At 40.3% G+C, this 72,089-nt stretch overlaps 1 protein-coding gene and 1 pseudogene across 2 annotated transcripts; both read left to right on the top strand.

The window, feature by feature from the left end:
* Nucleotides 1–13,321: 13,321 nt before the first annotated feature.
* SLC28A3 (solute carrier family 28 member 3) lies at nucleotides 13,322–70,720 on the top strand. 2 transcript variants are annotated; one of them, XM_072763215.1, is made up of 19 exons: nucleotides 13,345–13,536; nucleotides 34,710–34,808; nucleotides 40,300–40,382; nucleotides 43,005–43,096; nucleotides 44,648–44,837; nucleotides 45,921–46,065; nucleotides 47,302–47,415; nucleotides 47,939–48,016; nucleotides 50,270–50,350; nucleotides 51,783–51,863; nucleotides 53,137–53,262; nucleotides 55,146–55,276; nucleotides 56,430–56,598; nucleotides 57,002–57,199; nucleotides 64,650–64,731; nucleotides 65,636–65,734; nucleotides 65,971–66,091; nucleotides 67,025–67,176; nucleotides 67,858–70,720. In XM_072763215.1, the coding sequence occupies exons 1-18, from the start codon at nucleotides 13,459–13,461 to the stop codon at nucleotides 67,149–67,151; spliced, it is 2,094 nt and encodes a 697-aa protein (XP_072619316.1). In that variant the 5' UTR covers nucleotides 13,345–13,458; the 3' UTR covers nucleotides 67,152–67,176; nucleotides 67,858–70,720. The 2 variants fall into 2 exon arrangements, with proteins under 2 accessions (XP_072619323.1, XP_072619316.1); XM_072763222.1 differs by lacking the exon at nucleotides 40,300–40,382 and having other exon boundaries at nucleotides 13,322–13,536.
* Nucleotides 37,843–37,941, top strand: LOC112908685 (U6 spliceosomal RNA; annotated as a pseudogene).
* Nucleotides 70,721–72,089: the final 1,369 nt, after the last annotated feature.

The raw sequence follows: 72,089 nt of genomic DNA, 5'->3' as shown, positions 1-72,089 counted from the left end.
TGCAACTGTGGGGATTAAACAAAACAGCAATATGGTACTGTCCCCAGATCTAAGCACACTTTGGGGTGATTATCTATTTCCATTACTTCCTCTGTTGGCCTATGACAGCCTCGAATGCAAATGCAATTTTTTTCCCTCAGAACCCAGAACTACCTAGGTAGAGAGCTCCATAAATTCCCCATCCGTGAGGAAAGGATTCTTAACAACAGACAAAGGTAGTACTTTTTTTAGAAAGGTAGTACTTTTTTTATTTTTAAGAAATCAAGTACCTTTTTTTTTTTTTTAACAACTAGAAGCCTGTATCTCCCACTCCCCTTCATGTCCATTCTCCACCTACCCCCTCTGACAACTTCCAGTTTGTTCTCTGTGTGCTTATGTCACCTGGGAAAGCCAGGAGGCCTCACAGGGGAGGCATCCCTTGAAGGACAGGCTTGAAGCCTGGGGGAGCTTTGCCTGGTGGACATGGAGAATGAAGGGGGAGGTATTGAGGTGGAGGGTGAAGTTCCCTACAGAGAAGTTGCATGTGCAAAGCAGAATGAGAAAGCTTGGCATGTTCTACAGGCCACAAGAGGTTCAGCATTGCTGACCAAATCATGCTGGAGATAGAAAGATAACGAGAAGTGTAGGCAAAGACCAAGGCCTTCCTTAACTTGGTTCAGGTGCCTTTTCTGTGAGCAATGGGAAGCCACTGAAGAATAAGAGAAATAAGAATGAGAGGCAAGAAGTTGACAAAGAAACTGTGGCTTTGATTTAGGTGAGTATGTGAACAGGGCAGATGCTGAAGGGTGGAAAGGAAGCAAGGACAGAGAGGGAAAACAGATTGGCCATGCATGAGGTGTGAGAGTAAAGTTAACAAGCTAAACTCTCCTTCAAGGTCCTGACTTAGGAAGCAGGGTGAAGGGCAATGCCATGCACAGGTGAAAGAAAACAGGAATGGGAACCTGTTTGGGGGGGTGGGGGTGATTTAAGTTTTAGTCACAGTGAGCTGGAAACGCCTATGGGTTCGTCAGGTGGAGATGTCCAATGGACACTTTCCTAATATGGGTGTGGAGCATCTGCCACCTGCAAACTTGGATTTCATCTGTGTCCTTCCCCATTTCCTCCCACCTTGTCCCCACTGGTTCTCATGGGGCCACGGATTCTTAAGAATGATGACAGCTCCAGACCATATCCCCAGGAAAAAAATATATGGACACATGCAGAAGAGACACCTATTCTCTCCCTACACTTCCCCTTTACTCGACCACCAATCCATGACACTTCTGACCACCAGAGGTGGGGGCTTTTACCCCCACACCAAGCAATTCTGTGACACCATCTGGGTGTCTTAAAATTTAAGTCAATTCTGACACCATCTACCTGGTAGTAGCATCAGATTCCTCGGGTTGAGGGGACAGTCCCACCAGACTCCCCTACTCCTCATCCCTCCCCCAAACACACACAGACTTCAGATGCCAGTCACAAGTCCAGGCTGTCATCTGTGCTTCCCACCAACCTACAGGCTCTAAATCAGAGGTTTCCACAACCCCCTCCACAGGTTCCATTAAGTTGCTAGAAAGCTCACGGAACTCAAGGAAGTAGTACTTACTATTTACCAGTTTACTGGGAGACAAGATGATAAAGGAAACAGATGGACATGCAGATACCTTGTATGCCTGAAGGGGTGCAGAGCTACCATGTCCTAGCCACGGACACTATTCTCCCTGTGTGTCCATTTGTTCACCAGCCTGGAAGCCTTCTGAACCCCGTATTATTGGGATTTTTATGGAGGCATGATTGTATACATGATAGATCAATAACTCCATTTCCAGGACCCTGTCTGGAGAATGGGAGTTGGAGTTGAAAATTCCAAGCTTCTAATCATGGTCAGGTCTCTCTGGGGGCCAACTCCCATCCAGGAGCTATCCAGGAGCCCACCCAGAGTCGCCTCAATAGAAGAAAAGAAGTTCTTAGTGCCCTTTACACAGGTCTTTGAGAGTTCTGGGCCAAGAAGGAGAACAAAGCCCAACTCCATAGTTCTTAAGGAAGTCGCAGTATCACAGCATGCATGCAAAACGTTTGCATGATCTCAGGACATACTGTGATGGATCTTATCTGTGAAAACTGAGTCACACATTCGAGGCAGAGCAAAAGGAAGTCCTAGGGACACTCCAAGGGTAGAGGAAAGGGAACCCCAAAGGCAACCAAGAGGGAGTGGCTGAGAAAGGAGCCCCGACAGACTGGGTGGCCAAAGTGCAGGACAATGTGGCTAGGGTAGGTCAAGGTTCAACATCACCAGAGCAAGGACTGCCAAGAGTTTATGAGCTTGCAAGGAGGAGTCACTGGGGACACTGGAGCCAATTCTATAGTGTGATGAGGCACAAGTAACTAAGAAGTAACCGTCAGAGGAAGTGGATTGAATGAGGTCTGATGAGATGTGAGGTAATTATTAACAGATTGGCACTGAGCACCCTGCACACCATAGCTGCTTCCATCAGCCAAAAAATAACCAGTAATCAATATTTATCTCAGCAATTAGATTCTCTTAGGAAATGAAAGTCAGGGGGCACCTGGGTGGCTCAGTCAATTCTGCCTTTGGCTCAGATTATGATCTCAGGGTCCTGAGATCCAGTATGGCATCGGAAACAGGTTCCCTGCTCAGGGGGGAGCCTGCTTCTCCCTCTGCCTGCTGCTTCCTCTGCTCAATTTCTCTCTCTCTCTCTCTCTCTCTCTCTCTCTCTCTCTCTCCCTCTCCCTCTCCCTCTCCCTCTCCCTCTCCCTAACAAATAAATAAATAATATATTTTAAAAAGAGGGGGATTAAAATCAGGTTTAAAGTAGAAAATACTTTGAAGACAGATTAAGGAAACAGAGCAGAGAGTCAGGAGAAAAAAAATACAGAGAGATGCGATTACAGAGGGAATTATTGACTTAATATATGTGCATTCATGAGCATTTTTCCTTTAAAGACTAAACCCTGGGATGCCTGGGTGGCTCAGCGGTTGAGCACCTGCCTTCAGCTCAGGGCATGATCCTGGAGTCTCGGGATCGAGTCCCACATCAGGCTCCTTGCATGGAGCCTGCTTCTCCCTTCTCCTATGTCTCTGCCTCTCGCTCTCTCTGTGTCTCTCATGAATAAATAAAATCATTAAAAAAAAAAAAAAAGGATTAAACCTGAGTTATTTGCTTTCTTCTTCTATATGCAAAATCAGAAATTAATAAACATGCTGAGAGGGTCATGGCACTTAAGAGGCAATGTACAAGGAAGATATAATTTCTTCTTAGCAAAGGTAGTAGAAATGCATTTGGTTTACAAACTAATTGAAGGAGAAAAAAATTTCTTGGCTTTAAGATAGACTTGCATTTAAATAATCCACATCCACAGTGAGGCCGATCCACTGCACACATAGATGGCAAGGGTCATCATTGAAAGATTGACAATTTGGGGGTGGAGGAAGAGCCTTGTTGTGTAGAAGAGTGTGAAAACAGCCTTGTGTCTTACTTCTTGGAATTCATACTTCCTGTGTAAACATTACTAATATAAGGAAAGGCCCTTTTTTTCTGGGATAGCACTGAGGGAATCAAGTAAATGGTCTGGGCATCGACACTGCTGGCCTTACCTCCACTCTTTGACTCCTTGCTCATGGTCTCGTGGGGCACTCTACACAGAGGCCCACATGGAGGGAGTCTTAGGGCCTTCCCAGAACTTCTCTGATCAAGACTGCAAGATTTCTTTGTACTTGTATAATCCTGTGAATCCCTTGTTGATTAATTTACATTTACTTATAACTATGTTCTTCATTCTAAGAACAATAACAGCCAAACCTTCAATACACCTTAGCTCTGTGCTAAGCATTAGTCTAAGAAACTCACACAGTCTTTATAACACACAAAAAAAAGAGAGCCTGGCTGAGTCACTGCCCAAGGTCATACAGCTAATAAGTAACAGAACTGGAGCAGGACACAGGTAATCTGTTCGTAACCACTACCACCTCGTTCTAATCTATATGCTTACCACACAGAAAATGCAAGGGTAAAATAATAAACAATCATGTTATCACCAGTCAGAACTGACTAGTAACATTTTTTTTTAATTTTTTTTTTTTTATTTATGATAGCCACAGAGAGAGAGAGAGAGAGAGGCAGAGACATAGGCAGAGGGAGAAGCAGGCTCCATGCACTGGGAGCCCGACGTGGGATTCGATCCCGCGTCTCCAGGATCGCGCCCTGGGCCAAAGGCAGGCGCCAAACCGCTGCGCCACCCAGGGATCCCTGACTAGTAACATTTAATCCAATTCGTGCCAAGACATTTCTCTTTTGAAGAATCAAAACAGTACACACAATCAACCTTGTCAAGGATCCTTGGCCACTGACCCACCCTTCCTCCTCATGCTTGCAATGATTGTCACAAACTAATTCATATTCTTCTTATCTGATTTGTAGTGGTGCTGTGGGCATTTCCAGGTAAAATGGTCCCCTTTACTGTCTCCTGACTGCTGTATGTCTCCTGTTTCAAACACTACACTGTCACCCCCTCACTCCAAAAATCCTGCACTTATTACTGCACTTAAAATGCCATTATCCAACCAAAGACTGAGATGAAACTGAAGTACAATGATTAATAGGGCTCCATGTGGAGGAGAGGTTTTAATGCCCAGGAGGACTGTGTGCAAGAATGTTCAGGGGTGAAGCAAGGAGTCCTTCTACAAGATGTTTAAAGAGTCTCTGTCCCAACGTTGCCCATCACAGATGCCCCCATCTCAAGCAACAGGGACTCCATTCAGGAGCTCAGGCAAAATCTTGGCATGATCTGTAGCTCTTTATTGAGAGCTGTATGGTCTAGCTCTGGTCCAACATCTCACAGATATTCTTATTACATCCTCACAAAACCTTAAGAGGTCTAGGAAATTGAGGCTAGGAGATGCTGCATAAACTGCTCAAGATCCCAACCCAGAAGTGGGGGAATTAAGAGTAGAAGTAGGGCAGCCCCCGTGGCGCAGCGGTTTAGTGCCGCCTGCAGCCCACAGCATGATCCTGGAGTCCCAGCATCGAGTCCCACTTCAGGCTCTCTGCATGGAGCCTGCTTCTCTCTCTGCCTGTGTCTCTGCCTCTCTCTCTCTCTCTCTCTCTCTCTCTCTCTGCATCTCTATGAATAAATAAATAAAAAATCTTTAAAAAAAAGAGTAGAAGTAGACAATCTCATTTCAGTGCTCTTGAGAAAAAAAAAAAAGAAAGAAACCAAAACATACACATGCAAAAAGAGAAGTGATAACTCATACATCATATTATCCCACATCAGAGGCTCATAATAGCTAGTGGCCCCACTTAAAATAAATTTTGGGATACCAGGATGGCTCAGTGGGCCAAGCTTCAGACTCCTGATTTTGGCTCAGGTCATGATCTCATGATCTCAGGATCATAGGATCGAGCCCCAAGTCAAGTTCCACGCTAAGCACGGAGCCTGCTTCAGATTCTCTCTCCTCCTCTCCCACTGCCCCTCCCCACTTACACACTCCCTCTCTCTAATAAAAACGAACTGAAGAAAAAAAAAAAAGTAGACCCATTTTCATCAAAATTGACCTGATCTCCTTTTCCCACCCTTTCATGCTTCATGTGCCAGAATGTCACCTATGTGTAGACTTCAGCTCCATACCCTGTCCAGCACTACACCAATTACCCACCAAATAATTTAACGCCAACCAATCATCCTTACTCAAGGGGTCTCCAAATCACACCATTTGATTCTTATCATTTCTCTTATATTTGCTGCTAATATAAAGTATACCTCCTCATCAGCTGGGCTATTTGGTTACCTTGAACGCAATTCCTACAAGACAACGTAAATGTTTACTTTTCCCCTGTACGAACTTTCACAGTAAGGAATTAATCCTGCCTAAGTGATGACAAATGAGAGGTTTTTTCCTAGAGTTTTCTTTTTTAAAACTCATTATGGACTCATGAAATTTGATATACTTGATGTGTTTCCATTCCACTATAAACATTGTTCTTTTTGGTGTTAAATCACCTTGAGTTGGAGGCCTTTTGAGGCCCTTTTCAGATCACTCCTTTAGATACAGACTCAGTCAGGCTTAAAAACTTCCTTGTTTCCAGCACACATTTTAGGGATACCTGTCCGGTTCTTTCCAGGGGGACAGCATTTAGAAGCCAAGATCTGAGCCCTCCAAGCTTCTGTATAGCTCCTCTCTGCTGCCCCCAGGAAGAGTCCTGTGCCTGCAGGGAGATTCAACAGTGCAGGGACAGTCATCTCGTCGGAAGCACAATTTCCATCTTAGTTTTTAATGTTGACAGCCTCAGTGTCTGTCTCTGTTGCTTTAGGATATATGTTGATCACTATCCAAGATAGTTAACCCTAGAGGGTTTGTAGGGACACCATATATATGCTGATTTGAGCCCTCAAAATTTTTGAGGTTCCTTCTTGAGTCCAACAGAGACAGGTGGTTGAAGGGAGTATCCAGACATTGACATTCTGAGTTTCCTTTTCCCTATAGGTTCTTCCCTGACCCTGACCTTTGGCATGATTCTTACTCTTGAACATTTCTCCTTGCACAGCTCCTCAAAGACACTCTTGTGTCATTTGGGAAACGTTCTGCAGACCATATATCAAAAATCATCCCTTTGCGGAACCTACTGTATATTCTGGATCAGTGGTGTTGAAAACAGAAATGACTGGTTTCCCCAGCTTGTGGTGCTTATGTGCTTGTCCCATCTTGTGACTCACTTGTGTGCTTTCCTGCCCTGGGGGTTGTCTTTGAGCGATTGACTTCTGTCATTTGCAGATTTCACAATGGGGTACTGTATTTTTGTCTGTAGGTTATTTCTCCAGAGGAAAAGGCAGTAATTTCCTAAAATCTGTATGAATGTGAAGAAAAGCATTATTATTGGTTCTTGTTTTCTACAGTGCAAAATAAAATAGTTCAAGGGGAAATATATATATATGTACATTATATATACATATAATGTATATATATATATTAACCATTTCGTTATTACAAACATAACTGGCAGAAGCTAAATTTATAAGTTCACATATGTGAATCATTCATAAAACATCTCTTTTTATAACTTTCTATTCTGAGATCATCTGAAACTTATAGAAATGTTGCAAGAATAACATAGAACTTAATCAGATTCACCACTAACACATTGCCTCATTTCCTTTTTTTAATTTTCTCTCATACTTATGTATATTTATCATTTGCTTTTTTCCCTAAGCCATTCAGGAATAAATTACAGACATCATACTCCTCTAATTCTAAATACCCAATGTCTACCTAAGGACTTTCTCTTATATAACATGGCATAGTTATGAAGATGAAGAAATTTAACATTGATATATTGCTATGTCCAAAATTTGGTCAATGTGTCCCTGTATTGTCCTTTATAACAAACATTGCCCTTAGTCCAGGATCCACTCCAGGATCACCCTGTATCTTGGGTATCATATCATCTATAATGGTCTCTCTGCCTGCACTGCCTCCCACGACCATAACAATTTGAAAGAACACAGGCCATTTTAGTTTGTAAAATATCCTTTGATTGGTTCTAATGTCCTTATTGTTAGATTTGAGTCACGCATTTGGGGCAGGAATCCCTCGGAAGTGATCTGTCCTCCTCTGTGCATCATATCAGGAGGCACATGATGTTGCTTTGTCCTATGCTTGGTGATTATTTGGTTAAGAATGCATCTTTCAGGTCTCACAATTATAAAGTTTCAACATTATAAATGAGCTCTTCTCATCAAAATTTTCATCTATGTTTAGCACCCGTTCAAGATTCTTGCCATGACAGTTATAAAGTGATGTAGAAAATATATTTGGGTGTTCCCTTTTCCAGAAATTGCAATTTTTTTTCCCCAGTAACAGCCCTATTTTAGCTGACCATCTAAAACCACCCACTGTTCCCTCATGAACTATGTCCTGGCTTCTCATCCATGATAAAGGACAATGAGTGTTTCCCACAGTAGAATGACCAGCACTGTGGTAACTTAGGAAATAATGCCTAAGTGTTCAGACCTTGGGCCAGGTCCATGGACCCTGAAATCGCATAAGATCCACTCACCTGATCATGTCAGAAGAACGCAGCTGACACTATTGCTAACCACTTTTATGGTTAAAAACTGAGGAGAATTTATATGCAGACCCAGCCCAGCATGATGCTTTTCTGCAGACCACTTTTTTTCTCTAAACTAACAAAATGAAGGGGAAGGTTTTTACCTCTGGGAATCTCATATTCTCAGACTCAGGAACAGGCTTCCACAAGGATTACGTTGGTATTACCATAACCCAGGCCAAAACCAATGTTTTTTCTCACTCCCCACTCCCTTAGTTAACCTTATTTAAGGGACGTGTGATGGTACCTACCTAGCCTACCAGACACTTACTGAGCATTAGGAGTCCTCTCTGGGCTGGCATGTTTCCCTCAGAATCTTGAGTATGCACATTCTCACTACCTAATGCCAGCCACTGTTCACGCAGTATTTCATTTAACCCCCACAGCAGGCCTGTTTTAAGTAAGAGAGGTGCCACTATACACCTCATTTTACTGGAATGTAGGGACTTCTATTTTCTTCCTTTGATCAATGGACAAGCTATTCAGCCTCGAGCCTACTCTGTTCTAGAGCACAGAAGAGAAAGCAGAGTCTAAGATGGGTACAGCTTAGATGGAGATAGCTTGCAGCCCAAATGTTCATTTCTGGTGGAAACAATATGTCAAGCCATTACTTGGGCCTTCTTACAAATCACCTCAACTAAGCATTGGCACATTTTTTGAGGATTTCAAAATACACAGATGGATGAGACTCTGCTGTCGAGCCCATCATTTTTCCATTTTATTCACTTTTTTGAATTTAGCTTGGAGATGGTTTGCTTTCTCAACTGATAGAATGAGTGCTTCTGGGTATTAACTCAGTTGTGCTTCCTCTGGACTGTATTTCTCCCCAGAACATAGAGCTCTTGATATGACCATCAAGAGGCATGGGCCCAATTTAGACTTTGCCACTTATTCATTATGTTCTTGGAAAAATCAGTGTGTCTCTCTGAGCCTCCAGTATTTCCTCTGTGAAACAGAGAGTGTAATACTTCATTTGCAGAGTTATGAAGATAAAATGGAAACAACATAAATACTTAAAAGGCACATGGCAGTGCTCACAGATGCTAGTTCTCTCTCTTTCTTTATTGGTCATCCCTTGGGCCACAATCATCCTTCCCAGGATTCTAACTAAAGTGGTGCAGACAGACAGAGGCACCTGGCTGGCTCAGTAACTGACTCAGGGGGTCCTGGTATCAAACCCCAAGTCAGGCTCCCTGCTCAAGTGGGGAACCTGCTTCTCCTTCTCCTTCTGCTGTCCCCCCCCCCCAATTTGTGCACTCTCATAAATAAATAAATAAATAAATAAATAAATAAATAAATAAATAAAGTGATACAGTCTGCCAAACAATCTTAAATCACAGTTAAGTATTCCTCAGGCCAAAGATCCTCTGACCCATCTTTGACCATACGAAGTACCGTGGCTAGCTATCCTTAGCACAGCAGGAATGTTGAAAAGCAAAAAGTTTTCTTGTTTGAAAACATCCCAAAGTATTTATTTCAACTACATATTATTGTGGGGTTTTTTTTTTTTTTCGCTCTTGAATATCTGAATAGAGTTGGTTAATGAGATTAAGCTTTGTTAGCATCCCAGGATTACATTTTTGGTTTATTAAACTACAAGATGTATAAGCAAATGTCACTCTGTAATACGTGACGAATCCCTTAGGGGAAAACAGCAGGGAGCAGATAAAACTCATGTTATAACACATTGTTCTTAATATGGGACAAGTGTTACACATATTTTGAAAATTCATTTGACTCCTTCTGGAAACACTCTCACCAAAAAAGAAAGAGTAACCTTACTCTAGAATCACACTCACAAGCCAAGATGTATTGTCATATATTTCATTTTCTTTACTTTCGTATTTTTAATAAACTTTGAAGTACTTGCATTTTTTCCATTTGTTTTTCTTTGATGAACTTGTACATGCAGTCTTCATAAAGCCAATTCTTGGGGTATGGAATGTAGAAATTATTTGATTAAAGACACCAGTGACTGGTGGCCACACAACGGTTTATTTTTTTTAATTATTTATTTATTTATTCATGAGAGCCACAGAGAGAGAGAAACAGAGACATAGGCAGATGGAGAAGCAGGATCCTCGCAGGAAGCTGATGCAGGACTCGATGTGGGGAACAGGAATCATGCCCTGAGCTGAAGGCAGACTCTCAACCAGTGAGCCACTGAGAATCCCCACACAATGGTTTCAAGTTTAAAATTGAGTTTGGGGAACACGGCAATGAAAATAGCTCAGACTCAGAGTTAAGGGACCGTTCCTCCGGCCCAGGGAACCAGCTATTCCTTACAGATAAGATTCTATATGGCCAAGGAAGGATTTAAAATACAGTCTTGTAAAGTTCAAGACTCACCTTCATTTCTGATCACAATTCTATTCACCTCATTTTCTGATCACAATTTCTATTTCCAAATTGGGCAAAATGAACCATAGATCTACAAAGCTATCAATCATTTTAACCAATGTTGCAAAGAAAATCTGAATTTCATTAGTTTTTAAAGCTTTTAGCAACAGGTTTGAAAGAGATAAGTTTTAAGTTAAAACTTCTCTATGATTGACAATCACTTTTGCATCTTAGCATCATTGTTGTACATACAATTTTTTCTAATTAGCTCCCCATTTTTCCTTTTCACTGGTGTAGGTGGAGCACAGAAGGGGCAAGTATGTGTTTTCCATTAACACTATAGTGTTCTTGTTTGCGTGATATATTGTTCTTGTTTGAGTGATATATTCTCAAAAATGTTTGTACTCTTTTCAAACTGAAATTTGAAAACAGCCTGGGGGCAAAGAAAACACTGGGTTGTATGTTATAAAAATTTCTTATAAGAGTATCTGCAGGAGTGTCAAGCATGTCAGTCAAGCTACCTGTGCTTATAACCACATATATCAGAATAAAATTTGAGTTTTGTTTTGTTTTGTTGTTCCCTCCAGAGAGTAAGATGGTACCTAAGCTCTAACTAGATTGAATCATGAGCTCATGGTGGTTTTGATATCTGGTTGTAGCAGCTGGTTTCTTCCAACAAATTTACAATGAAAGTTCCCCATATGATCTGATTTCTGTTTATCTCATCTCTCTCAATCACTTCCAATTGGACTTTTAGCATCTGGTAACATGGTGCCTGCTTATGACGGCATATCACGATTATGGAGAAGAACTGGTCAAAATTCCCAAGTCTCCATTACTTAGTGAGAATCAATAAAGAGCATGCCCATAAAGCAAGCTCTGATGGTGTTGAAACATGGTGAGGACTTGGAACAGGGGTGTGTACAGGAGCACACAGTGAGAAGTCAGAGATCACCCTTCCCACACCGCCAGTACAGTGGGGCTTTGGGGAGACTGGATTGACAGTCTAGTGGGAGTGCTAAGCCTTCCCGTGTAAGCACATGTCACCTGCTCAGCCAGAGGTTTACCTGGCCTCAGGGAGAAAATTGTCCCTAAAATACATGCAAACTACTGTTTAGAGATCATCGTGTTTTTTTTCTTTTTTTCTAACATCTTAAGTATTATCATATCACAACAAATTTAGTATGTGCCCAGCACCAGTCTATTTTTAGTTGTACATCTTGTCATCTCAATTATATACTGTAAAATGACAACTATTATCCCAATTTTATAGATGAACTATTGAGCACAGAAAACACGGTACCTTGTCCAAATTCACATGGTTAGTCAGTCAAGTATCAGCACACATTGTCCATAAAGAGCCAGGTAGTGAATATTTTAGACTTTTAGCCATAAGTCTGTGGAGCAACAGCAGCCGTAAATGATACATAGTGCATGGGTAAGTTGGTGTCCCAAAAAAATTTTATTTATGGACACTGAAATTTGAACTTCATATACTTTGCTTGTGTCATAAAATACTTGTACCTTTGATTTTTTTTCCAACCATTTAAAAACCTAAAATCTCACACAATGAGATGAGCACTGAGTGTTATACTATTTGTTGGCAAATTGAATTTAAATAATTTTTTTAAAAAATAAGTAAAAATAAAAATTACAGAAAGTAAAATAAAATAAATTAATTAAAATACATAAAAATCTAAAACTATTCCAAGTTCTTAGATTGTATGTATAAAAATAAGCACCTTGGAGCACCTGGGTGGATCCATTGCTCAAGCAAACAACTCTTGGTTTTGGCTCAGGTCTATTTCATGAGATCCAGCCTGCATGGGGGTGGGGGGAGTGGGTGTCTGTACTCAGCAGGGGGTCTGTTTGAGATTACCCATCTACACCTTCTCCCTTCCCACATGTGCCTGCTGTCTCTCTATCTCTCTTTCAATCTCTCTAAAATAAATAAATAAATCTTAAAAAAAAAAAAAAGCAACTGGCTGAGTTTAGCTCTGGAGCTATAGTTAGCTGCAGGAAGTGGTAGAGACAGAATTTAAACCCAGGCAATGTGGATCCAGTGAGTTCTTAATCATTATAGTAAATTATGATAGAAATTGCAGCAATGTATGAAACAGAAAATAAGAACCACCCATAACACCACAACCCAGAAATAACCATTAATAATATTTGATATTTTCTTCCATTCTTTTATCCACCTGTATGCAGTATATCGTTCATTAATTCTAGCTTTTCACTTCTTGCAAGCATTTTTTAACTTTTCCAAAAAGGCCCACTATTGCCACTCATTTTAAAGGTACTAAGGGAAACTGCCATTTTTGAAAGAATTGTATAGCTAATAATTTCCTAAAATAAAGAATCTTTTTATTAAGTGAGCAGTTGGTCACATTCCATTTATCTGCTGCATATTTGCATTTCTAGGAAGTAGATTTTGAAAAGCAATCCAGTCTGTGGACAGGGATGTAGTCAAAAGGCTTTGGAATCATCTAGACATGAGGTTGGCCTCTCACCATCCCTTAATTAGCCAAACAACCCTGAGTAAGTCATAACTTTACCACACCTGGTTTTGCTTGTACTGAACCCAAGACCACTGTAAAAGTGTAGACCTGGCACAGAATATTGGCAATAGATAAAAACCAGTCCTTAAGGTCTTTCCCTGTCCCCCAAGATTCCTAGTCCCCAGCACCACCCACAGGAAATAGATTATTTCACTCATCACTCTTGTGAAAGCATCCTTTTCTGTCCTGCACACTGAAAGAGTTTTCCAGAGTAAAAATAGCCCAAGCTTAATGAGGTGGGTGGACCTGAACTGGAAGAGTTTCCTTCCCTTAAAACCACTCCTTCCACCTACTCCGCCCAACAGATTCTTCAGTTTCCAGTGCAAGCCTTGCCCAGGTGCCATAAACAGCAGGTAGCAGACTGACATCAGCAGAAGCTGTGATCCCTTTCAAGCTACTGAGGAACCTCTAGACCAGATCTGAAAAGAATTCGGAGCCCAGCCAATTCCATGAGCAGCAGAGATTTTGTGGAGCTGACGGGTATGACAACCCCCAGAGCCGAGGGCTGCAGCAACACTGGCTTCCAGGTGAGCAGACAGGCGTGTTGCCTTGTGTTTAAGACCACGTCAATGGGGATAAGGCTCTTTTCTTACCACCTTGGCAGGTTTCTGAACAAAGCAGTGGGATTACTGGAATGCAATAAGATTTTCTCATAAAACTTTAAAAAAAATATTGTATTTTGCTTCTTGAGTTCTTCCTGTTGACAAACCTGAAAAGTCTCTTTTAATTGAACTTGTTTGCATTGCTGACTTGCCCTGTCACTTAGGAACAAGACTTTCTTCTCTGGCTTTTGTTTTGGGCTCACAGGCCCTGCCAGCATTTTCCAAAGAGCTAGTAAAATGGAGAGAATGGGGTGAGTCCAGCTCCTGAATGTAAGGAGCACACTTGAGGCTTTCTTTCTTTATACCAGGTCCCAAAGCCCCTGTCTGACAGTGGCCTGGGTGGCCCCCTCCCCAGTGCAGCCAGGTTATGCAAACTAGTCTCATGTCATCAACCAAAACTCACTGAGTGATTAATGCCACTTACCTCTGGGCTGGGTGCTGCAGAGACCTGGAAGGAGCCCTGTTAGAGGGAAATGCCAGGTGTTCTGACTGGCACTGGGATGGGGGTTTTCAGAGATATCCTGGGCTGTGGTCCCTTCCCTAAGCTAGCATGGGAGTCACACTAATGGGGGCCAGCAACCTCCTGGGATTCATGGTTACCAAAGAAAGCAATACAAACTTTTAGGCACTGGCAAAGAAAGGACTAAGCATGGTAAAAGGGCTTTAGCACACGTCCTAAGTCTTCTACCCACAAGTTACTGTCCCCTCCCTGGTTTCAGTTCAGCTGCCTGTACAGTCAGTAGTCACAGTGATCTTCCTCTCATAGGTTAGTAGTGTAAGGGAAGAAAAGTTTTGTCCTCTTCCCTCTTAATTCAGCACCTGAGGTCTGTGAATTAAACTGAGAAATGGCAGATTAAACAGAGAAAGGCATATAAAGTTTATTAATATTTTAATGTTAGGGGGATCCCTGGGTGGCGCAGAGGTTTGGCGCCTGCCTTTGGCCCAGGGCGCAATCCTGGAGACCTGGGATCGAATCCCACGTCGGGCTCCCAGTGCATGGAGCCTGCTTCTCCCTCTGCCTATGTCTCTGCCTCTCTCTCTCTCTCTCTCTCTCTCTCTCTCTGTGTGACTATCATAAATAAATAAAAATTTAAAAAAAATATTTTAATGTTAGGTTCATGTAGCTTCATAGAAAAGAAATAAAAAATTCAAAGAACCTAAACAACTCAGGGGCTTATATACCATTTTAACAAGGGAAAAAGAATTGTGGAAAAGTGATTAGACAAAAGAGAAAGAGAGAGAAAGAGGTTAAGGGCCAAGAGATTGTGGGAAGTGACTAGGAACTATTGGGGTAGCTAATGGAAGATAAGGTGTAATATGAGGTTTATGCAATCTTAACTCTATTACCAGTGATTAGGAGTATTCTCCTCTCACTGCTGGAAGAGAGGACAGCTGCACAAGGGAAATTCATGCCCTACTCTCAGAAAAAGGGAGGAAGACTGAAGAGAGTTTTCTGTGTCTGCTTTTCCTCAATTGCTTACAGCTCAAAATTACTCTCATGCCAAAATGGCATCTTTTGGGGTGGTATATCCTAACTCCCTTCATAGGAGTTAAATGAGAAAAAGCATAAAGCAGAGGGTCTTTATGGTTCAAGAGAATGGAAGAAACAGAATGGCATAGAATTAAAGTCAGGATTAAGCAGGACCCCCCTTTTTCTGCAGTGGCAGGGGGCCCATATCACCAGTGGTTGGCATCCCAGTCAGTGAGGAGGACACACATCCATCAAAGATAGCCCTGGTTTCTATGCTTCATTCTCTTCTATCAAACATAGCAGTTCCAGGTATCAAACTCAGGAGAATTCCACACACCAACACCCACAAGCTGTGACCAGGTTATTTCTTCCAACGCTTGCGGTTTGACAAGACACGTTTACTCAGCAAAATCATTAACTTCCCCCCCTATTTAAGACCACTGCTGGAAAGGGATGCCAAGTCAAGAAGGGATAAGACACTATTCTTGCCCTCCAGGAGCAAAGTAAGCAGAAACCAATATGCAATTGTAACATGATGTAAAAATAAACAAAAAATGATGTCAGAAGTTGGCAGAGTATATTGCCTATACACATGCAGGTGAGCCGGGCTGACCAGGAAGCCTCTCAGGGTGAAAGAAGGGGCAGGGATTTCCCAGTTGAACAGGGGGAGCTTTCAGCAGAGCACTGCAAGCAAAGAGAACTTCTCGAAAGAGGGTATGTGCTTGGGATAGAGAAGATGAGGTACAGGAGCTGGAGAGTAGGCAAGCTGGCCCCAGATCATGTGGACTCAACGCATACTAACACACTGGGGACAAATCAACCAGAATTTGACTATCCAATTGTTAAAGTACTTTACTAGCCCTGTCGAGGGTGGAAAAAATGGAAAGAGATTTGTGTGTGGTTGTGATGCCACTTAGAAGGGTAGCATGATAATCATGGTGCAAACCAGCACGGGACAGAAGTACCAATACTGGTTGGAGGCCCTCTTAGCCGTGGAACTAGCATTGAGTCAGGGTGAGGTAAGAGTTGCTCTGGCTGTGAATATTCCCGTTCTCTCCTCTGGAAGGTAGGATAATGATAGTATATCTTGGGGTTGAGAGAATTAAATGAATTAATATATATTAGGGGGAGAAAGTATTTGTTTTAAAGAACTGTGCTGTCTTAGTTCGTTCAGGCTGGTATAAACACCATGAACTGGGTGGCTTATAAATAAAAATTTATTTCCCATGGTTCTGGCGACTGAAAGTGCAAGACTGTGGCACCAACAGACTCGGGATCTGGTGAAGACACACTTCCTCATGGACAGCCATCTACTTATTGTGTCCTCAAGGGCAGAAGGTGCAAGGGGCTCTCTGGAGTCTCTTTTATAAGGGCACTGATCCCATTGCTGAGGGCTCTACCCTCATAGCCTAATCACCTCAAAGTCCTCACCACCTAAATCTGTCACGTTAGTATTAGATTTTCCAACAGGAATTTTGTGAGGATAGTGGGGACACCGTCAGACCTTAGCAAGTACCTAGCACTCAGAGTGAACATAATAATAGTATCTCTCGGTGCTGGGGCAGGTTAAAGAGAGTGACTAACCAACATATCTGGCTTGAGAGCAGAACTTAGAAGTGATTCCCTTTATAGAAACAGGAAATCCAGAGGGATGATTAGAGCAAGGACGACCATGAATTCATTTTGAGGCCTGCTGGATGAAATTAGGGTGATTCCTCACCTCTAGATGAAGATGGGGAGGAGGCAGGAAACTCCAGGCATACATGCACCTGGAGGCTAGAAGGGGGGATCATGCATTTGGGGGCAGTTAGCACATTGATGATCCAGTGGCATGAATGAGACCAGCTTATAAGAGAAACCTAGGAAGCCCCAGTGTTTATGGAGCTGGGAGGTTGGAGCAATCAGAGGATCTTCGTCCTCAGGGAGAGAATGAGGAGCAGCACCAGGAGAGGGGAGAGTCTGAGGAAGCCAAAGGAAAAGAGAACTACATCAGCAGCAGCAAAGACAAATTCACTGGATTTGCCAACCAAGAAGTCATCAGTGACCAGGAGTGGGGGAGGAGGACAGGTGGTGTTAGGAGCGGGAGCTGTGAAGGGGAGCAAATGAGGGAAGAGAGGACGTTCTTTCCCCTGGCAGAGAGCAGAGTGGGGAAGAGAGACAGACTCGGGGGAGGCAGGATTGAGACTGTAGACAGGAGGCTTTTTTAGTCAAAAAAAAATTTTTTTAAGGATTTTATTTATTTCTTCACAAGAGACACAAAGGGAGGCAGAGGCATTGGTAGAGGTAGAAACAGGCTCCCTGCCAGGAGCCCAATGCAGGACTTGATCCCAGGACTCCGGGATCACGATCTGAGCCAAACAAAGGCAGATACTCAACCACTGAGCATCCCCCCAAAAAAATTTCATTGTGAAATATAACATGCATAAAAAAACACACAAAATCAGATAGACAACTTATTATAAAGTGCCATCCACATCAAGAAACAGGACATTGCGTCGCTCAGCTAGGACACCCCAATTCTGTACATCTGTCACAACTGCCACCTCCACTGGGGATGACAATGATCCTAACTTTATAGGAATTACTTCCCTGCTTTGCTTTATGTCTAAACTCATAATTATGAATCCCCAAGCACTGCTTTTGCCTATTTTTAAATTTTATATAAACAGAAAATTACAAGAAAATATTTGCTTATTTTAAAACATTTATATGGAATTGGGCAAGATGAATCATTTTGTGTCTGACTTCTTTTGCTCAGTTTTGGATTCCTGAGACTCAGCCATGGTGTTGTGTGTAACTAGAGTTCATCCCATTTCATTGATATACAGTATTCTCCATAAACACTACACAATTTATCTCTTTTACTGTTGGTGGACATTTATGTCGTTAAGCTTGGAGCTTTTAGGAGCTTCTACAAGCAAACGCAGCTCTAAACACTCTCAGACATGTCCCCTGATGCGTATGTAACAGACTTGTTTGGCATTATATTTAGGAGTAGAATCGCTAGGTCATTGGGAATGCATCTATATTTTCAACTTTAGCGACTCTGGCAACCTGGTTTCTCAAGTGGTTTTACTAATACACACTTCCATCCAAGGAGTGTGAGTTCTTTTTATTGCAGAGCCTCACCAATATTTATCTGGCTTTTTAATTCCAATGATTCTGGTAGATGTATAGTAAGTAGTGCAACACTTTGGTTTCATTTTACTTTTCCTTTGTTATTGGCCACTAGATACCAACTTTATGGAATGCTTGCTCAAGTCTCTCACCTGTTTTCTCTACTGGATTTTGTCTCTTTTCCTACTGATGTGAAGGAGTTCTTTTTATGTTCCAAAGACAAGCCCTTTTTCAGTTATATGGTTTCCAAATGACTTCTGTACTTCTTAAGTTTCTTTCACCCTTTAATATTTAGATGCACAAAAGTTAATTACATTGTGGTCCCAATTATTTATTAAGTGTTTCTGTTTTATATATCCTGTTTAAGACATCTTTTTCTGTCTCGCAAGATCATAAAATACCCCCCCCCTTTTTTTCCAAAAACTTGTTGCTGACTTCCACAATGAGGACTCTGGTCCTCCCGAAATTAGATCTTATGGATAAATAAGGTGGGAGTCAAGTTTTTGTTTTTCTACACAGGCATCCAATTATTTCAGGATCACTTAAAAAACAATCTTATCCCCACGTGACTAGTACCACATTTATCAAGCGTCCATATTTAGGGTATGTCTTTTTAGAATAGGGCAACTAAAAGATTTTCCCAAACTGAAAGCAGGGGAGACAGAGGAGACAGAGAATGGAAAATTGACAGCAAGAGAGGTCAGGATTTCTAAGGGTGAAAATTGAGGCAATTTTTGAAAGAATACTCTTACTAAAGGGTGTTCTGTAGAAATGCAGGTGAGGTTTCATCCTGCCTATCAGTCATTGATTTTAGGACCTGTGGCCCTCAGAGCCACACAGCCCATGTTCACTCAGATGTCAGCTGCGTGGTACCCACTTACAAGAGTCTCAACACAGAACTGGATGGGAAATGTGACTCTGCACACACACAGACACACACACACACACACACACACACACACAAATTGACCTACTCCTTGAATAGTCTGGTGAGATAGTCAAATTTGAAGAGTTTGTTAAATTATGGGGAAATTTTGGGAGGTCATCTAAGTGCAAGAATGTTTGACACAGATAATTTGAATAGAGAAGTTCTATGGTTGGGAGTAATCATGCAAAGTAAGGAGGAAGAGCTTTATTTCTCTCTAATCCTCTGAGGGAGGTCCACATGAATCACACCAGGTGGTTGAGTAGGTTTCCACTAACTCAGGACAAGCTTGGCCAGAACTATTGAGGTACTTTTCAGCCCACAGGTGAATTAAAACACAGAAAACACATGACAATAATTGCCTTTGTGAAGGACGTTTTAAAAACCTCTCTCTCCTCTCCTCAAATCAGATCATACTTAATTATTTCTAACAACCTAGGTGGCTAGAACCCAAGGCATTTCCATGATGCCTCAGTGGGGAAGGATTTAGTGATCTAGTTTTGCCCTTTACTCCACAGTCTCTCACTTTACTTGTGGGTTTTTTTTTTCACATCTCTTAATTTAAAATGAAGATAGTGGCACCTACTGACCCATGCAGATAGAGCAGGTGAGAGCAAAGAAACTGACAAGTGACATTTCCAGGAGGCACCCAAATTAGGCTTCCTGTTGACCCACATGGCTACTTCCTCATTCCCCTGCAGAGCATGAGGTCTCGAGGTCAGAGTAGAGGGAAGAAAGAAGTAGGTGGGGAAGAATTTTAAAAGCACAGCTGGAAAAAGAGGTGGTCTGTAATGTTCCAAGAACTGACTATATGGCATGTGACTTTGACTTTGGTTAGAGATAACAAGGAGCCTCTTCTTAAGGAGGAAATGGAGAGGGAAGAAAGGGATGAGCTTTTGAGAAAAAGCCACACTGGGGTGTGGTGGTGGGTTAACCACAGATGCTAAGGTTAAAAGTCACATACTGAATCATTGTGAGGAGGGCAAAACATAAGCTCTTTGGGTGAAGAGTTGAGACTTCAAAGCCAGAATGCCAGCCTACCATTAAGACAAGTTACCTAACTCCCAAATCTGTTTCCCCATCCAAAAACCAGGTCCTAATACCCTACATCATAAGACTAGGGGGGATAGTGGAAAGCTCTAGCACCTAACAAATGCTCAAGTATCAGCAACTATTAGCTAAACCATTTAGTTGGGGATGCTATTTTGGGTGCAAAGGCCAAATCAAAGTTTGAAATCCAGGTGTGAATTCTGTGTATCTACAATAAGAAACTATGGAAGATGCTAAGAGGCAACTTGGAATTATTTTAATGTCAGCCAAATGTAAACCTCAAGTCCCTTGGGTCCCTGCCAGACTGAGAGACCTTGGCTCTCAGCATCTGTGTCTCTTTAAAAGGACGTTATAAAGTTATTTTTATTTTTTTTAAATATTGTATTTATTTAATCATGAGAGACAGAGAGTGAGGGAGAGACACAGGCAGAGGGAGAAGCAGGCTCCACACAGGGAGCCCGATGTGAGACTCAATCCTCGATCCCAGCCAGGATCATGCCCTGAGCCAAAGACAGATGCTCAACTGCTGAGCCACCCAGGCATCCCTACAAAGTTATTTTTAAATAACTTTTGGGTTATTCTGATCCATTTCTTATAAGTCAAATGCATCTCTAAAAAAAATTTTTAGGCTCTAAATTTATTCACTGTGTTTCTAATTAATTTACATTCATTTAGTCAGTGCTCTTTGGAATGATGTGCTTGATAACCAAAGTGATTTTAAGATTAGCCAAAAAGCAACGTTCTTCTTAATGTAAGCAAATTCAAATGCTTATGGCACATTGATGTATTTTCATTAATGCCTCACTATCGAATGTTCTGACTTGAGATAGCCTGGTTCAGGATAAGACTAATACTTAGGAAGTGACCATGATTTCCCAAAATTGAACAAGAGTAAGGCAGGCCCAAGAAACCAAGATTTCATCCTGGAGGTGATTCAGGCTTTGGCATCAAATGCATTTTCATAAAAAAAGAGATCTATTATCATCCTTGATCCCTTTGGACAGACTGGAGATTTACCTACTAAAAACCAATCAGAGAGGGAATAAAAAGAATTTTTTTTTCAATTGATGGCTTAAAAGGGATTATACCCTTGTTTATTTTTTCCTCAACTGTCGGAAGATGTTTGCTGTTAAGAACATTTCTGTTTCAATTTTAAAAACGTATTATAAGCAACTAAATGCCAACAAATCAGGCAATCTGGAAGAAATGGATACACTCCTGGAAACCTACAAATTACCAAAACTGAAACAGCAAGAAATAGAAAATGTGAACAGGCCAATAACCAGCAAGGAAATTGAAGAAGTCATCACAATCCTCCAAGACACAAAGGTCCAGGGCCGGATGGCTTCCCAGGGGAACTCTAAAAAACATTTAAAGCAGAAATAATACCTATTCTACTAAAGCTGTTTCAAAGGATAGAAAGGGAGGGAATACTTCCAAACTCGTTTTATGAGGCCAGCATTATCTTGATCCCAAAACCAGACAAAGACCCCAACAAAAAGGAGAATTACAGACCAATATCCCTGATGAACATGGATGCAAAAATTCTCACCAAGATACTAGCCAGTAGGATCCAACAGTACAGTAAGAGGATTATTCAATGTGACTATGTGGAATTTATCCCTGGGATGCAAGGCTGGTTTAACATTTGTAAAACGATCAACCTGTTACATCACATTAATAAGAGAAAAGACAAAGAACCATATGATCCTCTCAGATGCAGAGAAAGCATTTGACAAAATTCAGCATCCATTCCTGATTAAAACTCTTCACAGTGTAGGGATAGGCAGAACATTCTTCATACAATAAAAGCCATTTATGAGAAGCCCACAGCAAATATCATTCTCAATGGGGAAAACTGAGAGCCTTTCCCCTAAGATCAGGAACACGACAGGGATGTCCATTCTCACCACTCTTATTCAACATAGTACTGGAAGTCCTAGCCTCAGCAATGAGACAACAAAAAAAATTAAAAGGCATTCAAATTGGCAAAGAAGAAGTCCAACTCTCCCTCTTCGCAGATGACATGATAGTTTAAATAGGAAACACAATGTCTCCACTTCAAGATTGCTAGAACTCCTACAGCAAGTTGGCAATGTGGCAGGATACAAAATCAATACAGAGAAATTAGTGGCATTTCTGTACACTAACAATGAGTCTGAAGAAAGAGAAATTAAGGAATTGATCTCATTTGCAATTGCACCCAAAATCATGAGATACCTAGGAATAAACCTAACCAAAGAAGTAAAGGATCTATATCCTAAAAACTACAAAACACTTCTGACAGAAATTGAGGAAGACATAAGGAAACACAGTCCATGGTCATGGATTGGGAGAATAAATATTGTGAAAATGTCTATGCTATCCAGAGCAATTTACACATTCAATGCAATCCTTATCAAAACACCTTGGTCTTTCTTCATAGAGTTGGAACAAATAATCTTAAGATTTGTATGGAACCAGAAAAGACCCCAAATAGCCAGAAGAATACTGAAAAAGAAGACCAAAGCTGGGGGCATCACAATTCCTGACTTCAAGCTGCATTACAAAGCTATAATCGTCAAGAAAGTGTGGTACTGGCACAAGAACAGATACATGGATCAATGGAACAGAATAGAGAACCCAGAGATGGACCCTCAACTCTATGATCAACACATCTTTGACAAAGCAGGAAAGAATATCCACTGGAAATAAGACAGTCTCTTCAATAAATGGTGTCGGGAAAATTGGACAATCATGTGAAGAAGAATGAAACTAGGCCATTCTCTTACACCATACACAAAGATAAATTCAAAATTTTGAGAGATCTAAATGTAAAATAAGAATCCATTAAAATACTAGAGGAGAACACAGGCAACAACCTTTTTGAACTTGGTCATGGTAACTTCTTGCAAGACACAGCTGTGAAGGCAAAAGAAACAAAAGCAGAAATGAATTACCGAGACTTCATCAAGATAAAAAGTTTCTGCACAGTGAAGGAAACAATCATCAAACTAAAAGACAACTTACTAAATGGGAGAAGATATTTGCAAATGACATATCAGATAAAAGGCTAGTATCAAAGATCTATAAGAACTTATCATACTCCACACCCAAGAAACAAACAATCCAGTCATGAAATGGGCAGAAGACATGAACAGACTTTCTCCAAAGAAGACCTACACATGGCCAACAAGCACATGAGAAAATGCTCTACATCACTTGCCACCAGGGAAATACAAATCAAAACCATAATAAGATACCATCTCATACCAGTGAGAGTGGCTAAAACTAATAAGACAGGAAACAACAAATGTTGGAGAGGATGTGGAGAAAGGGGAACCCTCCTGTGTTGGTGATAATGCAAACTGGTACAACACACTGGAAAAACAGTGTGGAGGTTTTCTAGAAGTTAAAAATAAAGCTCCTCACCACCCAGCAATTGCACCACTGGGTATTTACCCTAAAGATACTGATGTAGTGAAAGATGGGACACTTTCACCCCAGTGATCATAGCAGCAATGTCCACGATAGCCAAATTGTGGAAGGAACCTCAATGTCCTTCAACAGATGAATGGGTAAAGAAGATATGGTCTGTATGAACAATGGGATATTACTCAGTCATCAGAATATCTACCATTTGCTTCGACGTGGATGGAACTGAAGGGTATTATGCTGAGTGAAATAAGTCAATCGGAGGAGGACAATCATCATATGGTTTTACTCATACGTGGAAATTAAGATAATGAAACAGATTATAAGGGAAAGAGGGAAACTGAGCAGGAAAAATTAGAGAGCGAGCAAACCATGAGAGACTCCTAATTCTGGGAAACAAACAGAGGGTTGCAGAATAGGAGGAGGGTGGGGAGATGAGGTAACTAGGTGACAGGCACTGAATGGGCACTGAGGATGGCACTTGATGAGATGAGCCCTGGGGATTATAGTATATGTTGGCAAATTGAATTTAAATAAAATATATATTTTTTAAAAGTACATTTCTGTTTCCCCATGACTAAAGGGATTGCATCTTTGGAATTTCAGATGCAGCTAAGTTAATTCTAATTAATCTGTAAAAGCATTAAAAAGTGTAGGAGTTGAACTTCTTAAGTCTTAATCTTGAGTATAGTAAAATAATTAATTGTGTAACTTATGTTTGACAGCTTCTCTTCTAAATTCCCTGAGAACAGGGATGATATATGCAGTCTCAGCGACCAGCATTGCTAGCCCATTGACCATAGCGACCCATGACGTCAGACAGAAGACTGGTTTTTAACAGAAGGAAAGGATGCCTATGCGTGAATGCTTGGTTTCATGGCAGTAAAAAAATGATAAAGATTCAAATATTTGAGAAGCAAGGGAAGGAAATATTAAGTACAGTTGTGGGGAGGGAGGACTGCAGAGTGCTGTGTCTGGCCCAGGAAGTAAGGAGTCCAGGTATTGTCATATTATTGCTCTAAGGATAGCAGCTTGTCCAGGCTGAAATCAGACATTATCAAATACAAATTATCAATATAAATATCAAAAGCTAAAATAAGAGTGAAAGGCAAGCCAGGAGGAGAAGGTCAGTGATATCTTGGAGCACACAATTCTACATTTATATGACTTTTAGTTAGCTCCAGGCTCAGGAAACTCTGGGCATAAAAAAAATAAAAATAAAAATATACACAAGTGCATTTGCAGACATTTAACTCCACTCTTCTGGTGATGACTTGGTTAGGATGGAGAACACCCCACCACTACCAAGGCATGCTTCCCTGTTTGTAATTAGTAAGCTATCTGTAGAGGTGATATTCAAGGCTATGTGAATATCCAGTTGCCCAACACATTTCACCCAATGGTGTTAGCTTCCCTTCCTTGAATCAGTTATTACCTAGGGAGCTGCAAAATGAGGGTTTTCATTGCTTCGTTGTTCCTACCCTGGCATTCATCTGAAAAGAATACATCTACCTTTTTTTTTTTAAGAATACACTTTGATCATCTTCTTCTCTCTGGACTAACATTCTTTCTTTTATTATATATTTTATAATCAATTCCCAACATTTTTTTTATTTCTTGCAACATTTTATGATAAGGACTTTAAAACATAAAGGGAAGTTAAAAGACTTGCATAGCAAACATCTCTATATCCACCATCTGTGCTTCATAATTAATGTTTTGCCATACTCAACTTTCTCACATATTTGTTCATCTACACTCTCCTCTATACACCCATCAGTCCGGCTCATTGTTTGATACAAATAAGTTGCAGGCATTATTCATGCTTTTGGCTTTTTAGTGCTCAACTTGTCCCAAACTTGGCCAGTGATCTCAGAATGCTTTTTGATAAGGACTGAATTTACTTATTAGATGCAACTATCCTAAACAATATATGAAGTAAACATTTATGGTATATAAAATTGAGGCCATATTTTAGCATATTAATGCTTTTAACCACAGCCAGAATCAGAAGTGGGGCCACACCTTGGCCTTCAAGGCACCTCTATTTAGTGTTAGTGGACTGGCGCCACCAAGTGGACATTTCAAGCAGCAACCATTAGTGTCTGGCCTGCATTGAGCATGTTTGGTCTGGTGCCACAATAACAGCAAAAGCTAATCTGCATTTTATCTTCCAAAGAGAACTCTAATGAGTTCTGATGCAAAAAAAATTACCTAGTTTTAGAAAATCATATGACATTCACCTCGATTAAGCAGGAAGCTTAAACATCATTCATTAAATGCTTAATTTCAAAAAACTCTATGAACACGATACCAAAGCCTTTATTCCTGGGTGTTATTTGTTATCCTCCACTAGTAGATTTGCTGGATGATGAGATGGACAGACCTGGAAGTAAAACCCAAATATCCAAGTGCAAATAAGAAGGAAAAGTATGTAATCTCCCAGATGTATGATGGTCATTCCTAACTATGAGATGCACCAGGTAGAAGATGGACCTGAGAGGGAGAGAGAAAGTCCCATCCCACAGACCAAGAGGAAGTAGAACTGCTTGTTTGAAATGGAGGTGAAAGATGCAAAATAACCCTCCCTACACTGAATGTATATAAGTAGAGAAAATATTTGGTATCTGTTGCAAATAACCTCCAAATAAAATTTACATGATGGCACTGAAATTAAGGTAGTTAATAGAATTTTCCCCTGGACCTTGCTGGGGTTTATTTTCTTGATTTTTAAGGTGTTAATAAAGATGCATATGCACTATCTCAAATTAATTTTAATAACTAGATTTAACTATAACTGGTTCCCTTTTAGTATCATATATTTAATTTTATGTATTTTAAAACATTCTGAAAGGAAACCATAGGCTGTACCAACTGTTCTGCTTTGGGACACTTCCCAGAAGTTACACATAGCTTCAATCACAGGGGCAGAATTTAATCATAGCCACAGAGAGTTTAGAAATATACCTTGAGGCTGGGAAATTTGGGGCCCTGTTCAAATTCAGAGCCCTATATTTAAAGGAATTAGAGAAGGGGCACCTGGGTGGCTCAGTCTGCTGGGCATCCAACTCTTGACTTTGGTTCAGGTCATGATCTCAGGGTCATGGGATCGAGCACTGCATTGGGCTTGGTGCTAGGTGTGGAATCTGCTTGGAATTCTCTCTCTCTCTCTCTCTCTCTCTCTCTCTCTCTCTCTCTCTCTTCCTCTGCTCCTGCCCTTTAAATAGAAGGGGAAAAAAGGAAATAGAAAAGAATAGATATTAGTGACAACTAGGAGTCTTGGCCACAATATATTTCCTACTGGGGTTATAGAATTCAACTTATGTTAATCAGATTGTATTATTTATTATTATCTTGATCTTCCTTATCCTTACTTTTGCCCACTTGATCTGTCATAGACTGAAAGAGTTTTATCAACCTTTTGCTAAATGTGTTTCTAGGTACTTGTCCCTCAGTTTCCTTTATATTAATCTATGCCATTTGTATGCAGAGTCCTCCTTCTCAGAGCAAGAGTTTGTACTCTGACCGTTGTTGTTCTGGAACAGTTTAGTTACTTTTTTTAATCCTGTATTCAGACTTGGTAAATTAAGATCATGACCACTGCATGTTTTATCTTTCTGAGTTGCTACTGAGTCATTTCCAGTACAGATCCTCCTCAACTTACAATAGGGTGATGCCCCAATAAACCAATCAGGACTTCAAAGTATTGTATATCCAGATGAGGTATATGAAATGTACCTCATCTACCAAACATCATACCTTAGATGTGCTCAGAACACTTATATTAGCCTACAGTTGGGCAATATCATCTATCAGAAAGCCAATTGTATAACACAGTGTCAAATATCTATGTAACGTGTACCAAATATTGTGAAGTGAAAAACAATGGTTGAGCAGGTACAAACTTCATTGTAAGCATATCAGTTGTTGATCCTAGTGACCTCAAGGCAATGTCCAGCATCACATGTGAGGATCATACTCCACATCACTAGCCCATGAAGAGAACAAAGTACAGTTTGTAAATAAATGCATATGACTATGACGACATCATAAAATTGAAAGACATATGAGTGTATGGTTGTGTTTGTTATTCCATCCACCTCAGTCAAATCCACTGATTTGCCAGATGGGTTTATTTGTTCTGAGCTCCACCCATATTTTATATCCTGCTTTCTAAATATCTTTTCACTGTATGTTTTGCATATTTTTTATTTTTGTTTGGTTTCTTCTGAAGGCGTATGTTTTTTTTTTTAGTGGTTCCTTTTACAACAAGTTTAAGATTATAAGTCATCACAAAATTAACATTTTCTAACTACTATTATTTTCATTCCTTCTCTTCTACCATTTGATCTTAGCTGGATATATATTTTAGCATTTACTTTCTATCTTAAACATTGCTGCTTATCATCTCTTTTAGCTCCTAGAAATCAAAGATAAAGTTGGCATACACATCTTCCTCTAATTTTTCTCATTGGATATAGAACCCTGCCTTTCCTTACACTCCTATACTTGGGGGGTTCCATTTGCCCCTGGATCACAAAGATCACAAAGGGAGAATGTTACCAGTGTTTTGTGGTCCTGCCTCCTTTGCACCCAACTCAGGGCTGCCTTCAGAGCATTCAGAGGTGACAAAGAATTGTGCCAGAGAAGTGGGACCATGAACCACAGGCTGACCAGGTGGTTGCCTCGCACCGTACTGCTGCTCCTTCATTCAATCCATTACCCCACACAGGCCAGCAACAAAAACAGGAACTGCTCAGGGAGGAACAGTCCAGCTACTGTCCATGAACTACATTAAGGACTCCATAAACCTGAGACCTGAGGCAGAAGGCCACCTGAGACAAGAGAGTCATGTGCGATATGCAAAGAGCAAAGGCTTCTGGGATACCACCTTTGAAAACCCAATCCTTCCAAGGCAAAGCCCATACAATTATGAGGAAATGTGATAGAGAAAATGGTCTTAAAATATTTGAAATTTGTAGTTTTTAAATGTACGAAATAAATAAATAAGGTAAATAAATAAATAAGGGTGAGCTACATTTCTAAACAATGCAAAGAGATCAGACTCACCAAACAGATATTGGCATTTCCATGCCAGATTTCAACCACAGAGAACAAAGTGACTATAAATGCACAAAAGCAAGTGAGTAAGTAGCAAACTCAAACATAAAATTAATCTAAAAGTCAACTGACAAAAGTCAATTACTATATGTGGCACTAGGTAGGTAATGAATGCTGTGCTCCTATATAGTGGTGAATACAGCCTCAAGAGATTAAGTCTCAATGTGAACTCAGAAATGATGATGAAACACAGCCTTTTATCATAATGCAGCACCAATTAATATAGATCATATGTCAATATTCCTGAAACCAGCCATCCTAAGATTTATGGTGAGCCGCTTCCTTTTATCTACTCAAGTTGGATTTTGGAATTTTAAGTCACTGTTTGAAGCAGTTGCTCCAATCTAGTCCCAATCCATGTCCATGGAAATGGATACAAAAATATTAAATGGATCACCTGAAGCTTAAAAAGATAGAAGTGTATTTCTGACATCTTCATTTAGGCACCTAATGCTTAAAATATTGGAACATGTAGTAATCTTCTTGGAGGAGTAGAGAAAGCAGTCCTGTACCATTTTGTCTCTACTCAGAGGTAGAGACACTATTTCAGCTGCACTATATAAGCTCAACTGTCCCCTGGACTATCCTTCCATTGCAAAACAGTTACCAAGCACTCCTGTGCCTGCCATTGTGTGATGCATGTGGTATTCAGAAGTGAAGAGGGGACAAAGAATCTGGCTTCTCAGCTTAGAGTCTAGGGGTATAATCTAGATTTAAACAGATTTACACAGTTCCAAGTTTTTGAAGTGACATCATATTCCCATTTTTGCCACAAGCCTTGAGACTTGGGCATCCATAGCAACTTTTAAGGCATCACTCTTCAGAATGTACCTCACTGACTGCTTCTAGAGAGATTGCTTTATTTATATATATATATTTATTTATTTATTTATTTATTTTAGAGATAGAGCGCATGGACAAGCAGGGGGGCAGGCAAGTAGGCTCCCCAAGGAGCAGGGAGCATGATGCGGGCCTCTATCACAAGACCCTGAGACCATAACCTGAGCCAAAGGCAGATGCTTAACCTACTGAGCCACCCAGGCACCCCTAGGTAGATTGCTTGAAAGATGTTCAGAATGTGGAGATAGGTAGGTAGAAGGATAGATAAATACATACATACATACATACATACATACATACATACATAGGCAGACAGACACACATACACACATAATACAATAAATAACTCTGATCACCAATCTAAATCTCTTCTGGTGCTATAAAGCCTTCCAGACAAGGTATATTAGCAAACACTAAAACAAACTTGCTGTGAAGTGTCAAGCTCTAGAATCAGGTAAATATCTCCATAGCAGCTCCTCAGAGTCCTTTGTGACATCATATTTGCCTGGTAGGCCATTCCCATCTGTCATTAACCAACATCATCTATGTCCCATCAAGGCCAAGATGCAAGTCTCTTCAGGGGTGATGGTGTCCGCTCTTGCTCCAGGCTCACGCCCATCAATGCCTCCTTGTCAAGGTCAGTTATGCAGTCAGAGCACACCAGGCCAGAGCAGCTTCCATAAAGAAGCTCGAAGAAAGTCTCCTCTGGCACAATGATGTTCAGCTTGCAGCAGAGAAACCACAACCACAAAAACTGAGAAATGGACGCCACACAGTGCATCCAGGGCCATCATGGGAGGGAGAGACCAATAAGTGGAGCAGACACAGTTGCAAGAGAAAGCGCCAGACTAATCATGGACACAAGACGTGTTCAGAAAAGCAGGAGTGCCCACTTATGCAAATAAAAGAGAGCATCTACTTAAAACCAGTCTGTGAGGGGGAGGCCAACTATTCTGTTTGAGAAAAAACCACCAAAGCCTAGGTATAGTTAGAAAGTGACCACAAGAAATTTCAAGAATCCTTCACAGTGATACACAATGATACAGTAGTTTCTGGTGTACATATAGTGATTCTGCAAGGTTCTATATTGTGCTATGCTCACGGATGTAGCTACCATCTGCCCCCATAAAATGCTATTATCATACCATCGACTTATGCTGTATCTTTTATGCCTGTGACTTCTTCACTCCATGACTAGAGCCTGTATCTCCCACTCCTCTTCACCCATTTTGCCCATCTCGCCACCCTGCTCCTCTCTGGCAACTGGCAGTTTGTTTGCTGTATTTATGGGTCTGATTTGCTTCTAATTTGTTTACTTATTTGTGGGGTTTTTTGATTCCACATATAAGTGAAATCATCCTGTATTTGTTTTTCTCTGTCTGATTTATTTCACTCCACATAACACCCTCTAGGTCCATCCACATTCGAAATGGCATGATCTCATCCTTTTTATGGCTGTGTAATATTCCATTTGCTATACAGATAGACCCCATCTTCCTTATCTATCCACCTATCAATGAACACTTAGGCTGCTTCCATGTCTAGCTATTATACATAATGCTGCAATAAACATAGGGGTGTGTATATCTTTTTGAGTTAGTGTTTTTGTTTTCTTCAGATAAATAACTAGCAGTCAAATTAATGGATCTTATGGTAGTAGTTTGCTTTTTAATTTTTTGAGGAACTTCTATACTGTCTTCCAGAGTGGCTACACCAACTTACATAACCGTCAACAATGCATAAGGGCTCCTTTTTCTCCACTTCCTTGCCAACACTTGTTATTCCTTGTCTTTTTGATTCTAGCCACTCTGACTGGTCTTTTAATATCCTGAGGTCAAATCAGATATTCTTGATGGAAGCAGAATTTAATCTGTAGGTGTACCACTACCTTTTAGACACTCCTGAGGCCAAAGTGTCCTGGCCCAATGTTCAAACTCTATAGGCACAATACAGTTTGGGTTGGACAGTCTGAGTTCACATCCCATCTCGGCTACTGTGGTTATATAACCTGAGTCACATAAATGGCTTATCTTGGCCTTAGTCTCTTCATCTATAAAAATGGAGATCACAGGACTTTAAAGAGATTAACCCTGTGTCTTGTGCCGACTACATATTATATCAACCCAGGTGCAAATAAAAACAAAACCCAAAAGTAGCAAGAGAGAAGCTTATTTCCTTCAGCTAAAAGTCAGGAAGGAGGTAGTACAGGACTGGAGTGGAAGCACTACTCAAGGTTATCAAGGACCCAAGTACCGCGCAACTCACCACGCTGACATCCTCAGGGTGGGGCTCTTGTGTTCATGGCCCAACTGGAACCATCCACCACAAGATAGCAGGATGTAGGGAAAAATGAAACCGACAACGGGCATCTGCCGTCATCTCTGAAGGAACATTCTGAGCTGCCCCACTCAGGGCACCACATGTATTTATATTTCAACTGGCCAGAATCTAGTTATAAGTGGAAATGTAGCCTCTCTTCTGGGTGGCTTCATGTTCAGCTATAATTCTATTAAAGGGAAATAGCACAAATAGATGGCGTTGAGGGGATGATTTGCAGAATGTTTTAGAAGTTGTATAGTTTAGAAACTGAATGAACGGAATAAATTTATCATTTTTAAAAACCTTCTGTCCAACTGTACTCCCCACGACACCCACTGTGGATCTGTAGTTGCTCAAACAGCACGGAAAGTGCAGGATCAAAGTCCAGGCACAAGGGACTCCAGGCTCAAGGATCTGCCCTTGAGAATCTCAAGCCAGGACTGAGTACACCCAGCAAATAACAGTAACTATGGAAATTAAGTGATGTGCCGTCAGCTGCCTAGAATTACTCATACACAACCCCACAACGTGGCCACCCACTCAGTGGAGTGACCAGCTTGCATTTAGAACACAATATTGGTTGTAGTTCAGTGCCCTAAGGTATGTAGTAATCTGTACTAACAGATCTACTTAATCTGAAATGCTGAGTATATGTAAGGAAACAAGGAGCTAAGAAGTACTTATGGACACCCATTCAGGCTTATGACTCCAATTTGAAAAGAAGCGATAAAACAAAGCCAAGAGACGTCTTAAGGGTTATTTTTCCAACACCGACCAACACCATTATTACAACACCGACCAGCCCCATTATTCCTGTTGGAAATCCTCAAATGGGTGACATTGCTCTTCTTGAAAATTTTTCTTTAATTTTGTTTATTTATTCATGAGAGACAGAGAGAGAGAGGCAGAGACACAGGCAGACGGAGAAGCAGGCTCCTCTCAGAGACCCTGATGTAGGACTCAATCCCAGGACCCCAGGATCAGACCTGAGCCAAAGGCAGACGCTCAGCCACTGAGCCACCCAGGTGCCCCTTCCTGAAAATGTTAAAAAGCCAAGACAAACACTCTACTGGGGGTAAAACAATCTCACCACATGTTTAAAATCCATCCGGAGGTGCCTCTGTCGCCACTTACACCTTCTCTACCCCATCCCCAAACACACACACACACACACACACACACACACACACACCCATTCTCTTTCATGAACTTTAAAATCGCAAGCCCCTTCCTTGTGTTCCCCAACTTCCAGCTTCTGCCACCAGGTGGCAGGAATAATCAAGAATTAGCAGGAATTACCAAGGAGGTTGCCCTGGCTCCTCTGGAAACCAAAAAATGTCAGGTTTCTGGAAGGGATCAGAGCAGCAAATCTAAACTCTTAGACTGAGGCTGAGAAGATGTGACCTACCCAGCATCACACATGAAATTGGGGACCCCGAAGACCAGCACCCTCACTCATCTGTGTCCTATATTTCCACCACCTCATGCTGAGTTTTATTTTTAATTTTTGGTTAAGGAAATTTTCAGCATCCATGAAAGTGAGAATAATAAAATGAGTCCCGAAGTGCCTACCAGCCGGCTTCTGCAATTAGCAACACTCTGTCATCTTTCCATACCACATACAGTGCCCCCGACTATATTTTTTACCAAATACTCGCATGTACTACATTGCAATACCAGTTAATGCAACATTAAAATCACTGTGGTTCATTCATTCAACAAATAACTGTTAGTGTCTGCTATGTGTGGGGAATTGTGCAAAAGTAAGATACACAGCTGTAACCAAAAGGGCAGTACAGCAACAAGGCTTTCATGCATAAATCACGTTGTGTGCTGGAAATTAGGGTTTTTTTTTTAAGAATTATTTGAGAGAGGGAGTGTGCAAGAGAGAGCACAAGCAGGAGGAGTAGCAGAGGCAGAGGGAGAAGCAGGCTCCCTGCGGATCCCAGGACCAGGGATCATGACCTGAGCTGAAGGCAGACGCTTAACCAAGTGAACTGGATAGAGAATTAACCCAAGTTGGAACTGTATTATTTTTCTAGATCCTTGGAGCCAGCCTGAGATCTAAAATTAAAATCAAAGCCATAGACTTGTTTTTCTTTCAAAGACAAGATCACAGCCAACAGGCTTCACAAAGGACATTTCCTGAAAAGTTACAGGGACTTACCTAACACAGTTTATCTATCTTGTTGCCTTACTCAAAATGAAGTACCTGAGGAAGGAAAGTTGGGATGAGATGGGAGAAAGACTGGACTGCCTCAAAAAGGTAAAAGAGAAATGAGCCAGGTGTCTGTCACATGTCGAAATTACTGCTCCGGGGTGAGGACACTCCTCCAAGAACACAGCTTACTCACGTCCTTAAAGTCAAATCAAGACAGCCTGACAAAAGAAGGCATTTTTCTTATTCTCATTACTACCAGAGTTTGCTTTAAACCAAACAAAACACATTTTAGCATCTCAAAAATCTAACATCTAACAAGAAAACTCTCTGGCCTACATTATGCTTCATTTATAAATTGGAAGCCTGTGTTAACATGATATACCCTAGTCTCAGCTATGCTTATTATAAAGTCACATGACTTAGCTGGGGGCACCTGGTCCTCCTTTCTCTCTTTCTCAAGTTAGACCACACCATTCCTTCTCTCAGAACAGAACAAAACAGAAATCATGTTTCATTACGAATCCAAGATTCACTGGCCTGTCTTTATTCAGCTGATCCATCTGAATACCTTATCTTTGCCGCCCCATTCCTCAAAAGTCTTCTAGGTAATATTTATTGACAGGTCATTTGGGGTTTTTGTTCTAAAATTGTGTTTTTTGCAATCTGTACATTTTTCGTAGAATGACGAAGACCTTGATGAAAACCAGAACACATCAGGAAACAACAATTCGCTAAGGTGTAGAGTTCCAAAAAGCAGAGAACACGAAAACGCCAAGCAGGTACTCCAGTGATGGTTGAGTGAATCTATTACCATGTAACTGCTGTGCAAAAGAGACTGAGCTATGGCGACAGAAAGCGTGTGCTCAGCTGACACTCAGAGGAATGAATTAAATGGTAATTAGAATGTGTAAGGCAGGGTCATGAAGAAACCACACATGCTCAAAGAAAGAGATGTTGTGTTTATTAACCTGTCCTCAGAGTTTTCTGCTGGGGCGGGTACAGAGGCTTTCTCCAACACTTCACTAGTACAGATTCCAAACTCCATCCTAAAGCAAAAAACACTGGTTTAAACCAAAGCATCTCAATGTTAAAGTAAGTGAGGCAGATGAGGAAAGTTCTAAGATCTGTTTTTTAAACTGTCCATTGAGCCCTCATGTTATCCAGGGACACCTAAATTTACAGCAGACAGGTGCACTCTGCACAAGGCCACTCTCATTTTTTTTTAATATATTGAATTCTGGCTAGGATCTCATTTGAAGAAAGCCTTCTGCTGCTAAAAATCAAGCCTATTATCCATGTAGATCATCCTTCTTTTTTGGGGGGCGGGTAATTCTGGGTGCCTACTATCAACCCATTTATTGGAGGGAATTATTCTCATGATAAAAAGAATAACTTGCTTGAAGTGGAAAGTGTGGGAAATTATCGTAGTAAAATTTGGAAGACAAAAAAATGTTACCTGTATAATTCCAGGGGAAAAAAATCAATGCCTAGCATCTTAAAATTTGTCCTTTCAAGGCAAATATACACCCACATGCACATGTCACCTATATTGGGATCATGCTATCCATATTATTACTGTCTACGGTACTTAATATATTGTAAAAAAAAAAAGTGTCCTTTTCACTCATTGTTCAACAAAAGAAGAGAAAACAATGCTTCTGCACTACAACACCCACACATAGTAGTTTATAGTACCTTTATTCCTAACTTCCAAAACTTGGAAGAGGCCAAGATGTTGTTCAGCAAGTGAATAGAGAAATGAACTCTGGCTCATCCAGACAATGGAATATTCTTCAGCACCAAAAAGACATGAAATTTGAACCATGAATAGACATTTTTGCACATTAAGTATGTATTAGTAATTAAAAGAAGCAGTCTGAAATGGTTATATACTATATGATTCCAAGGAAAAGGCAAAATGGTGGAGACAGTAAAAAGACAAGTGGTTTCCCGGAGGGAAGGACATGTGGGCAAAGCACAGAGGATTTGAGAGCAGTGAAACTACTCTATGTGATACTACTATGATGAATACATGTCATTATGCATTTGTCCAGATCCATAAAATGTACAACACTAAGAGTGAACCCTAATGTAACTATAGACTTTGGGTGCTAATGTGTCACTGTAGGTTCATCAATTGCAACAAATGTACCACTCTAGCAGGAGATGGTACTAATGGGGGGAGGCTATGCATACATGGGGCAGCAGGTACATGGGAGATTTCTACTTTTCCTTCAATTTTGCTGAAAACCTGAAACTGCTCTTTAAAAAATGAAGTTTTTTTTTTAATTGTTTCACAAAACAGCCAAAAACAAAACAAATAGATACTTTACTATTATAAACAAGAATATAAAGAAGGAGGAGCCACCAGATTTGGCAACAGTGGACCTTCGGTGACCTTGGCAGCAGCCATCTCAATAGAAGTCTGATCACAGTTGGCTAAGTGAATAGGATGTGAGGGTCACTAAAAGTAAAGGCAATAATTTCAAGTGGTTTGGCTGTGAAGAGAAAGAGGGAGAGTAGATATCCCATGACTATGAGGTCAGGAAGATTTTGTGTAGTTTTGTCATTTTTGGTTTGTTTTAAAGATGGGGATGGGGACAGCCACATGCAGAAGAATGAAACTGGACCAGTCTTCTACACCACGCACAAAGATAAACTCAAAATGGTTGAAAGATCTAAATGTGAGACAAGAATCCATCAAAATACTAGAGGAGAAAACAGGTAACAACTTTTTTGAACTTGGCCACAGCAACTTCTTGCTAAAAAGATCTATGAAGACAAGGGAAACAAAAACAGTCAACAAAACTAAAAGACAACCTACAGAATGGGAGCAGATTTTTGCAAATTAAATATCATATAAAGGGCTAGTATCCAAGATCTATGAAGAGCTTATCAAACTCAACACTCAAGAAACAAACAATCCAGTCATGAAATGGGCAGAAGACATGAACAGAAATTTCTCCAAAGAAGACCTACACATGGCCAACAAACAGATAAAAAAATGCTCTGCATCACTTGCCATCAGAGAAATACAAATCAAAACCACAATAAGATACACCTCACATCAGTGAGAATGGCTAAAACTAACAAGACAGGAAACAAATAATGTTGGAGAGGATGTGGAGAAAAGGGAACCCTCTTGCACTGTTGGTGGGAATGTGAACTGGTACAGCCACTCTGGAAAACTGTGTGGAGGTTCCTCAAAGAGTTAAAAATATAGCTACTCTATGACCCAGTAATCGCACTACTGGGTATTTACTCCCAAAGATACTGATGTAGTGAAACGTGCAGACACCTGCACCCCAATGTTCATAGCAACAATGTCCATAATAGCCAAATGCGGAAGGTGTCACAATGTCCTTTGACAGATGAATAGATAAAGAAGATGTGGTCTATATATACTGTGGAATATTACTCAGCTATCATAAAGGATGAATTCCCACCATTTGCTTTCACCTGAATGGAACTGGAGGGTATTATGCTGAGTAAAGTAAGTCAATTGGAGAAGGACAATCATCATATGGTTTCACTTAAACATAGAATATAAGAAATAGTGAAAGGGACTATAAGAGAAAGGAGGGAAACTGAGTGGGGAAAAATTAGAGAGGAAGACAAACCATGAGACACTCCTAACTCTGGGAAACAAACAAAAGGGCTGCAGAACATGAGGTGAGTGGAGGGATGGGGTTACCAGGTGACGGCACTAAAGAGGCCACTTGATGGATGAGCACTGAGTGTTATACTATATGTTGGCAAATTGAATTAAATTTTAAAAACTGAAAAAATAAAAAAATAAAAATAGGGATGGGAGCTCACTTTGGCAGCACATATATTAATTGGAACAATAGAAGATTAGCATGGCCCCTGCACAAGGATGACATGCAGGTTTTTGAAGCATTCCATATTTTTAACACCAAAAAACATAAACCGATTAAAAAATGGGCAGAAGACATGAACAGACATGTCTGTTGGCCAGCAGACCCATGAAAAGATGCTCAACATCAATCATCATAAGGGAAATGCAAATCAAAACCACAAGGAGATATTACTGCTCACCTGTCAGAATGGCTAAAGTCAAAACAGGAAATGACAGGCTTTGGCAAGAATTAGGACAAAAAGGAACCCTTGTGCCCTGTTGGTAGGAACACAAAGTGGTGTAGCCACTGCAGAAAAGAGTGTGGAGGTTCCTCAAAACTTTAAAAATAGAACTACCCGGTGATCCAGTAATTGCATTACTGGGTATTTATCCAAAGAATACAAAGGGATACATACACACCTCTGTTTATTGTAGCATCATCTACAATATCAAAATATGGAAGCAACCCAAGTGTCCACTGATGTAGATGAATGGATAAAGAAGAGGTGATCAGTGTATTTTATATATATATAAATATATATATATAAATATTATATATATAAATATATATATAAATATTATATATATTATATATAATATAATATTATATATAAATATATATTTATATATATAAACATATATATTTTAAATATATAAATATTATATATATAAAATAAATATAAATAAAATAAATAAATAATATATATATTTATATGCATAAATATTATTCAGCCATAAAAAAGAATGAAATCTTGTCATTTGCAACAACATGGATGGCTCTAGAGACTATAATGCCAACTGAAAGAAGTCAGTCAGGGAAAGACAAATACCGTATGATCTCACCCATATGTGGAATTTAAGAAACAAAATAAATGAACAAAGAAAAAAAGAGATAAGCCAAAAAACAGACAACTATAAAAGAGATGGGTACCAGAGAGGAGGTGGGGGGGGGGTGTGAAATAGGAGAAGGGAATTAAGAGTATACTTACCCTGATAAGCACTGAGTAATGTAGAGAACTGTTGAAGACTATATTGTACACTTGAAATTGATATGAAGTTGCATGTTAATTATCTTAAAATTTAAAAAAAGAAAAAATCTGTGCCAATCTAATAGGTAAGAATAAACAAACAAATAAATAAATAAAGATGGGAACAGGTTGGGGGGCACTTAATGCCAGACATCCAATAGACAGTAGGTAACTTGAAATTTCAATGAAAAAAAAAAAAAAGAAATTTCAATGAAAGAAATTTCAATGAAAGAAAGAATTTCTTTGAATTTGAATTTCAATGAAAGAAATTTCAATGAAAGACATTTCAATGAAAGAAAGATGATGAAGATGAAGATGAATTTACAATGAAAGAAAGATGATGAAAGAAAGATGAAATTTCAATGAAAGAAGAGATGGGGTATGGCTAGAGGGAGAGAGAATCCTAAGCAAGCTCCACACCCAGCACGGAGTCCAATGCAGGGCTCAGTCTCATAACCCTGAGATCATGACCTGAGCCAAAATCAAGAGTCGGACACTTAACCATCTGAGCCAAGGTGCCCCACTTATGACTTATTTCTGAGTTTGCACAGTACAGAGAACCAATGGCTACCTGGAATATGACAGAAAACAGAAGCTGAGATTTGACATTATCCCTTTTAGAACCTGTTCAAAATTGTTCCGCATCTGCAAACTGCCTTGCCACCTGTCTTTGCCATGTTTACAATAGCTGGACCTATTTGAGACATTATTGCAAAATGGAGGGAGGCAGGCAATCCTCTATGCTATCCTGAGAGCAGAATGGGTCATGGATCTTAAAAAGCTCAAATGGTACCTTCAAAGATACCCAGGTATATGCTTCATTCCATTCATTAGAGCAAGGGTTAGTTGAGAAAGGGCACTACTTCCAAACTTTAGCCCACTGATAGGAGGACCCTAGTTCCCAAGGGAATGTTTATCAGCCCTTGAAGATACTGGACTAATGCTCACATCTGCAGACCAAGCCTTGGGCTGCCAGGAAAATAAACTGGCGTTGGTCTCCGCCCTCTGGAAACCACGTCTGGCAGAGTATAAAAGGAGACTTATGCAGCCTCTGATATTAACTTCATTGAGCTCATGCCCAAAAACAGAGCAGGGGTTGAAGGATTAGAGTAGAGACAGGAGCAAGAGGCAGAGATATGAGCCTATTTCCTAAAGAAAAGGAGGAAACACTACAGCTCTTTTGGAGAAAAGAGAGAGAGAAGTGTGATCCTGTATTTTTCTTGATAAAAGGGAAAATGCACAACTAGGTAATAGGAGCTATATTCTTGCATAATAATTTTAAAAGACCTGTTGTCAATCCTTTGCCAAAATTCTGGCAAAGATTAGGGGCTGTTATGCCCCAGATTCTCATTATTCCATCTCTCCTACAATGCTTGATTTCAGGATGAAGAGCAGATCACCATTGAGCAGGATTCTTTAAGAATCAAAGAAGATATGGAGGATGATCCAGAGACACATCAAAAAGGGTACAGGATTAAATCAGAGAAATAACCATACTGATCTCCTAATTGGTTTTGTCACTTTGTTTCATCCTCCTCTAATTTTAAACATTTATTACTATTTATTAGCTATTATCACCACTACCACCAATCCCTCTTCCCTACTACCCACCCAACACCATTTTCAGAAAATTTAATGGGTTTCTATGATAATAACTGTAGTAAATTCAAACTACTGATGTCCTGAGAACCCAATATCCTGGCCAGTCACCTAATTAAAGGCATACATTACCAACTAATTGCTCCAGCCCATGCAAAAGTAGTTAATTCATCTTCTCAATGTCAATCAATAAGCAATTGATTTCTCAAAACCCAATCCATATTAAGTCCATTGAATTCACTCTTATGTTGTTGTATCCTGAAGGTATTCCTAGTCCTTATTGCCCCATGAGGTAAGAGTGGCAAATTATTTTCTTTATTTCTTGGACCAAGAAGATAAAGCTCAGAGAAGTGACTTACTCAAAGTCAGTCAGCTAGAGAGGAACAAAACTACCTTCACAATTTCAGCTTCTGATTCGTAATCCAGGATTGCCTGGGACTCTGTCTTAACACTCAAGTATTTGTCAAGTTTCTGAATGTCCATTTAAATTTCATTTCAATGTCTAAGTCTCTGAGGAACTTTGTTTTTATGCATCAGAAGATATCTCTGGAGTTGGTGAGAATTGGGATCAAAAGCTCTTGTCACATATGCACCATCAAAAATATTTACCACCTCAGAAACCTGAGCTTACTTCCATCTTTCATTTTACTTTATGGATCTCTGACCCCAGGGGCTCAGAAATTCTCCTGGGTGGTCAGAGGCATCAGACTTTGCTAATGTTAATGGGATGGAAGCAATCATCAGGAGGTTGGGAGTCATCTAGCCAAGATCACCAAATGGCTGAAGCCTCTATTTTGAGCTACTTTATTTTATGCGGTGTGAGATTGCTATTTGGGACCACATATATCCTTGCAATTAAAGAATCTGATGAATCCAAACTAAAGTACATGAATGCACCCAATTAAATGTTGCCTTCCTCCATGGTCACTGTGAAACTCTATCAGAAACTAAGGATGAAGCATCATCCACCTTTCCTAAATTCAACCATGAAAACTTGGTCTCTACTTAACTGGTATTCCCTTAATATCTTCTAGATCAGTGTTTCCACTGCTCAGTACATGTATTCATACATTAAAGTTTTCATGAAATAAGATTCATCATTACTATGTGTGATATGCTCTGATACATCCTCTTCTTTCTTACTAAAGATGGGTGTCCTGCAGTGTTCTTCATAACCCACAGAAGGGTCCCCCCGCCCAGGGGTAGAATACTGTTCCAGAGAAGCAACACACAGTCCCACTTCGTTTAACTAGTAATTCAACATATGCTGGTCAAGCAGCCTAATGTCCAAGATCCTAGTGGTATTGGGCTCACATCTAATCTCCAGAAAGTTAGCCAGTTGAGGTTTCATCACAAAATATGATCAAGGAAGACAGTAGGAGTGAAGCACAGAGGAATGCCTCTGTCTCTGTCCGAGGAGATGTGTTGTAGGAGTGAGGGGCTTGGGCCGTGCCCTGAAGCAGGCAATGGGTGCTGATACTTGGCATAGCTGCTGCAAGGTGGAGAAGTGAGGGTGTTAACAAGTAGAGGGGAGGTCCCAGCTCAGGGATGAGTCCTTTGTGATCCTGGAGATAAGGAATCTCCTTTAGGGACCGGAAGTGATCTAGAAGTGGTCTCAAATTAGCAATGATTAAATGTGTGAATAAATTCCTTCCTCCAGTGGGAGAAGAAGAGGTCTCCATTATAGAGGGCATAGAGGAAAGAGGTGAGTGCAGGGAAGCCAGATTTCAGGGCAGGTGTGGAGGGAACCAGGAGGACCCCAGGAGAAGTAGAGGACAGTTGTCATGTGTATGGCCCTGGGGCCCCTCCAAACTCACTCACTGATGGACACCATCCTCCGCAGCACAAGTGATCAGAGTCACATATATATATTGCTCACTCACTACCCACGACCCCCTAACAAAGCTCTGAACAGAAACAAAGGCATGCTAACAATGCCAGAACTTTCTGGAAAGCTATATTACAACCTGCTGGTTAATAGCTCTGAAATCCACAAAATCCTTCTTTACATTTCAAGCACCCAGTGAAGTGTGTCAGTCTCCCAGTAGAACATACAGTGAGCCAGGACAGGGAATGACCAACTTACTCAAACTTTGTGAGACCAGATGGCATGAGAGTTTCTAAAATTAGATTTCATAACTGTGGCCTAAAAGCTATCAGAGGCCCTCCTAGTCCAGTGAGAAACATTCTTGTCTCGTGATTTTTTTTCAGCGTCTGGTTAGTTATCCATCCCCCCTGCTCTATCTCCAGAAGCATGTTTTCTACATTTCTGTAAGCCCTCAGGGCTTGTCGTATCCATGCAGCAAAGGTCGACCCAAGCCATGGTTGATTGTAGTCTAAAATGAGATCAGTATCCCCCTTCTGTCTAGTAGGACATACACCTCATCAATTTGTTTGTTTGCTTGTTTAATTTACAAAGCCTCACCTAGCTCAGTATGTCCATTTGTTTCTTGTTTTCTTTCAGCGTTTTTGCTTTTGTGTTGCTACAGGTATCTGGAAAGGAAATATGATACAGTTTGTGATTTTTATAAGAAACACAAGACCATCTTTCAGTACATCATCCGAGGCATCTTAATACTAGGTAAATAATGAAAGGAGGATGGATGCCAGTGTTTTTATTCAAAAATTCCCCATATATTATCTTTCTGTAGAAGGAAAATAAATCTTTCTGTTCCCCCAGACTTCAGCGAATCCACAGAAGCAGAGAGGTTAATTGAGAAACCCTGAGTAGTGGGTCTCAATTGGGGTTGAATATACAGATCATTTCCTTGTTTGACTTATGCAGCCAGCAGCTAATTATTTAGGTCCCCTGCTCTAATGGCCTTTGTTGTTGTGATATGGATTTAAGGGTTGGTTAATGCAAATCCAGGTAACTAGAAAATATGGTCCTTCTCACAAGGTGGGAACCTAATTGCAGGAGGGAATCTAAGCAATTAACACTTCATGCAAATACAGCATGAGCAGGAGTCTAGGGTCATGTAGGCTATTCTTCTTTCCTGTCTTCACAGATGAGAAGCTTCCCTATTTTTACTCCTTCCAAAGCAAAGGATTCTGCAGCCCGTTTTGACGAACACTCCTGTCTATAAAATATGAACCCTCACACCCAAGCCCACTGACATTAATCCAAGACCAATGCCCCTCTAGGGTCAGTGGCTTTTTTGGTGTTCAGATCTCAGAAACAAGGAACAACAGGGTTGAAAGTTTCCACTGTACTGGGCCACATAGTATTTTAGACTTTTCAGGCAAGGCATCAAAAGCCACACAACTCTACAGTTTACAAAAGTAAACAGACAGGCATGGCTGTGTTTCCAAACAATTTTATTTGTAGAACACAGATACGAGTATACAAATACAATTGTACCTACCACCTACAAAAACAAGTGGTAGGCCTGATATGACCTGCAGACCATGTTTGCTGACCCTTCTAGGAAAACTTGTTCTAGAATCTCCTCCTCAAAGCAGCCACCTTGGTAATTATCCCTCAGCCCTTTCTTTAGAGATTTTTTGGAACTCTGAGATTTCTGGTAAGTCTATTTTCCTACTAAAGCTTAGGCCAAATCTGAACTGCCAACAAGGAGAATCAATACTTTTTTGCCAGTGGTTGCTTCACACCTGACGTTTCTCTGCTAGAAGCTCACCTGCTGAGTCTGAACACACAAAAAAAGCTATTAGTACTGAGAGACCCAACAATCTAGCATCAAGATTCAAGAACTAGGTTTCCATGAGAAAACAGATCTAGCACTCTGTCCTCCCTGCATTCATGGTGAGACTCTTAGGGGATTTCTTTGAAAAAAGAAAAAAACAGGGCACCTGAATGGTTGAGTATCTGCCTTTGGCTCAGGTCATGATCTCATGGTCCTGGGATCGAGTCCCACTTTGGGCTCCCTGCCAGAGGGGAGCCTACTTTTCATTCTCCCTCTGCCCCTCATGCTCTCCTTCAAACAAATAAAATCTTAAAGAAAAAAAAACCTCAAAACATAGTACTAATAATTACTGGAGCCAATAGCTGTATCAAAAGCTCTCCTGCATTTGGTGACCTCTTGACTGAACCTACTTGTGACTGAGCACTGTCATTGCTGGTTAGCAGCTGGTGTTGGTGATGTTCTCTGTTCTGTACTCACTTTCTCAACAGGTTATCTGGCGATGGTGATTGCAGCTTGTGTGCTGAACTTCCAGAGAGCTCTTGCCCTTTTTGTGATCACTGTGGCTGCCATCTTCTTTGTTATCTGGGATTACTTTATGGCCAAATATGAGCATCAAATCGATGAGTGTCTGTCTCCTGCCAAAAGGCTCCTAAACAGCTATTGGTTCTGGATGAAGTGGTAAATGCACCCAGTCCTCTTGTTGCATTTGAGAGGGATGTTAGTCTTTCCCAACACTGTTCCAAACACGTGTTCTGAAATCGCTCCTTCATTTTATGGGCTATTGAAACTAGAAGTAACCCAGTTATGATGCTTGTTATAATGCCGTCATTTTACAAACAGGAAATCAAGGTCTAGATAGGACAATGACTCATTCAAGATATGTTCAAACGTCCCTACAAGTGCCTGTAATTCAAGAGCCACCAAATGATAAAATGATGGGATAGTTCTGACTTGAGGAGGCAGCTTTCTGCTCTAGGCCTGAAGCTGGCCTCTTGGAGAGAAAGACCCTGTGCATTATTAAAGCCAACTCTTCCCTATAGAATCTCATATCCTATGAGTGACCACTCAGGGCTTTTCCTTCTGCCTCTTTCTGTGGGCCTCCCTTTCCTCCAAGTGGCCCTAGTGGATTGCACACCAGACATGATTGCCCTAGTGGATTGCACACCAGACAGGATTCTCCCCAAAATGGCTCATAAGGAATGTACCAGGAAAGTTCACATATCCTTGGCTTATTTACACAGTTTCATGCAATCCCAACACAGCATGTTTTCCACCTCTGTGATCCAAACTGTGAGTCAAACATGTTATGCCCACTAGATCCACCAAGGAGTCAGAGCCCTTAGCTCTCTGAGGTCCATCTGAAGTCCCCCAGCTTCAGAAACACATTTCAGGTTCTCCCCTAAAACGAAGAAAAGTAAAATCTCTCCTATCTCCCAAAATGGAAGTGAGGACACACAGCAAATCTCTCAAAGAAATCACCAGACTTCCATCTCTAAACATCCTTTCTCATCTCTGACCCCTTTGTATGTCCTTGAACCAGCAAAGAGCCCAAAATTTGTGGAAGGTGTTTAACACAGCACGCAATTTTTTGTCTATTTGCCTTTATAGCCATAATGAAAGAGTCTGTGTAATTTCTAGAAGCATAACTTCTTGGTGCCAGGGTGTGTTACACTTAATAAATTTTCTGTTTGTTAAAGCCTGCTTAAGATTTTCAGAGTAGCACAAAAAATGATGTCGATGCCTCCTTTCTTATTCTCTTAGGGTGGTTTGGAGCTTACTGATCCTGGGAGTTATTCTCTGGCTGATCTTTGATACCGCCAAATTGGGCCAACAGCAGCTGGTATCCTTCGGTGGGCTCGTAATGTACATTATCCTGGTATTTCTATTTTCTAAGCACCCAACCAAAGTAAGTATGAAATAGATTTAGACTTAAGACTTTTCCTTCTAATTGTCCCCTCAATGTCTCAATTGTTCAAAATGATGAGTTTGAGAGAATTTCACTGTTACTCAGATTTTGTCTTACCTTACTATGCTGTTTTAAGTAGCCAGGGACCTTTCTTCCCGAGCTTTCTTAGAACTGGTACTCTCATTTTTCGTTCCCAGTTATCTTCCAATTACACCACCACTGAGGTGTTCTCTATTGCCTAGTCCAATTTCTACTCACATACACCACCTCCCTCAATCAAGCACAAAAAGAAAATTTATCTATTTTGATCCCAATTTCCCCAGGCCGGTAATAATCTAATATTTCACTGCAAGATTTTGCAGTTTATCAAACTTCTGTTTGCAAGATAGGCTATTTTCCTGCCAAACTCTGTCCTTAAACAGTTTTGTTTCCATTGAATTCAGTTCTCATCTTCATTCTGCCAGCCTGTAACCCATGATATGGGAATCCAGAGACATTGAAGCCTTCACACATGACTCAGAAAGCAAACTCCAGTAGATTTTGCTGGCTTTCTGAAAGCTTGACCCAAGAAAAACCAGTCACCTAATAGGATCCAAAGCCCTTGGCCACCTCCAATCAACATCTCTGCTGGTTTCCATGCCCCCAATCCCCAGCTCTTTGCAGCCCACTCATCTCCAGACCACAAATGAAAGCAGATGATTGTCCATTGCTGCTGCACTCCCTAGGTCTGCATTAGAATTAATTAGTTCCTTTTACAATGAAATGAGAACCCCTCAACAGGGGGGAGTTTCACTTAATTCACTTACAAATTGTCAGATTAACAAACCTTGGGCACACAGGGAAGCCATGTTCTGCCTTTCCATTTTCCAGACAGAGGAAATAATTATAGGTCTCTAGTATTTACAGCATGATGAAGAGGACCAGATCCCTCCTCTTTTAGGGTCCCCGCTAAGACTATGCTTTGTGTCTAAGTTATTCTATCAGGCTATAATAGTTACATCTCTCCAGAGGCTGGAGAACTCAGACTCTGGATTTTAACCGGGAAATGCAACCCTGAGATCTGGGGGCATGATTCTATCAAGGGATCCTCTGCTCACAACTGCCTTGGCCTCCCAAAGAAGGTGGCTCATAGGCCACATGTGAGAAGCTTCCAAGGAAATAGTCATCCTCTGGGTGTTTATGCTGACCTTCGCATTCATTTTCTAGTAAGATCTATCTGTTCATCTTTCTGCATAGGTTTACTGGAGGCCTGTCTTTTGGGGAATTGGGTTACAATTTCTTCTTGGGCTCTTAATCCTGAGGACTGATCCTGGATTTATGGCTTTTGATTGGTTGGGCCAACAAGTTCAGGTAAGTTGGGTTCAAATGAACATCTTGCCAATAAGTGCTTTTAGTATTTGGATAAAATCCTCAAGACATGTCAGAAATAGGTTCAGCTTGACACAGCTGGCACCTCTGGGGCAGGATGAAAGGGACAATCGGGATAGGATAGTGATGTCATGGATGATATGGGGGAGAGACAACAATTATTAATTAATAAACAGATTAACATATTCTACACAAACAAAAATGTAGGTCAACTAATGCAGATGAATAAACCTATTTCTGACATGTCTTGAGGATTATATCCAAATTGACACAGCGGGCTCCTTCCTAAGCATCCCAGAGTCATACTGAATGTCACAAACGACAGGAAATCTGTATGCAGTTATAGCTCAAAAATATACTTCCACGCCATCTACCGGAGCGGGGAAAGCTATGAGGATAGTCCTCCCACAACTCCACCAGCACGTTTGCTGGGCTCCTCCTTGGTGGACTGTAACCACCAATTCCAGGTTGTAATGATTGTCGGCTCTTCCTTTCTTTAACTCAGACCTTCTTGGAATATACTAATGCTGGTGCAGAATTTGTCTTCGGTGAAACGTACGCAGACCACTTATTTGCATTTAAGGTAAAACCAAATCCCTTTTTGAAGTAGTTACCTCCTTTCAGGACCATCTGGGTCTTTATTCTGATAAAACCTGACCAGAAACCAGATATACACCTGCTGGTCATGTCCTACATAGATAGCACAGCATTGCCTTTTTCCACTTATCTGATTTTATCTGAAGTCCACAGATTGTAAACATTTTCTTTGTGACTACAGCACAGAGAGAAACATCTAAAGGAAATCAGAAATATACAAATAGTTTTGAGAGGGCTCCTAGCATTGCCTGAGATACTACTGAAAAGACCTATGGGGTAACAGTATCTGTGACATCAGGGAAAGGAACACTTGGTACCTGGCCATGATCAGGCACATGGCCACTGAAGGCTTCTAGGCCCAGGATCAGTGACAGCACTGTGCTCAGGAACCCCCTCAGCCTCCCAACAGGTGACTGCTGCCCACCCACATTCACCTCTGTTCTTCCAGAGCCATTTCCGTGCAAAACCTTTCATGTCCTTCCTTCAGCACAGCAGACCTGGAGGCTGGTCCTTCTCCCAACCAAAGGGGGGACATTATTCTCCAGGGGAAAAGCATTCTGGCCTCCCTGCACTCCCACAAACCCAGGAAGCACAGTTTCCCCTGTCAAGACCCTGCAAATACTTGTTGATGAGTTCCCAAGGATAAATTTGGCTTTTTCTACAGCATTCTTTCTTGCAGTGCTATGGTTTCCATACTTCTAAGTTGTTTTCTCACTTAGGGACTCTAAGCTTACCTCCAAACTACCCAGTATAAAAGGCCATCTTTTATACTGATTCTTGACTTGTTGATTTTTTAAACTGCTGATTTGATGCTTTGGTGCTGAGATAATTAAGCCATCTCCAAAAGGCCAAAGGTTTGGAAATATGCTGCTCTCAAGAATTGAACCTACACCTGGGAAAAAGAAAAGTCACTGGGAAAGCCTAATTTGCTACTCTTTAGACTTTTCCTGCCCACCCACCCACCCACCACCTCCTCTTTCCCAGAGCAGTGGCCTCCATCCTTTCTGCCAAAGCAGAATCCCTGTGGGAACATTCACGAGATAAGCCCCCAATAAATCCCTGAAGCTTTCAGGAAGGCTCTGCTTGCCCATTAAAGCCAATAAAAGCACATAAGTGACTGAGCTCTGAGTAATGGCACAAAATGTCTTTTAATATATATTATTAATAGATTTTTTAAATTAGATCCTGTACGAATTGTCCTTGGTCATTCTATGCGTCTGGTGGCAGCTTGTCCCTGGCCATTTAGCTGGAGAACAGAGGGGAAGGGGTACATAGGGGCAGGAGTACGGAGGGACCCAGCCCACAGCTCTGTGTATTCTCTGCAGGGTAGAAACCGCTCACTGTGGAAACAGGCTGCATTGAAGGCACCCAAAAACATCAGGGAAACAGGATCCAAAAAAAGACAATTGTGGTATCACAGAAGTAAACTAGCTTCCAAAGTTCATTTTTTTAGCAATTAAAAAAATCTATAAATAAAATAATTGTTATTTTAAAAGGAAAGAAAATAAGTGGGAAAAATCAGAGAGGGTGACAAAACATGAGACACTCCTAACTCTGGGAAATGAACAAGGGGTAGTAGAAGAGGAGGTGGGCGGGAGGATGGGGAGATTGGGTGACATGAACTGAGGGGGGCACTTGACAGGATGAGCACTGGGTGTTATACTGTATGTTCTCAAATTGAACTCTAATTAAAAATATACAAAAATAAAAAACAAATAAAAGCCAAACGAATAAGTGCTTACTCTCTGGAAGGCAGTGCATGTAAGCACATATCATGCCATATCTGATCCCTGTAGCCTTTCTAAATAAGAAATCTGAGAGGTGACTCGCACTCAATTTTGACCAGGATATTCTGCTAATGAGGCTGTTTAATATCAGAACTTCAAGAATATCTGCCAGTGGCCTTTAGTTTGTTGATCTACTTGTTACAAATCCCCCCAAAACTGCATTCCTTCTCTGAGTAACTACAGTAAGAACACTCATCATCGCAGAGAAACCAAAAAATAGTCAAGTTTCCTATGAAATATACTCAAGCTTATCCAGAGCAAATTCAAATAAGAGATTATAGATGGGGAAACTGCCTGGTTAAAGTGTCACTTGATTCAAGAGGAGTTTCCAGTATGTTGATGATGTTTCAGCAGGGCAAAGGAGGCAGGAGAGAGACCTGATCTGAATCATACTAATATGCCGAGGCCAACATCAACTCATGATTGCTTTCATCCCCCCACCTCACCCCCAGGTCCTGCCAATCGTGATTTTCTTCAGCACCGTAATGTCCATGCTTTACTACCTTGGATTGATGCAGTGGATCATTAGAAAGGTACTGGGACTTGAAGCGATTGGGTGACAGGTGTACAGCTGGTTATTTGGGGACAAAGTCTTAAATGCCTTTTATCTAGGTTTTCCCAACATGCCTTTATGTTCATACCAAGATCCTCCATCACCTCCCCTTCAGCCCCAAGTTATTAGACCCTCGCCAAAAAATCCTACATGTAGCCATAGAGCAAATTTTATCTCAGAGACTTTTAACGGGGCTTTGACCTGCTGGCTATCTCAGGAAACCTTAGTAATTACTTCTTTGACCAGAGTATTGACTCCAGCAGAGCAGACATCTGTGGGGAGAACAGCACCCTTCCTTCATCCTGGCTGTGTTTCCCTGTGCCTTACATGGAGTCCCGGCTTTCCCTCAGGATGTTGCAAAAGTGGAGACGCCTGCTCTAGTTGTTGTTAGAAGATCAAAGCAAGAAGGGGAAGCTGCTTTGTGTTTCTGAGGGACTTGATAAGCACACACAAATTTTTTTTTAAATAAAAAACATCTGAAAAGTTAATCTCATTCCTGCCACCTCAGCATCTGTCAGTTCTACTAGACTTGTGTTAAATCAGAACCTGAGGAAATGGGTAAGTTAGTGCAAATGCACACCCAAACCAGGCGGTGCATACAGAGATTGGGCACAGCCATAGCTCTCCCTTGATCCTTGTAAATACATAAATGAGAGGGAAGGAGAGACAAAGGAGGAGAGAGAGGGAGACAGAGAAGCAGAGAGAAAGAATACCAGCTGAATTCAGAATTTCAGCAACAGTGTAATTTTCTGATTGTTGACTTGAACATTCAGCAGTACTGGGCTCATGTCTAAGCAGAAAGGAAGGACAGAATGCAACAGGATGTTCCCATTCTGAAGCGGGCACCACAGTCTCTAGCTGGAAGGGCTAGTGTAGAAGTGGGACCATAAACCATGTTCATTTGAGAGTTTAGCACAAAAGGCCAAACCTCAACTACATCCCACTACTTACTAGCTGGGTGATCTCAGACAAAACAACTAACGTGTTCTGTGCCTTGGATTCCTTTGCTATAAAATGGCTATGATTACAGGACCTCTCACAAAGGGTTGCTGTGATCATTAAATTCATTGCCTGAATCAAGAGCTTAAAACAGTGCTTGGAATGCAGCAAAGCTTGTCATGACTGTTAGCAATTATTATAATTTTTTACTCTTATACAACATTTTGATAGACAATTGTTTGTATAATGAAAGTATGAATTCAGAGGATATACAGTGACTCGGCCCTACCATTCACATAGGAGGATTTGATGGGTCCACTTTGTAGGCTAAATAACATACGCTCACATTATACACCAGTGCTGGCCTGCCAACAATTCTTGAAAGCATTTTCCTTGAAAGATTTTCATTCCTACTTTGAAGTGTCACATATACAAACAGCTCTTCACTGACTTTGTTCCTTTTCCCCTTTTAGGTCGGATGGGTAATGCTAGTTACTATGGGATCTTCTCCTATTGAGTCTGTAGTGGCTGCTGGCAATATATTCGTTGGACAGGTAAGTTGTAGAATCTAACACCATCTTGACTCGATTAATCCTACCTGAGGGGTAAGAAGGCTCATGTACTAAGTTTCTATTTAGTCTATGAAGTGAAGCTCAACACATTCCATCTTACAGAACAATTACAAATAATGAGGGGAAACTTGTAAAATTGCACACATGCTTCTGTGGTGCTCAACTGAATACTTACTATGCAAAAAGTACAGCTATTATTTATAGAGAGTCCCATGTAACAGGCCACCTGTCCTCCGTAATGGGATTCAAGCCCTTACAACACTTTCTCTAACTCCTTTCCACCCAAGAGAAAGAGTGGGGTATATGATTCCCAATTAGGATAGCCACTGTGGGCACCTGTAACCTGTCCTTGTTGTTGATGGTATGTTCTTAGACATCTCTATTTCCCTTTGGTGTAAGCAAAGAGGTTTATGGTCGGTCACGATGATGCTGGAAGATGTGAAGTCACCAGTTCACAAGGCTAGGGCTCGGTTACTTGGGCAATAGTGTTCCAACTTTAGAAAAGTGTACCTGGCCAGTAGACTAGGCTAGTGGAGACCTTATATGAATTAGTCCTGTAAACCCTGCACACTTTACACATGACTCAATATGCACACTGACATATTGAACTCTAGTTCAATGATCCAGACATCAATGGTGTGAGTTCTCAAATGAATATGCATCAGAACCACAACTGAAGGCTTGTTCAAACAGTATGATAGCTGGTCCTATTCCCATAGTTTTTGAATCAGTAAGTCTAAGAATTTGCATATCTAGTAAGTTCCCAGGTGATGCTAATGGAGCTGTCTGTGGTTCACATTTAGAAATACTGCTTTACATCTAACTCTTGGTTTTGGCTCAGGTCATGATCTTCTATGAGTGCTGGGATTTAGTCCCAAGTCATGCTTCAAGCTTGTTGTGGAGTCTGTTTGAGATTTCCTTCCCTCTCCCTTTGCCCTTTCCACTTGTGCTCTCTTTCCCTTTCTCTTTCTCTCTCTCTCTCTCTCTCTCTCTCTCTCTCTCTCAAATAAATAAATCTTTCAAAAAATAACAAAGCAATACTGCTTTAGAAAATGGAATCAGGGAGACCTGGGTGGCTCAGTCTGTTGGGTGTCCAACTCTTGGTCTTAGCTCAGTTCTTGATCTCGGGGTCGTGTTTTTAAGCCCTGCACTGGGCTCTGTTAAAAAATAAAAGGGAGAGAGAATCTTTAGTAGATGGGCACACATTCCTATGATTTAAAAGAGAGCATTTAATCTTGTCTTGCTTTGTTTCTAGACAGAGTCTCCACTGCTGGTCCGACCGTACTTACCACACATCACCAAGTCTGAACTCCATGCAATCATGACAGCTGGGTTCTCTACCATTGCTGGAAGTGTCTTGGGTGCATACATTTCTTTTGGGGTAAGAACATTTGAAGATAAATTTATGGAAAATTCAACCTCTTCTTTCTTTGCTGATCTATAACTATCCTCTATATCTCTGTCTTTTGTTGACCACTGCTGTTGGAATAGGAGGCCAAAGAGTGTCCTTTTGCTGTTTAGTTGGTATTCTTCCTCTGGCCCTGGAATGGAGTGACCCTGAGGATCTCTGTGGCTTCACTTTCAAATCCTTCCGCCTAAAACTGAATTGTATTCAAGTGTGGTAGAATGAAATCATATTATGAGGTTCCCTTGGCCAAATATCTAACAACATAAAACAATAACAAAACCATTATTACTGTCACTAGTAAAGGCAGTCTAGACTGAGGGTCGGCAAAGTGTGGGCCAAGCTAGATTGCTCCCCTTTTTGGTAACTAAAGTTTCACTAGAAACCAGCTACTCTATTCATTCTTCTATGGCAGCTTTCATGCTACAGAGTTGAGTAGTTGTGGCCTTAAAAAGCCAAAAATATTTACTCTCTAGCCCTTCACAGAAAAAGTTTTATGACCAGTGGCTTAGAGCAGTGGTTCTCAAAATTTACTGCACATTTAGAATCACCCAGGAATGTTTAAGAACCCGGACGTCCAGGCCCATGCCACAGAGTAATTAAACCAGAAGCTCTTGGGGTGAGACCCAGGCATCAGTAATTTTTTTAAAAAAATTCCTACTGTACATTCTTATGTGCAACCCAGTTAGAGAGCTGCTGGTGTGTGGCACAGGGCTGCAGAGCATTATAACCGGTGCTTGTACCCCAAGCACAGAGCTTGTAAGCCCCAGAGAGAGGCAGCCTCCAGTGTAGACATGGAAAAATGAAGAGGTGTGGTCCCAGGTGAGTAGGAGCTCTTACTAGAGAGGGGGGTTTCATCCCTCCACCTCAACCAGTCCTCGGAGAGCCAACCAATAGGAAGAGTGAAGAGCAAAAGTGGAAGAGGGGGCGCCTGGGAGGCTCAGCCAGTTAAACATCTGCCTTCACCTCAGGTCCTGATCTCAGAGTCCTGAGATGGAGCCCGCATCCAACTCCCTGCTCTACGAGGAGCCTGCTTCTCCCTCTCCCTCCGCCTGCTTGTGCTCTCTGTCCTTCTCTCTGCTAAATAAATAAATAAATAAATAAATAAATAAATAAATAAATAAAATATCTAAAAAGGGGGAGGAGTTGAAAGAGTTCTCAGGAATAGCAGTTTGGATCTGCAGATGGTCCACTCAGCCACTGCTCTAAGAATGCTGCCTGCGAAAATGTGCTGGCTGGACTGGGAGTGGGGAGGCAAGTGCAAATTCTGGCATTCTGAAAATATAGGGGAGAGAATTCAGAAACAAAATAAGCATGTGGGGACGAAAGGCAAAAGAGTTTAAGTAGGTTCACAGTGAGGGAAACAGAAATCACTTACAGATTAAAGGGACTCTGGATAAATGAATATTATATAAAGGCACCACAGAATTCAGAAGACTGAAAGGAAGACAGAGAGGGGTGTACCTGTGCCTGCACCCCAGACACTTCCCTTGTCTAAACTGATGATCTAATGAAATACGTACTTTCGGGACTATTTAAACATTCATCAGGTCCACAGGGAGGGAAAGGAATCTTCTTCGGAAGTTTTACCAGGATTCATTCTCTTCTGAAATGATTAGATTTTGGTTTTGGGCTTCTCACCAAAGGATGTGGTCAATTAGCACAAATTCCTCCCTTCGTCCTCTGACTCTCAAGGTGATGCTCACATGGCTCACTGAGTGCTCCCAAGCCTCCAAATATACACTATTGTGAGGCAGGCTCCATTCTGCCCTTATTTCCCCTTGTAAAGCTTTTGGGCTGTTCATTCTGAGCACAACAGAAAAGCTACACTTCAGCTGGCCCTTCTCCCAAAATCACAGGTTTCAGCCTCCCACCTTTTAACTGCTTCAGTGATGTCTGCACCTGCATCGTTGGCTGTGGCTAAACTCTTCTGGCCTGAGACAGAAACACCTAAAATAACCCTCAAGAATGCCATGAAAATGGAAACTGGGTAAGTGGGATACCTCATTCCTACAAGCTGGGGAGGTGGGATGGGGGTGTCCAAATTCGAAGCACAGACAAAAGTTGATCATTGGAGAGCCCATGATCTTAAAATGAATGTAATTTCCCAGTGACTATCAGGCTTCATTAGACTTCCAAAAAAAAAAAAATCCTTCTTCAATACTTGAAAAGCTTCCTAAATACTTGAATGTCAATACATTTCCTTAACCATTTAATGTAGATATTTCATTTTAAATGTGGTGTAGTGTTTATTGAGCACTGATTTAAGACCGTTGGAAAGCTATGGGACAACCATTTCTGGAAGTTTCTTATATAATAGGGAGTATGAAGGTATGATATAGATATCTTTAACCCCTCTTCAGTTCATTTTTTTGCCCTGTGCAAAAGAAAGGAAGAAAGGGTGAAAAGGATAAAGGGGTTCAAGATAGTCAAAAGAATCAAATTCAATAACAGAATCCATCAATGAACATGTTGCTGGGATTCATCCTCTGTTTGTATATAGGTATAGTCAGTAAAAAGCAACTTGTCAAAGAATACATGTATGGAATAGGTGTGATTCCACTTGTAAAGTTAAGCAAATGTGTAAACCTATGCAACATATTATTTAGGTATACAATCACATAGGAAAAGGGAAAAGAAAGGGAATGATAAGCAACCTCTAAGGAGCCAGGTACCTCTGAGATTAAAGAGAAGAGGATAAGATTAAGGAAGAAGGGGTACTCAAAAGTGATGGTGGCACTCCATTTCTTAATTGAGGTGATGGATATTCAGGCCTTCTTTGAATTATTAGTTCTTATGCCATGAACTAATATTTTACTAATATTTTATAAATATTTTCTAGTAGCTACCTTAATATAATTTTAAACCTAAAATATTTTTATCTTTTCCCAAATTTTAATTATAACCTCTTCCCCAATTAACAGAGTAGTATAACCATGAAACACCCATATGACCATCACCTACACTCAGGAATTATAAGCAATTAGAAGTGATGTCATAGAATTTAGTTATTTTGACCAAGGCATGAGCTTGCGAGGTTGTGTCTCCAACCAAATGAGCTCTGATTATTCCATTCTTACACCTGTGATGTCCATCCACTGACAACACCTTGGTAATTCTGAAATTGCTATTTTTTGATAAAGTGATTCAAGGAACCTCCTAGAAGCCGCAACACAGGGAGCATCCTCATCCATCTCCCTTGTGGCAAATATAGCTGTGAATCTGATTGCCTTCCTGGCCCTGTTGTCTTTTGTGAATGCAGCCTTGTCCTGGCTTGGAAACATGTTTGACTACCCACAACTAAGTTTTGAGGTATAATTCTATCATGTCTCTCTCCATTTTGTTTCTACCTATCTTTGTTTTTTTTAAAAAAAAAATAGGTTTGTGAATTGCCTTCCGTAACCACCTGTAGTATACTCTTACACAATGCACACACTCATCATGTATCGCCCATCCTCCCACCTCCTCCTGCCCCCCAACTCCTATCACCCTCCTGGAGAGAATGATTGACCTCATGCCAGAAATTCAGGTGACTTCATATACCCCAATGCCAACCTTGACTCCTAATGGAAATTGATGAGCAAAGCAATGTGAAGAAATTTCTACACCTAAAGGAGATATAGAGAGGTTGAGAAAAATCTTGTAACAAGGGTGAGGCAGAGAAACAAGAAGCAAATCACCACTCTAATAAGGAATCTATTTTTGAGTTTTGTAGATAATATGCTCCTATGTCTTCATGCCCCTTTCCTTCATGATGGGAGTGGAATGGCAAGACAGCTTCATGGTGGCCAAACTCATAGGCTATAAGACATTTTTCAATGAATTTGTCGCTTATGAACACCTCTCAAAATTGATCAGTTTAAGAAAAGAGGCCGGACCCCAATTTGTGAATGGTGTGCAACAATATATGTCGGTGAGTAAATAGATTGATTTCTCAATACACTTCTTTCTCACATATCTACATTGGTTAAGTAGTCACTGGTGCTTGTGCATAGTAGGCCAGGCATTTGGGTATACATCAGAGAAAAAGACAAACCAAAAATCCCTGATCTCATGGAGCTCATACTGAACATAGCAACTCATAATTTTCAATTATATTGAATTAATCCATGTGTGTGTATCTCTGTGTGAGGTATACACAGCTAGTACTTACTACTATGATCATTTACTTTTGAGACCTGTGGATCCAAACCTAGAGTCAGATGAGCTGGGACAAGAATCAATGAAAAAATATTTGCCACATATCTTCTGTGTGCAAAGCACCTATATACACTGAGGCCACAACATGGAACAAGTGATGAGGTTTCTGCCCTCATGGGATCATAGTCTAATAATGTCAAAGGTCTCTTCCTTCCAGCCTTAGAAAGTCTATGAACTCTGAGAAACTGCCTAAATGCAAAATAGTGCCTGGAAATCCTAAGGAAATAGTGAGACACAGTTGCTACTCTTCAAGTGAATGAGGGAAGAGAAGAGCTTGGGTTGTGGTCTGAATTTTTGAGACAAGCACCCTATAACTATGTCAGGACTTCAGATCAATACACTCCAAGGCTTTGTTCATGTCTGCTTGACCTCAGATGGGACAGGGAATGTGGGTGAAGCCATTACTTAGGTCACATTTTACAGCCGAGTCTCCAGCTTTTCTTTCCTGAAAAACAGAATTGTCCCACACATGGAAACTCTTAGGAAAATGGGGAACCTTCTGACCAAAAGAAAGTAGTTTTTATACTGAGCAAAGGAAGCTCATAATCCTAGCAGTGCTGAGCAGGTTTCTACACATTATTACAAGAATAGAGACAGAACAGTAGGACTGATTCGGGTTGGGGATTATCCCAACCAGAGGCAGATCCACAGAGGATATTTGAAGACAGGAGCTCAATAGCTTCTCCTACTGTTTAGTCAAAATGGCAAAAGCATTTTTTCCCATTTTCCTATTTACAGGCAACAAAATGGGGATGAGTACCTGCAATTTTTGTTTACCAACCAACAAGTGGTGGGGATGTCACATCATCCCTGGAAAAGGCACCACATGACCAATGCATAAGATCTAGGTCCATGAGGCAAAGCCCAATGTTATCCAGGTCAGAATATGTATGTAGCATGTTGTCCACAGGATGAGCTCTTCATTATGCCATCATCTCTTCTTTCTTAACATAAAAGAAATACTGTGCATGTTTGTTTGTTTACACTTAATTTATACACACCCTGGCATAATATTAAAAAGGTACAAAAAAGCAAGAGGGACAAGTAAGTCATCCTCCCTATATTTCTGCTGCTCACTTATTCTCCTTGTACCGTATTATGCTCTTACTCTTGCTCTTTGCACTTAATAAGATATCTTGGATGCCATTCCCTATCAGTGTCTGTGAAAGAGTATTCTATAGACTGAACACAATTATTAATTTTAAGCCATCTTTTGTTGATGGATACTGCTTCCAATTTTCTGCTATTGGAAGCAGTGTTACAATGACTGTCCCTGTATATCCAGCATCGTTGCTTAGGCTCTGGGAGAACCAAATGATGTATTATTGATTTCCTAGTGCAATGCAGCTCTTTCCATCACTCAAATATGGGAAAAGGAAGAACAGTAACATTTTAGCCTCCTGTTCCTCTTATTATAAAACTCTAGATGGAACCCACTCTGGAGCAGAGTGGTTTCTCAGAACTGAGGAAGTGTGCTCAACATAGTTTCAGTTGACCAAGATTAACTGGGGTTCAGAAATAGATGCTCCTCCTTCTGATGTATCATCTAACATTACATCAGAACACCTACATCATTTATTACCCTTTATCACATCACATAGGCATTTTATCATTTCATATCACCACAAGAAGAAGGCCACTCTGCACTGGACAAAATAACTAGAAAGAAGAATTCATCACAAAAGAAATAAGCAGAACAACTCTCTGCCATAGAGTTACAGAATTAGGATTTAAATACAATGTCAGAAATTCAATTCAGAAGTATAATTATAAAGCTACCCGTGGTTCTGGAAAAAAGCGTAAAGGGTTCTAGAGACTTCATTTTTACAGAATTGAGATCTCCTCAGGCCAAAATTTAAAATAGATTAAATGAGATGCAATCAAAACTGGATGCTCTAACTGCTAGGGTTAATGGAGTAGAAGAGAGAGTGAGTGATATAAGAGGCAAGTTGACAGAAAAGAAGGAAGCTGAGGAAAAAAGAGAAAAACAATTAAGAACCCATGAGGAAAAGCTTAGAGAAATAAATGATAGCTTGAGAAGGAAAAATATACATCTAACTGGGATTCCAGAAATGGCTGAGAGAGAAAGAGAGGACCATAAAGGATATTTGAATAAATAATAGCTGAGAACTTCCCTAATCTGGGGAAAGAAGCAGGCATTCAGATCCAAGAGGTAGAGAAGACTCTCCCCCAAATCAATAAAGATCATTCAGCACCTCGGCATTAAATAGTGAAACTTGCAAGTTTCAAAGATAAAGAGAAAATCCTTAAAGCAGTGAGGGACAAGAGATTTTTCACTTATATTGGGAGAAATATCAGATTAACAGCAGACCTCTCCACAGAGCCTGGCAGGCCAGAAAGGTCTGGCATGATATTTACAGGGTATTAAATGAGAAGAACATGCAACCAAGAATACTTTATCCAACAAGGCTGTCATTCAGAATAGAAGGAGAGATAAAGAGCTTCCAATAGGCAGCTCTGAAAGAGCTAGGCAGAAACCGAAAGAATATGTGACCCCAAAACCAGCTCTGCAAGAAATATTAAGGGGGACCCAGTAAAAAGAAAGAGGGAGCCCAAAGAAACAATCCACAAATACAGGGACTGAATACATAATACAATGACACTAGATTCATATCTTTCAATAGTTAGTCTGAACGTAAATGATCCTATCCAAAGACGCAGGGTATCAGACTGGATAAAAAAGCAAGACCCATCTATATGCTGTCTACAAGAGACTCATTTTAGACCTAAGGACACCTCCAGCCTGAAAATGAAGGGGTGGAGAACCATTTACCATTCAAATGGCCCTCAAAAGAAAGCTGAGTTAGCAATCCTCATATCAGATAAACTAGAGTTTATCCCAAAGACGGTAGTAAGAGATGAAGAAGGACACTATATCATACTTAAAGGATCTATCCAACAAGAAGACCTAAGAATCATGAACATTTATGCCCTTAATGTGGGAGCCGCCAAGTATATCAATCCATTACAACCAAAATAAAGAGATACTTAGATAATCATATACTAACAGTAGGAGACTTCAACAGGGCACTCTCAGCAAGTGACAGATCTTCCAAGCAGAACATCACCAAAGAAACAAGGGTCTTGAATGATACTTTACCAAATAGTTTTCACAGATATATACAGAACACTGCATCCAAAAGCAACTGAATACACATTCTTCCCAAGCGCACGTGGAACTTTCTCTAGAATAGACAACATATTGGGTCAGAAATCAGGTCTCAACCAATACCAAAAGATTGGGATTGTCCTCTGCATATTTTCAGACCACAGTGCTTTAAAACTAGAACTCAATCACAAGAAGAAATTTGGAAGAAACCCAAAAACATGGAGGTTAAAGAGCATCCTACTAAAAGATGAATGGATCAGCCAGGGAATTAGAATGGAACTTAAAAGATTCATGGATACTAGTGAAAATGAAAACACAAACATTCAAAATCTTTGAGATACAGCAAAAACAGTCCTAAGAAGGAAATACATTCCAATACAAGCCTCCCTCAAAAAACTGGGAAAAACTCAAATACACAAGCTAACCTTGCACCTAAAGGATTTGGAGAAACAACAGCAAATAAAGCCTAAACCAAGCAGAAGAAGAGCGATAATAAAGATTAGAGCAGAACTCAATGAGACAGAGATCAGATGATCTGTAGGAGAGATCAACAAAATAAGGAGCTGGTTCTTTGAAAGAATTAATAAGATAGATAAACCCTTAGCCAGCCTTATTAAAAAGAAAAGAGAAGACTGATATTATTAAATCATGGATGAAAGAGGAGAGATCACAGCCAATATTAAGAAAATACAAATTTTGAAAATATGAGCAGCTATATGCCAACAAATTAGGCAATATGAAAGAAATGGATGCACTTCTGGAAACTCACAAATTACCAAAACTGATACAGGAAGAAATAGAAAACGTAAACAGGCCAATAACCAGCGAGGAAATTGAAGAAGTCATCACAATCCTCCCAAGACACAAAGGTCCAGGGCCAGATGGCTTCCCAGGGGAACTCTAAAAAACATTTAAAGCAGAAATAATACCTATTCTACTAAAGCTGTTTCAAAGGATAGAAAGGGAGGGAATACTTCCAAACTCATTTTATGAGGCCAACATTACCTTGATCCCAAAACCAGACAAAGACCCCAACAAAAAGGAGAATTACAGACCAATATCCCTGATGAACATGGATGCAAAAATTCTCACCAAGATACTAGCCAATAGGATCCAACAGTACATTAAGAGGATTATTCAATATGACCACGTGGAAATTATCTCTGAGATGCAAGGCTGGTTCAACATTTGTAAAACGATCAACCTGTTACATCACATTAATAAGAGAAAAGACAAGAACCATATGATCCTCTCAGTAGATGCAAAGAAAGCGTTTGCCAAAATTCAGCATCCATTCCTGATTAAAACTCTTCACAGTGTAGGGATAGATGGAACATTCCTCATACAATAAAAGCCATCCATTAAAAGCCCACAGCAAATATCACTCTCAATGAGGAAAAACTGAGAGCTTTTGCCCTAAGATCAGGAACACAACAGGGATGTCCATTCTCACCACTGTTATTCAAAGTAGTACTAGAAGTCCTAGCCTCAGCAATTAGACAACAAAAAGAAATAAAGGGCATTCAAAAAACAAGGCATTCAAATTGGCAAAGAAGAAGTCAACTTCTCCCACTTCACATGACATGTGACTGTATATAGAAAACCCAAAAGACTCCACCCTCAGATTTCTAGAACTCATACAGCGAGTTGGCAATGTGGCAGGATACAAAATCAATGCAGAGAAATCAGTGGCATTTCTGTACACTAACAATGAGACTGAAGAAAGAGAAATTAAGGAATCAATCCCTTTTATAATTGCACCCACAGCATAAGAAACCTAGGAATATACCTAACTAAAGAGCTAAAAGGATCTATATTCTAAAAACTACAAAATACTTATTAAAGAAACTGAGGAAGACACAAAGAAACAAAGTCCATGCTTGTGGATTGGGAGAATAAATACTGTGAAAAAGTCTATACTTCTCAGAGCAATTTACACATTACATGCAATCCTTATCAACACCTTGCTCTTTCTTCACAGAGTTAGAACAAATAATCTTAAGATTTGTATGGAATCAGAAAAGACTCTGTATAACCAGTAAAATGCTGAGTAAGAAAACCAAAGCTGGGGGCATCACAATTATCTGGCCTGAGCAACACCTCTTGGTTGTCAGATCAGAACCAGAGGGCTATGCTCACACTTCCACAAATTCACCCTCCATCTTTCTACTGCCCTGTAATGTGGGCACCTGACATTCCCAGGGGATGGTTAGAGCTGAGGACCAAAGAGAGGCAAGGACACACCACAGCCAGAATGAAGGAACTCCTATTATATCTATGAGTTTCCTCTTTACTAAATTAATCTCTTTATGAATGAAAGGAACTCCTATTATACCTGTGTTTCCTCTTAACTAAATTAATCCCTTTCCTTTTAAGTATAATTTATGTACAATAAAGTTCCTTTTTTTGTGTATATGCGAGTTTTGACAAATGTATCACCTGTGTAACCACAACTGCAATGAATATATAGAACATTTCTATCACACCTGGAAAATTTCTCTCAGGGCCACCTGCAGTCAATAGTACCCCGACCCATCCCCTCATTCCCAGACAGCCTGATCTTTCATTCACTATAGATTACATTTGCTTGTAAAATCATACAAATGGACTCACTTAGCTTTCATGTAGTTGCATGTATATATTTTCCTTCTTACTATTACTATACTTACTAAGAGTAGCATTCTATTTCATAGATATCCATTATTTGCTTATCAATTTGTCTGTTGAAGGGTATTTGGATTGTTTCTAGCTTGAAGCTATTATAGCTGCCATAAATACTCATGTACAATCTTCTTGTGGATATAGATTTTTACTTCTCCAGGGAAAATTCCAAAGAACATTATTGCTGGATAATGCAGCAATGTCTACCAACTTGATAAGAAACTAGGAATATACCTAGCATGTTTGTACTTTATAAACAGGTTGTGTCAGTTTATATTCCCACCAACAATGTACAAGAAATCCAATTATTCTACATCCTTGTCAACACTTGGTATTGTCTGATTTTTTTAGCCATTTTAGTGGATGTGCAGTATTATGTTACTGTTTGTTTTGCATTTCTCTGGTGACTAATGATGTCAAACATCTTCTGATGTGATATATATATATATATGTATATATATATATATCTTGTAAAAACTAGAACTCAATCACAAGAAGAAATTCTGATGTGATATATATATATATACATATATATATATATATCTTGTAAAAACATTTTAGTCATTTTTATTAGGTGCTTGTCCTCTTATTATTAAATTATAACAGCTCTTTATAGATTCTAAATAAATCCTTTGTCAAACAAATGTAATGTGAATATTTTCTGGAACCAATCTTTTATCTTCAGTAGCTAGCACTGGGCCTGGTACATTATAGCAGGTGGCCAGGTCATACTGAATATTAGAAGTTATCATTGGGGGTGCCTAGGAAGCTCAGTTGGTTAAGCAGCTGCCTTTGGCTCAGGTCATCATCCTGAAGTCCTGACCTAAGCTTGCTTCTCCCTCTGCCCATCCCCCAGCTAGTGCTCTCTCTCACATAAATAAAAATATTTAATAAAAACAAGGAAGAAGCGATGCCTGGATGGTCCAGCAGTTGAGTGTCTGCCTTTGGTTCAGGTCATGATCCTGGGGTCCTTGGATCCAGTCCTGCATCGGGCTCTCCACGGTGAGCCTGCTTCTCCTTCCGCCTATGTCTCTGCTTCTCTCTGTGTGTCTCTCATAAGTAAATAAATAAAATCTTAAAAAAAAAAAAAAGAATTTTTTCATTGGGCTGAAAGTGGCATTTGTAGAGGCCAAGATTATCAATTCCAATTCCTTTGTAGAAAATCTCTGAATCCACACAGCCCTTTTCCCTCTCTCAAAATTCAAGGGGAGACAAAAAAAAGTGTATGAAACAACAGTTGTTTGACATCATGCACTGAATATTTACTTGTCAATATTAATTCCATAGTCAGAAAAGGAAGCCTGGTTAGGATGTCAGATTTACTAAGCTAGTCATGCCATGTATACTTCTAAGTGTTTATGCTTGTTTACAGATTCGTTCTGAGACAATTGCCACTTATGCTCTCTGTGGCTTTGCGAATATCGGTTCTCTAGGAATAGTGATCGGCGGACTTTGTAAGTGAAAAGAATTTTCTTTAATAATGCATGTGACATAAACATACATTCAATCTCCATCTTGTTCTGTAACATTATTTGTGTCAGGGGAAGAAAAGGCCCTGGGACAGTAGTAAATCCTTTGCAGTCTATTTTTATCCCTGCTCTGCCATATAGTTTTCCTTTGTATACCCAAGCTAAACTCAGAATTTGTTCAAATGTACAGGGGCTTGTCTACCCAAGGATGACACTAGGTCTCACTTTGTATGACAATTCCAGTCAATTTTTAAGGGCCACTGGAGAAGGATTCTGAGGCCTAGTGAAAGTGGAAAAATGCTGTTATTAATTAGTGATGTCTTCTATAGGCATAGAAATAAATGGTGATGATGAGTTGCAAATGTTTGGATCTTTCCTTGAAATCTGTTTGCCTTGCCATGCCCTCCATACACTGTGATAAAACTTAGGACTCGCTTCTTCTGTAAAAAATGGAAGCTTCTGGGCCTGTGGACAAATGTATTCCTTTCCTCTCCCACCAGAGAACTTCTCTGGATGTAAAGCTCATCATTAAGCTCTAGAATCTTTATTTTTCCCAGCTAATTTGGAAAAAAAAGAAAGGAAGGAGGAAGGAAGGAAGGAAGGAAGGAAGGAAGGAAGGAAGGAAGGAAGGAAAGAAGGAAGGAAGGAAAAGAAAGGAAGAAGAAGAAAAAGAAGAAGAAAGAAAGAAAGAAAGAAAGAAAGAAAGAAAGAAAGAAAGAGAAAGAAAGAAAGAAAGAAAGAAAGAAAGAAAGAAAGAAAGAAAGAAAGAAAGAAAGAAAGAAAGAAAAAGTCATGAGACTCCCAGCCCTAGAACAATTCTCAGAGGCTGGGGATTTGGAATTCCCAATCAATTACCTCAACATTAATCTCCTTCTTCCATGTTTCCCAGCATCTATGGCTCCTTCCAGAAAGCGTGATATCACATCGGGGTCAGTGAGAGCTCTGATTGCAGGGACCGTCGCCTGCTTCATGACAGCCTGTATTGCAGGTACCACATGCCATCCTTTGTGTCCTGTCTTCCAGAGCCCACAGAATGGCAGCTTTCAGGGGGCCGTGCCTCCAACCTGCAGATGCAGCATATGCTACTGTCGGAAGCTGAGAGGCAGAGCTGCTGCTGAGCGTATTGTAAAGTGAAATGTGTGGAACATGGTTGAGAAGTTGGAACAGGAGGGCACAGTAATGTCGTAAATTAATAAAATAGATGACACTCTATTTCACTTCCAGGACTACTCTCCAGCACCCCTGTAGACATCAACTGCCATTACATTTTAGAGAATGCCTTCAACTCCAGTTCACCTACGAACACAACAGATGTGGTATCTTGTTGTCAATCTCTATTGAACAGGTATTGTATTCTTGAGTCTAACTTCTTTATATCCATTATTAATAAACAAATTAGGCCTATAGAGCCCATCCACTTATTTTTATAACTTTATAAATCTGTTTAAAAATAAGAACCTGTGGGACACCTGGGTGGCTCACTCAGTTGAGTGTCCGATTCTTGGTTTCAGCTCAGCTCGTGATCCCAGGGTCCTGAAATGGAACCCTGCCTCAGGCTCAGAGCCTAGTGGGGAGTCTGTTTGTCCCTCTCCCTCTGTTCCACACCCCACTCACACTCACACACACACACACACACACACACTCTCTCTCTCTCTCTTTATCTCTCTCTCTCTCTCTCAAATAAATAAACTTTAAAAAAATAAATAACTTGTGCAAAAATTTATTTGGATTTAGATCACCCTTCATTTTGACTTTTCTCAGCTGAGACTAGGAACTAATACTAGTTAGTTCGATACAAGCATTTCTTATGCCCTCAGCTTTGTGATAAGCACTTTGTATGAATTAGCTCATTTAACCCTGGAAACCACAGTATAAGGTAAGAACTATTGCTCTTTTTAGTGTTCAATAAAAATAGGCCTTGAGGAGGCTATACCACTTTCCCAAGGACAATAAAGATGCAAACTTTAGGTCTTTCTGTCTATAGAGTCCATACCCTTAACTAGTACCCAAGCACTAATTCTTTGTTACTGCCTCTTTCAAGGGCACCAAGCAGTGCAGGCTGTCCTGAAAACATGGTGATAGTGATAGTGGTGGGCTACAGTGCATGAGGTGCAACCAGTGACCCATCTGGCCACTCCCACTCTGTACAGTTTCTATCTGCAAAATCAATATCCCTACCCCATTTGCCCTTTGATGCTATGTTTAATCTGACTTCTCCTGCTTATCTACTTTTTCTGTTCTACAGCCCAACTAACTGTTTTATTACACTTTTCACCAGCACTATTGTCAACGGTCCTGGTGTCATCATCCCAGGAGGAAACCACAGCTTGTCTTCTTTAAGGGGCTGCTGCAAATTGTTAACTCCACCAACACTGAACTGCAGTTGGATCCCTGATGCATTTTGAGTGCAGCTGCTTCTCCAATGGAACTGTAGGTATAGATGCTGAATTTTCTGCTTTGGGGAGGAAAAAAAAACTATTCTTCACAGATTGATACTTTCATTGTGGAATCAGCTTTAATTGGAAAAAAGGAAAACAGGAGTGAACCTTTCGGATCTCCAGAATCACGCTCCTCTCCTTCCTTCCTTCCCTTCTGCGAACCCTTCCCCACTAACAACTACTATGGTATCTTAAGATGAGCTCTTGTCTCCAGTCCCAAAGATGTTTTCTGACCCTAGAATTTTATGGCATTTTACCAGAATACAGGCATAAATGAAGGGTAACAACAATGGGGCTGTGGCTCAGCCACACCCAGAGTGGCTCCCTTCTAAAAAGAAGGGAGGTCACTGCAGTCACCCTGGGCTGACCTAAAACAGCCAGAAGTTGAATCTCACATGGAAAAGAATCAATCACTTATCACCCGCTCATTGCCTGCCTGAGGAAGTCCTACAGAAATCAAGCATTCCCTAAGAGAACTTTTTGACCATTCTAGAATCAGGTTTTAAATACTATATGCTTAGAGATTTATACCAATCAGCTTACCCTAAATTTTGCTGCAATAGGATATAAGCCAAAAAACCTTGGTGACTTGCAAGTTTATTTTTCTCTTACTTACACCATATGCCTATTGAGGGTCAATTCTGGTGGTAAATCATATTGTCTTCACTTCTAGGACCCAGGCTAAAGGAGCAGCCACTATGTGGGGTATGTTGTGAGAGGTGGAAAAAAAGGTGGCTCTTAAAACTTCTGCTACGAAGGACCCTTCACTTCTACTACATTCCATCACCCAAAGCTAATCATGATGAGCGCAATGTCAATGGTTATGGATGAATTATCCTGTCCTAGGGAAGGGTACTGAGCATTTTGGGGAAAAAAATATGATATACTACATGGATGCACGATATCCATGTCTCCCTTCAAGGAGTCACCTGTCCCGTAACAGAAAGCCTACTCGTGTGTAAATTTGGTTTGTTCCTGTTGACATTACTGGAAAATAGCACTACTTTTCTGTCGAAATGTCCCTTAAGAACCATTGGAGGGAGAAAACTAAGTCCTGGTTGACATTCGAAGCCTTCCACAGATACTTCCATTCACCAGGAAAGCAACAGCACCAAAGCTGCTTCCTGGGTATCAAATAAGAACCTTCCTCAATGGGTTCTGAGATTTAATGTGTGTCAGAAGAAAATTCCTGAGACAATGACAGGGTGCTCTTAAATGAAATGCTCATCACCAATTCTCTTAGTAACACAAAGACCACATTGTGTGAGGAAACAAGAACACCAATGACTGAGTCAAAAGGTGATTCTCCAGAAAGAGATACGTGAAAAGGGTTTTGGAATACTTGAATTTATTTTAGCTATGGTTTCTTTCTTGTTCGTGCACTATTTTTTGAAATGTATATATAAGTAGCTGGTGTGTGTGTGTGTGTGTGTGTGTGTGTGTGTGTGTGTGTGTGGCAATAGAGGTGAAGAATGATATTAAAGGCCCAAAGGACTCTTTATCTCTAAAGTATAATATACTAGGATATTCCTAACTATTGATCATTTGAATCAAATTTTTCTTAAAATTTATATGCCCTTTCAGTATTTAGATTTTACTTTAGGAAACTACATTTACATGTTTTTTCCCTCTCTTCTCTACATTCCTTGTGGCAATATTCAAAAAAAGTCTTCATTATGTCAGGTGTTCCAGTTATTCATATGTTGGTTCTTTTTGGTTTACTGTGGCTATTATCTTTCTAACTCCTTTTTATCGTGTCATTTCTTTGCAGTTTTCTATTTTGCGGATTCCTGAGACTCTCAAAGAGAATTTCTTTCCTCTTTCTGTGTGCTTCTATGGCCAACTAATTTTCAAATTCTGTCTGTTGCCATTACTGTTCTTTGGATGCTTATAGGTCTCCTCTGAGGTCTCTTATTTTAAAGAAAGCAATAATTACTGTCCTGTTTTTAAAGTTTTCTTTTTTTTCAGTTGCAGAAAGTAATATCCATTTGTAATAAAAAGTGACAAGCACACACACCTTCCTTCAAACATATATAAATATGTAGAGGATTTGTTGCTTCTATGGAACTAGAAAGAGTCCACTTAAATATCTTGTTCAACTTCTTTTCATCTGGCAATATATCTTGGACATTCCTACCAAGTCATTTTATATAGTTCTAACTCTATGCTTCCCTTCTTATTCTGTGTGTGTGCGTGTGTGTGTGTGTGTGTGTGTCTGTGTGTACGATTCCACACAAATGAAGTAATATATATGCTGGGAGAAGGAAGGAATTAAACATCTTACATTCTTTCTTCTTGCTTCCTTCCTCTTCCTTATCCCTGGCCCACCACATACACGTAACCCAGGTAAAATAACTTGACATATAGCTTTCTGTACTTTTTGTTCCTATTCAGGTCCTGTTTTACAAAAATATCTTATTGAGGATTGGTATGGTTGTTCTACCATACTGGGATATTCTGGGACCACTCACATTTCTCTGCAGCTTACTTTTCTTCAATAATATTACTTTCTGTGGGATGCCTGGGTGGCTCAGTGGCTGATCATCTGCCTTCAGCTCAGATCGTGATCCCAGAGTTCCAGGATCGAGTCCCACATCAGGCACTCCGTGAAGAGCCTTCTTTTCCCTCTGCCTGTGTCTATGCCTCTCTCTGTGTGTCTCTCATGTATAAATGAATATAATAACAATAATAATAATAATAATACTTTGTGGATATTCAGGTCCACTGGCAAAACTTTAACTATTTTTGTCAAAGGCTTCATAATATTCCATGACATATTATGTATATGTATTAACCATTCCTCTAAGGACAAGCATCCACTTTTGGGGATTTGGTTTTGGTTTTGACTACTTGGAACAATACCTGCCCATTTACTTCGCATATTATTAGCTTTATTCTATAGCAGTGCTAGCTGATAAAAATATAATGCAAGTCACATGTGATTTAAAATTTTCTAGTCACCACGTTAAAAATGTAAAAGGAAACTGGTAATATTAAATTTAATACTATATTTCACCCAATATACTCATGATATTATCATTTCAATGAATTATCTCATATTCTTTTTATTGAACTAATCATTTAAAATCCAGTATATTTTTTATACTTAGAGCACATCTTAAGACACATTTTCATTGGCAATACTTGATCTGTATTTAGATTTCATAAAATTTAGTTGAAAGTAAATACACATGCCCAAATTATTCCAAACGCACTTAAAGGCTTTCCAATAACTGAAATGAGCATCAGTTTTTTAAAGTAAAATTTTAGTTTCCTCTGTTCCACATATAAAATAGTTCCATAATTCAATTAGCAGCTACCATATTGAGCAGGACAAGTCTATATGGAGGTTTCCTAGGTGGACTGACGGGAGTGTGTATATTTGGTATTAATATACATTGTCAGATTGCTTCTTGGAGAAATATGTTGTCTTAATTTTTACTGCTTTGTGATCTAATCTTTCTAATGTGTTTTATTCATCTACCTTTGTGTGTATATGTGATATTTCTTTTCAAATGCAACCCTATTCACATAAATCCCATGTTGATTTCTTTTTTAATATTTTCCATCCTTGAGCTGAGGAGGGCATATTATTCTTGAGCCACATGAGAAAGAAGAGTAAGGGCACAGACCAGACAAATGAGCTGATGATTACTTTGGGCTTATTGTGTCCAGAAATCTTACCAATCCCCTGTAAATGTTGAATGGGCTCTGGACTGGCAGAAAGTTCCCCTCCTCCCCTTATTGGAGTTTTGGGTACATGGTGATGTCTCCACTCGTCTTTAGCAAACATAAAAGCTGGGAAGCTGCTTGTTCCCCTCAGTTCACCCTACACCCACCTACCTGTAGTCTTCTAAGATGGCCAAGATAGAGTATCCATGTGCTTCCTATACATCTGAGATCCCTTGGTGCTGACAGAACATTGCTGTGAATCTATGCACCCTAAGCCTGCTTCAAGACAAGGCTGTGACAACTATTTTGAAGAATTCTGCACTCTGTCTAGGCAGCCCAGGAAATTTGAAGCCACCATACTTCTCTCTGTGCCTGTCTTCACATCAGTACAGTTTTCACTAGTCTTGAAACACCTTTTATAAACTTGCAACTTGCTTCTTTTTATAAACACTGTATCATAAGTCCAGATATGAATATTTCCTAATTTTAATGAAGATGGAAGCTTGCTTTATTGCTTCTAATTCTGTTCATTGTTTTCTATGGGCTTGAAAAGGAGAGGGGGCAGAAATGGCATTTCTGTCACCTAACCAGGAGCCATGGCTATACACAAGTTCTCTGGCCCTGCAGAGGCCTTATTATCTCAGCAAAGAGCAGACTGTAGTCATGGGATGTGGAGAATGTTCTCTGATTTTTCTTCATTTCGTTAATAAAATCAGCACCCCAAGCAGTTAGATCTGAGTAAGAAGGTCTCTGTAACTATATAGATTACCAACATGCATTCATTTTGCAAGTGTTCCCAAATAATTTCTTTAATATTTCTGAGGCTTAATTAGGCTGGGAGGCCATGTGAAGAGCTTAAGGTGTTCTCTTGCCCATGAGGCTGACTTCCAATTACAGAACAATTCCAAAATCAGGCATGCTTGTAAAGAAGGTATTGAAAGACACAGCATGCCAGGAAGCATTAAACTACCCTAGATGTACTGGAGGCAGGGATGGGGAGACAATCATTCACATATTAAACAGGCAGGAGTACAGGACTTAAGAAAGAAACGTCTGGTACATGTGCACTGTATGGTACTAATGAACCATATGGTCCTGAGAAAAGCAACTTTTTACAACCTGTTGCTTAATTTTAAAAATTGTTTTAAGCTGAAGGAAAGCATACACTTAGCTATTCTCTTTCAGGATCTAAAGACAGCATAAACCTAGGATCATTATGTTTTCTTTTATATT

The sequence above is a fragment of the Vulpes vulpes genome, chromosome 1 (assembly GCF_048418805.1).
Source record: "Vulpes vulpes isolate BD-2025 chromosome 1, VulVul3, whole genome shotgun sequence".
NCBI lineage: Eukaryota > Metazoa > Chordata > Mammalia > Carnivora > Canidae > Vulpes > Vulpes vulpes.
This window is presented reverse-complemented; position numbering and strand designations above follow the sequence as displayed.

Bases quoted from the DNA above. Each gene is read 5' to 3' on its own strand.
- SLC28A3 (XM_072763215.1), top strand. From the start codon at position 13,459: ATGAGCAGCAGAGATTTTGTGGAGCTGACGGGTATGACAACCCCCAGA. The intron at 53,263-55,145 runs GTAAGAACATTT...CCAAAATCACAG, and splicing joins GTGCATACATTTCTTTTGGG to GTTTCAGCCTCCCACCTTTT. The intron at 57,200-64,649 runs GTGAGTAAATAG...GCTTGTTTACAG, and splicing joins GTGTGCAACAATATATGTCG to ATTCGTTCTGAGACAATTGC.